General features: G+C 44.6%; 2 protein-coding genes across 4 annotated transcripts; one reads left to right on the top strand and one right to left on the bottom strand.

The window, feature by feature from the left end:
• The first annotated feature begins 16,210 nt into the window (after positions 1-16,210).
• On the top strand, positions 16,211-27,017 carry rpl34 (ribosomal protein L34). Of its 2 annotated transcripts, none has more exons than XM_033022109.1 (5): positions 16,211-16,215; positions 21,669-21,742; positions 22,396-22,495; positions 25,976-26,079; positions 26,884-27,017. In XM_033022109.1, the coding sequence occupies exons 2-5, from the start codon at positions 21,678-21,680 to the stop codon at positions 26,966-26,968; spliced, it is 354 nt and encodes a 117-aa protein (XP_032878000.1). In that variant the 5' UTR covers positions 16,211-16,215; positions 21,669-21,677; the 3' UTR covers positions 26,969-27,017. The 2 variants fall into 2 exon arrangements, with proteins under 2 accessions (XP_032878000.1, XP_032877999.1); XM_033022108.1 differs by lacking the exon at positions 16,211-16,215 and adding an exon at positions 19,379-19,489.
• A 6,349-nt stretch (positions 27,018-33,366) lies between these two features.
• Positions 33,367-44,534, bottom strand: LOC116973798 (S-phase kinase-associated protein 1). Of its 2 annotated transcripts, none has more exons than XM_033022106.1 (6): positions 44,380-44,534; positions 42,483-42,582; positions 41,047-41,117; positions 38,577-38,720; positions 35,690-35,830; positions 33,367-34,979 (listed from the first exon to the last, which is right to left on the bottom strand). In XM_033022106.1, exons 2-6 carry the CDS (start codon positions 42,577-42,579, stop codon positions 34,944-34,946), a joined length of 489 nt encoding a protein of 162 aa, XP_032877997.1. In that variant the 5' UTR covers positions 42,580-42,582; positions 44,380-44,534; the 3' UTR covers positions 33,367-34,943. The 2 variants fall into 2 exon arrangements, with proteins under 2 accessions (XP_032877997.1, XP_032877998.1); XM_033022107.1 differs by lacking the exon at positions 44,380-44,534 and adding an exon at positions 43,943-44,028.
• Positions 44,535-71,866: the final 27,332 nt, after the last annotated feature.

Raw genomic sequence — 71,866 nt, 5'->3', positions numbered from 1 at the left:
AAAGCTTTGTTTGGCATGTTACCCATTATGACAATAAACTAAACTGAGCCGAGGCACCCAAAGTTATAATCCAATTAAACTGAGCTGCAAAAGGAATGTGTTTCTACTGCCATCTACTGTTTCTTTTACTTCAAAATTAAACATAATTCATAGTGAAAAATATATGTAAAGCAAAAACTGTGTAAAAGCTCTTCAAACATTCTCTCTACATTCCATTGTGTTATTCTCAGTAGTGTTTACATCTATGTTGAACAAGGCACTTCACACTGCCTCAGGAAAGCAGGCAATGTAATCAAAGATTTGTCCCACCCCGGTCATTCCTTCTTCTCTCATCTGGCAGAGATACAGAAGTTTGAAAGTGTGCACTGCCAGACTCAGGAACAACTTCATCCCCTCCATTGTCGGGCTTCTGAATGGTCCTTCCATAAGTCAGGAAACTGACCGATTCACCTCTACCCTATTGAGCACATTGGACTTTATCTAAGGAACTGATGTACTACAATGTTAAGAACTATATTCTGAACTTTGTATCTTCCTCTTTGCTCTATTTATTGTAGTTGAGTTTGAATTGGTTATATGAATGTATGAACAGTATCAAGCAAATGAACCATTTTACCAACAACTAGAGAGCAGTCCTGAGCTATTATCTACCTCATTGGAGACCCTCAGACTATCTTAAATCGGACTTTACAGTATTTATCTTGCACTAAACATTATTCATGTTATTCCCTTTATCATGTATTTGTACATTGCGATACAGTGTATCACAGAGTACAAGTACATGATGAAGGGAATAACATGAATAATGTTATTGTAATCATGTATTGTCTTTCCGCTGGCTGGTTAGCACGCAACTAAAGCTTTCCACTGTACCTCGGTACCCATGACAATAAACGGAACGCAAACTAAACTCGATCTGTGTATGGTAGACACAAAAAGCTGGAGTAACTCAGCAGGACAGGCAGCATCTCTGGAGAGAAGAAATAGGTGACGTTTCGGATTGAGACCCTTTTTCAGACTAGTTAGGGATAAGGGAAATGAGAGATATAGACAATGATGTAGAGAAATAAAAGGTCTCGACCCAAAACGTCACACATTCTTTCTCTCCAGAGATGCTGCCTGTCCCGCTAAGTTACTCCAGCTTTTTGCGTCCATCTTTTATGTATGGTACATCTGATGTGTTAGGATAGTATGTAAGACAATGTTTTTCACTGAACCTTGGTATATGTGACAAAAATAAACCTGAACCTAAATTATTCAGTTGTGATTCCACTCATTAGCAGCTGCGGGAGATGCTTAAAACCAATAGTCAATCATCTTTAACTAGCATCGCTGAAAATGTGCAATCCATTTTTGCCCTTCCTCTGGGGAAAGTTTAATCAAGTAAAAAGCTTTGTACTTTGATAGCAGATTGTGCGATATTTGGGTGTTTTAAAGCAGCTTGCATCTTTGGTAGCAACGGCAGCTGCCAATTTATGCTCACCAACTTCCTGCCACAAGCTATACGATGTGGACAAAATGATCTGTGTGGATCTTATGGATGAGTGACCAACTAAATGTGGGTTAGGAGACTAGTGTTTCTGTAATGTTGCAAGATTTTAAAAGACAAGGTAAGACCTCCATTAAATATCTCATCTGATAGATAATTCCTCCCATTATACGCTGGCTAAATATTTAAGCACAAGTTTCTGATAAGGACGGTACAGTGGTACAGCTGGTAAAGTTGATGTCTCCCAACACTAGGGATTCGGATTCGATCCTGATCTCGAGTGCTGTCTGCGTGGAGTTTACATGTTCTCTCCATGACTGCATGGGTTTCCTCAGGGTGCCCCAGTTTCCTCACACACTCGAAAGATGTGCAGATTTGTGATTGCCCTCTGAAACAGATGAGCTACAATGCTAGATTGCTGTATCTCGATTGCTCTATTTATTATAATTGAGCTTGACTTAAATATATTTATGTATAGTATATCTGATCTGAATAGGTAACATGCAAAACAAAGCTTTTCACTGTACCGCGGTGCACATGACAACAGTAAACCTAAATCTAAACCTCTGTATATTGCCCCTAGTGTGTAGGGAGTGGATGCAAAAGTGAATAATATAGAATGATGATTAGCATGGACTCTGCGGGCCAAAATGCCTGTTTCCATGTTGTATCTTTCAATCAATCAATCAAGTCATAGTAAAAGCAGAAAATATTGGAAATGCTCAGCAGGTCAGACAGCAGCTGTCTTCAGAGTTTGAGACAGGTTTTTGGATGCAGAGGAGGAAGCAAGAATAGCAAACTACAACATTGCATTTGTGGAGAAATCATTGCCAGATAGTTCACCACGATGAATCTGAAGAAGGGTCCCGACTGAAAACGTCTCACGCAAATTCCCTCCACAGACGCTGCCTGACCTGCTGAGTTCCTCCAGAACTTGTTTTGATCAAGATTCCAGCATCTGTAGTTTCTTGTGTCACCAAAGATAAGTAGGAAAGGCAATATTTGCTGGCTTTGCCATCAATGGCCACAGCCTAAAGTTGAGGTTAAGGTCGGTAACAGGGTACAAATGCAGAAGACACAAGAGACTGCAGATGCTGGAATACTGAGGCTTTATCAGGTGTTTACGGGGGCACATTTGGAAAATTGTGAATGGTTGTTTTTAGCCCCATTTTGAGAAAGGATGTGCTGACTTTTGTGAGAATCCAAAGGAGGTTTACAAGAATGATCCTGGGGATAGTAGTGTTAACTTGAGAGGAGTGTTTGAAGTCTGTGGCTTGTCCTCGCTGGAGTTTAGAAGGGTGATGAGGGACTTAATTGAAACCTTTTGAATAATGAAAGGCCTAGATAGAGTGGACGTGGAAAGGGCGATTCCAGTAATGAGAGAGTCTCGAACCAGAGGGCACAGCCTCAGAATAAAAGGACGTACCTTTAGAATGGAAATGAGGAGGAATTTCTTTAGCCAGAGGGTGGTGAATCTGTGGAATTCATTGTCATAGACAGCTGTGGAGGCCAAGTCATTAGGTATTTTTAAAGCAGAGAATAAAAGATTCTTGATCGATAAGGGTATCAAAGATGTCAATGAGAAGGCAGAAGAATGGAGTTGAGAAGGAAAAATAGATCAGCCATTATTGAATGGTGGAGTAGACTCGATGTGCTGAATAGCCTAATTCTGCTCCTATGTCATGGTCCTATGGAATCTGGAACAACAGACCATCTGTTATCTCCAGACATTCAGTGGTTCAAGCAGCATCTGTGTGGGGAAAGGAGCAGTTCACGTTTTGGGTCAAAACCATGCATCGGGTCTGAGAGTAGAGAGGTGAGGTAGCTGGTATATAGAGGAGAGGGAGTGTGGTGAGACAGAAGTGATAGGTGATTAGTGGAAGGTTTTGGGACATATGGAGCCAGGTGGGACAGGGGAGAGATGGAGTTTGGAGGCAGAGGTAGATGGGTGGTAAGTAGAGGAACACAAAGGAAACAAATCGGGCTTGAGACGTGTGTATTCTTTTGTAAACCTGCATCTGCAGTTCCCTTTTTCTCCAGATCAAATCATTGTGAATTTCAAGTGTCTTTACTCAGCTGATGGGGAGAATATGGAACGCCACATGGTGGAGAGATTGATGCAATAGTATGGAAGCAGAATAGATATATAGTCATATAGTCATACAGCATGGAAATTTGGTTGAATATGTCTGGATACTTGCAGATAGAATTCTGCACAGTGTTGCATGAGTTATTGTCTCAAAAGTCTATTGGGACTATGGTCCGGTTAATAACATTGGCCATGTATGCAAGTTAGCATCATGGTATTAATAACCCATGTTCTTTCTACCATTAATAGTTTATCTGTTTAAGTGTTTCACACACAGATTGGGTTATTGCATGAAACCACAGTGCTTTGAAGTCTTCACATATTCACTCACGTGACGTTGAAATAAAATAGAAAGATTAAACGAGAACTTACCGTTTGAAGTTTGATCTTTATTTTATGAGAAGTTGAAGTGAGGGAATACGTGCCCTCCAAAAAGCTGGAGTAACTCAGCAGGACAGGCAGCATCTCTGGAGAGAAGAAATAGGTGACGTTTTGGATTGAGACCCTTTTTCAGACTAGTTAGGGATAAGGGAAATTAGAGATATAGACGATGATGTAGAGAAATAAAGGGTCTCAACCCGAAACGTCACACATTCCTTCTCTTCAGAGATGCTACCTGTCCCGCTAAGTTACTCCAGCTTTTTGTGTCCATCTTTTATGTATGGTACATCTGATGTGTTAGGATAGTATGTAAGACAAGGTTTTTCACTGAACCTTGGTACATGTGACAAAAATAAACCTGAACCTAAATTATTCAGTTATGATTCCACTCATTAGCAGCTGCGGGAGATGCTTAAAACCAATAGTCACTCATCTTTAACTAGCATCGCTGAAAATGTGCAATCCATTTTTGCCCTTCCTCTGGGGAAACTTTAATCAAATAAAAAGCTTTGTACTTTGATAGCAGATTGTGCGATATATGGGTGTTTTAAAGCAGCTTGCATCTTTGGTAGCAACGGCAGCTGCCAATTTATGCTCACCAACTTCCTGCCACAAGCTATACGATGTGGACAAAATGATCTGTGTGGATCTTATGGATGAGTGACCAACTAAATGTGGGTTAGGAGACTAGTGTTTCTGTAATGTTGCAAGATTTTAAAAGACAAGGTAAGACCTCCAATAAATATCTCATCTGATAGATAATTCCTCCCATTATACGCTGGCTAAATTTTTAAGCACAAGTTTCTGATAAGGACGGTACAGTGGTACAGCATGTAAAGTTGATGTCTCCCAACACCAGGGATTCGGATTCGATCCTGATCTCGAGTGCTGTCTGCGTGGAGTTTACATGTTCTCTCCATGACTGCATGGGTTTCCTCAGGGTGCCCCAGTTTCCTCACACACTCGAAAGATGTGCAGATTTGTGATTGCCCTCTGAAACAGATGAGCTACAATGCTAGATTCTGCACTCTGTATCTTCTTGATTGCTCTATTTATTATAATTGAGCTTGACTTAAATATATTTATGTATAGTATATCTGATCTGAATAGGTAACATGCAAAACAAAGCGTTTCACTGTACCGCGGTGCACATGACAACAGTAAACCTAAATCTAAACCTCTGTATATTGCCCCTAGTGTGTAGGGAGTGGATGCAAAAGTGAATAATATAGAATGATGATTAGCATGGACTCTGCGGGCCAAAATGCCTGTTTCCATGTTGTATCTTTCAATCAATCAATCAAGTCATAGTAAAAGCAGAAAATATTGGAAATGCTCAGCAGGTCAGACAGCAGCTGTCTTCAGAGTTTGAGACAGGTTTTTGGATGCAGAGGAGGAAGCAAGAATAGCAAAGTACAACATTGCATTTGTGGAGAAATCATTGCCAGATAGTTCACCACGATGAATCTGAAGAAGGGTCCCGACTGAAAACGTCTCACGCAAATTCCCTCCACAGACGCTGCCTGACCTGCTGAGTTCCTCCAGCACTTGTTTTGACCAATATTCCAGCATCTGTAGTTTCTTGTGTCACCAAAGATAAGTAGGAAAGGCAATATTTGCTGGCTTTGCCATCAGTGGCCACAGCCTAAAGTTGAGGTTAAGGTCGGTAACAGGGTACAAATGCAGAAGACACGAGAGACTGCAGATGCTGGAATACTGAGGCTTTATCAGGTGTTTACGGGGGCACATTTGGAAAATTGTGAATGGTTGTTTTGAGTCCCATTTTTGAGAAAGGATGTGCTGACTTTTGTGAGAATCCAAAGGAGGTTTACAAGAATGATCCCGGGGATAATAGTGTTAACGTGTGAGGAGTGTTTGAAGTCTGTGGGCCTATCCTCGCTGGAGTTTAGAAGGGTGATGGGGGACTTAATTGAAACCTTTCGAATAATGAAAGGCCTAGATAGAGTGGATGTGGAAAGGGTGTTTCCAGTAATGAGAGAGTCTCGAACCAGAGGGCACAGCCTCAGAATAAAAGGACGTACCTTTAGAATGGAAATGAGGAGGAATTTCTTTAGCCAGAGGGTGGTGAATCTGTGGAATTCATTGTCATAGAGGCGGCGTGCGGAGAGGCGGCGTGCGGAGAGGCGGCAGTGCGGTGAGGCGGTGCCGACTTTAACATCGGGAGCCTGGGAGCTCCAAACCGGCGCGGCCTTGTCGGCTTCGGCAGCCACAGTCTCCAACCAGGAAGCAGCCGTTCCAGGTGGCCCAGCCGCCGAGAGGACTCTCCCGACGCCGGGGCAAGACCACCCGGTGAGAACGGCCAGGAACATCGGGCCTCCATAGAGGCAATTGCGGTGGCCTCAATAGGCCTGACTTTGGGGTGAACTTGGGGTGGGGACTGGACATTGTGCCTTCCTCCACAGTGGTATCCACTGTGGGGGGATGATTTTTTTGTCTAATGTAATCCTGTAAGTCTGTGTCCAAGATGGCTGCCGTGAAGAGAGAGTGGACGCTGGCGCGCTTTGGCTGCCGCTGCTCTCTCTTCACATTGTGTTTTTGATTTTCTGTTTTTGGATTGAATTCTGTTTTTAATTTGTGTCTCTGTGATGTCTTTATTACTTATTTTATTCTGATTATATGTTTTTATTCCTATTAATCTATGTAAGGTGTCCTTGAGATGTCTGAAAGGCGCCCATTAAATAAAATTTATTATTATTATTATTAGACAGCTGTGGAGGCCAAGTCATTAGGTATTTTTAAAGCAGAGATTAAAAGATTCTTGATCGATAAAGGTATCAAAGATGTCAATGAGAAGGCAGAAGAATGGGGTTGAGAAGGAAAAATAGATCAGCCATTATTGAATGGTGGAGTAAACTTGATGTGCTGAATAGCCTAATCCTGCTCCTATGTCATGGTCCTATGGAATCTGGAACAACAGACCATCTGTTATCTCCAGACATTCAGTGGTTCGAGCAGCATATGTGTGGGGAAAGGAGCAGTTCACGTTTTGGGTCAAAACCATGCATCGGGTCTGAGAGTAGAGAGGTGAGGTAGCTGGTATAAAGAGGAGAGGGAGTGTGGTGAGACATAGGTGATAGGTGATTAGTGGAAGGTTTTGGGGCATATGGAGCCAGGTGGGACAGGGGAGAGATGGAGTTTGGAGGTAGAGGTAGATGGGTGGTAAGTAGAGGAAGACAAAGGAAACAAATTGGGCTTGAGACGTGTGTCTTCTTTTGTAAACCTGCATCTGCAGTTCCCTTTTTCTCCAGATCAAATCATTGTGAATTTCAAGAGAAACGTCTTTACTCAGCTGATGGGGAGAATATGGAATGCCACATGGTGGAGAGATTGATGCAATAGTATGGAAGCAGAATAGATATATAGTCATATAGTCATACAGCATGGAAACAAGCCCTTTAGCCCAACTTGCCCACAACGGCCAACATGTCCCATCTTCTGAATCCCACCTGCCTGCGTTTGGCCCATATCCCACTAAACCTGTCCTATCCATGTACCTGTCTGAATGTGTCTTAAAAGATAGCAATAGTACCTGCCATACACTTATGCCAATAGTACCTTGTTCCATACACCTACCATCCTTTGTGTAAAAAGGTTATCCATCAGGTTCATATTAAAGCTTTCTTTCCCTCACCTTAAACTTCTATCCTCTGGTTCTCTATTTCCCCAACTCTGAGCAAGGGACTCCGTGCATCTATCTAATATATTCCTCTCATGATTTTGTACGTATGAGATATGATTGAGAAGGGAGTAGGAGGATCTATTGATGGATTGAGGAGTCAGAACGAAGAATACTTGAGTTTCAACCAGTTTTGGTCAGAACGATTTTCTTTATACTCTTACAATATTCAATGTAATTTGCTTTCTGTACTCCCATAGACTTGTTTTCTAATTGTGCATTTTAGCACTAATATTTGGTTTTCTTTGCACATCTTTTTACTCTCGCTATCTTGTGGAATTGATGTGCAATGTTTGTATGATTTGTGCATCATTTATATTCTGTATGTTGTTTGAGTGTATGTGCCTGCGATGCTGCTGCCGGTAAGGTATTTCACGCACCACTACCTCACTGTATTTGTGCAAATGACAATAAACTCACCCTGGCCTGACTTGACTAAACTGCTGGAAGAAGCCGTGCTTCAGATATAGTGCATGTTACTATAATTTGTTGGAATATTTGGTATAAAAGAACACTGCTTGCCAGAATCTGTCACTGGAGAAATTCCATATGCAGAATATAAAAGGAACAACTTTGACTGTATTTGCATCAAAAACCAAAAAGGAAAAGGAAAATCATTAGTCCTTGACAGGAGCTGTAGTTGGAGGCATGTTGGAAACAATGGAAGCATCCACCCCTCAGGCTGACGTCCTACGTGGACAATTTGAATTTAGTTTACAACCCAACTGTATGAACTTTGAATTCTCCAACTTTTAGTAACTACCCCCCCCCCCCACCCCTCCCTCTCTTCCCTGTGTGCCCAACTGGACACACAGCTATTTCTCCCCCCTCCCACCTCTATCCACATATCATTCATCTGAAGAAGGATTTCGGCCCGAAACGTTACCTATTTCCTTCGCTCCATAGATGCTGCTGCACCCGCTGAGTTTCTCCAGCATTTTTGTGTACCTTCCACATATCATGTCAGGCTTTGTCCGGCCCCCAATTTTCTTTCCCTCCCCAGTCACAATCAGTCCAAAGACGGGTCCTAACCCTGACCCGAAACGTCACCTATCCATGTTCTCCAGAGATGCTGCATGACCTGCTGAGTTACTCCAGCACTTTGTCTTTGTTTTGTAGGCAGGCATCTGTGATTCCTTGTTTCCAAGATAAAGATATACCTGTCTTTAGCTACCCTGTGTGCTAGAACTGGCTAAGAGTTTAGGTAAACATGGATTATGTGTAGGAAGGAACTGCAGATGCTGGTTTATACCAAAGATAGGTACAAAATGCTGGAGTAACTCAGTGGGAGCAGGATTATTGGGCTGAGGGACTTCCCGCTCTTAATTCATAGGCTTGTCACACCAAAGAACCTAAAGCCTGAACAGTGTGGCGAGACAAAAACCAAGAGGTTGACATTTGCGCAAAACAGTGGGCTCTTTTCACAATAATCTCATTCAAGGTATTCTCATTGAAGACTTTCACCGCAATGCTTGCTTCCACTTCTGCTTTTCTCTTTTGCCTTTTGTTAGTAACTCAGGTTCTGTGGCTGTGCAACATTGCCCTCAAGTGGACAATCTCTGCACTCCTCTCCATTTGCCTTCCCACAGCGCTGAATATCAAACCAGAGTAATAGATTTGAGTAAGCGGGCCCACCACATAGATCTGAAATTTAGGGATATGTTTGAGGTTTGTGGTGGGATTTATGTGTAAGGAGAAAGGTCATCCCTTTCTTTCATAGAAACATAGAAAATAGATGTAGGAGGAGGCCATTCGGCCCTTTGAGCCAGCACCGCCATTCATTGTGATCATAGCTGATCGTCCCCAATCAATAACCCGTGCCTGCCTTCTCCCCATATCCCTTGATTCCACTAGCCCCTAGAGCTCTATCTAACTCTCTCTTAAATCCATCCAGTGATTTGGCTTCCACTGCCCTCTGTGGCAGGGAATTCCACAAATTCACAACTCTCTGGGTGAAAACTTTTTTTCTCACCTCAGTCTTAAATGGCCTTCCCTTTATTCTAAGACTGTGGCCCCAGGTTCTGGACTCGCCCAACATTGGGAACATTTTTCCTGCATCTAGCTTGTCCAGTCCTTTTATAATTTTATATCTATATTACTAAAAGTCTGATCTTGACCACTTCCTAATGTTCTGTATATTGATTTTAGAAAAAAACGCTGCCACTTCCGGCTGTGATTTTTGGCCATCTTACTCAGTCCCCCTCCGCTGCGCAGGACAAGAGGAATTTTCCCATTGATGAAAAATAAAAGAATTATTAGTGTTTAAAAAATGTTGAGATTCTCCTTCCTGAAGGCCACGCCCCTTCCGGAGGGACTATAAAACCCGGAAGTGCCTCAGTCAGTCTCTGCAAGATGGGGGAGTGTGAGGGTCACGTCTCCCAGTCTGAGCTGTGACTAACACTGAACACATGGCTACTAAACTGTGAGTGGTTTTACTGACCTGTTAGTGCTCTTAATGTGGTTGGAAAATATAGTTTAGAAATGCTAAAGCTGTGTTGCCTTTGGTTTGGAAATGCTAAAGCGTGTTGCCTTTGGTTTGGAAATGCTAAAGCTGTGTTGCCTTTGATTTGGAAATGCTGAAGCTGTGTTGCCATTGGTTTGGAAACGCTAAAGCCGTGTTGCCTTTGATTTGGAAATGCTAAAGCCGTGTTGCCTTTGGTTTGGAAATGCTAAAGCTGTGTTGCCATTGGTTTGGAAATGCTAAAGCTGTGTTGCCTAATTAAAGTTGCCTTGCCTAATTAAAGTTGCCTTGCCTAATTAAAGTTGTCTTGCCTTCTATATAATTAAAAGTCCAATCTTGACCACTTCCTGTTTGCGCTTTATATTGATTTTAGAAAAAACGCTACCACGTACGGCTGTGATATTTGGCCATCTTACTCAGAGTCCCCCTCCGCTCATCAGGTGCTGAGGATTTTCCCCACCAGTTAAAAATAAAGAAGTTCTCAGTGTTTAAAAAATGTTGAGATTCTCTATCCTGTCAATCACGCCATGAAGGCCATGCCCCTTCTGGTGGGAGGAGGAGGGACTATAAAACCCAGAAGTGTGGGCGTGCTCAGTCTCTGCAAGATGGAGGAGGGAGAGGTCACGTCTCGCTGTCTTTGGTGGCCTTGCACCCTGCTTGAAGTGGAATGAAACTGCACTTGAATTTGGTGGCCTTGCACCCTGCTTGAAGTGGTAAGAAACTGCACTTGAATTTGGTGGCCTTGCACCCTGCTTGAAATGGAATTTCAAGGAATAGCCGTGAGTCAACTGCCAGCCCACCAGCAGTGAGTGAGTGAGCTGCCAGCACAACAGGCTTGAGTGACTGAGCTGCCAGCCCAATAATTCAATCGGCTCGCAATGTCCATACTAGCCCTCTGAAAACCAGTCCCTTCAACCCACAACACACATACTAGCACTCCAGAAAGCCCCCCCTCCCCCTGGCCATCATTATTGGAATTGGTGTAGAGGTGGAATATTGCATTGGGGGACCAGCCCTCCCATGTGATGCTGGGACCCGACGGGTCCCACTTAGTCTAGTGTTTCTATAAGATCCACCCTCATCCTTCTAAACTCCAGTGAATACAAGCCTAGTCTTTTCAATCTTTCCTCATATGACAGTCCCTCCATCCCAGGGATCAATCACGTGAACCTACGCTGCCCTGCCTCAATCACAATTATGTCCTTCCTCAAATTAGGAGACCAAAACTGTACACAATACTCCAGATGTGATCTTACCAGAGCCCTATACAAATGCAGAAGAACCTTTCATCCTCATTCCACACAAACGTAAGCCCCAGGATATCTTTAAACATTTAGTCAGTGGCACAGTGGTGGAGTTGCTGCCTTACAGCGCCAGACACCGATTTGATCCCGGCAATGGGTGTTTGTACGTTCTCCCTGTGACTGAGTGGATTTTTTCCGGGTGCTCCGGTTTCCACCCACATTCCAATGACGTGCTGGTTTGTAGGTTAATTGTCTTCTATAAATGGTCCCTTGTGTGTAGAATATAAATAGTGTACGGGTGATTATTAAAGAAGGAACTGCAGATGCTGGAAAATCGAAGGTAGACAAAAACGCTGGAGAAACTCAGCAGGTGAGGCAGCATCTATGGAGCAAAGGAAATAGGCAACGTTTCAGGTCGAAACCCTTCTTCAGACTGATGGTTGTTGGTTGGCGTGGACTTGGTGGGGGGAAGAGGCCTGTTTCCACACTGTATCTCTAAAACTAAAACTAGTCACCTATCCATGTTCTCCAGAGATGCCTGATCCGCTGAGTTAGTCCAGCACTTTATGTCCTTATAAGTCACTCAGATCTCCACTGTCCATACCCAGACTCACACTGAGTCTTGGTCACTGACTCTGATGTACTTGGCTACCTATCCTTGCTCCAGGCTAAACTATCCCATGAGTAGAAAGTTCTAATCAGGATTTCATATCCTTCTGTAGCATTTTTCATCTCGTCATGTGCAGTATTTAATTTAGAGATACACCGTGGAAACAGGCCCTTCGACATGCCAAGTCTGTGCCATTCAGCAATCACCTATATATATTGTCCGACATATAAGGGACAATTTGCAGAAGCTAATTAACCTACAAACCTGCACATCTTTAGAATGTGGGAGGAAATGGAGCACCCGGGGCAAACCCAAATGATCACAGGGAGAACGTACAAACTCTGTACAGACAGCATGCGTAGTCAGGATCGAACCAGTGTGTCTGATGCTGTAAAGGGCCTGTCCCACTTGGGCGTCATTTGCGTATCATGCAGGTGGCGAGCAAAGATTTTGTGAATCCCAAAATCCTGGGGCACCGCACGCGACCGCGCATGCACGCGTAATCCACGCCATGCGCGCACATCGTGTGTCGTGACGCGTAAATGATGTTGAGTAAATGAAGCCCAAGTGGGACAGGCCCTTGAGGCAACAACTCTACCGCTGCACCACCGTGCCGCCCTATACAGCTCTATGACTCGATGACACCATGGATGGGGATTGAACCCAGATCACTGGTGCTGTGAGGCAGGTACTCTACTAGCTGCACATCCGTGTCGCCCGAAGTCTACTGGACTACTTGGCAGGTTGGCCTCAGGATCACACTGGGCAGAGCAGTCGCCCATCACTACGTTCCTTTCCACAAATTTGGGTTTTATTTCCGTGCTGTTTTCCTGGACAACTTCTCACATTAGAAGGGAGCGAATCGTGAGCAGACAGCTACAAAGTTGCCTTCATTTCATCAAACATACACGATCCAACACTACTTAAATAATTCAGTAGCCGCAGCCTTGCTCCTACAAGGCGTGAAATGCTCATGGGAGACAGAGAGGTCAATTAAACAACTTTCCCTTCACCTCTCGCAGTGGGGGGTCGGAATCATAGTTATTGGATTCCTTTACCAATCGAGGGACATACCCAGCAGCTGTTTCATTACTTTATCCAGTCAGGCAAAATTAGCTCTCAAGCCATTTTAGAGTCAATCTTCAAAGCAACCTATTCCTTATTCATCTGCTGTTTTCTTTTGGTTACCCCAGCTTGAATTCTCAGATAAATGTTATTGCCTAATTAATTTGAGTCCTCCAAAAGACTTCTTAAGAAGTGACTGTTCTTTGATGCCAGCATTTTATCAGTTTGCGGGCTCCCCATTTGGTACTTCCATCAACTTGGCGGCTTATTCCTCTGTCGTTCTTGTCACCGAGTCGACATAACCTGTTTCAATTCAAAGTGCAGGCTGTTCTTTGGAGTTCCTCTACTGCCAGTCCCACACTGTATCTCTAAACTCTAAACTCTAGAATAGGAGAAATTGTGTAGTACAAAATAATTTCTAAAAGCTTCAAAGCAGGTTGTTGGGTGGAAGACATTCTTGAGACAAAGTTTTCTTTTCAAGTCTATCATTCTCTGCCACAAATGACTTTTGTCTTCCAAATCTGCTTCACTCTGGGACACCCCACACCTGTTCTGATGTCGTTATTTACCTGAAAAAATAACCCTGTTTCTTTCTTCACAGATACTGCCTGACAAGCTGAATTATATCCAAATGTTCCACTTTCATGTCAAGTATCTACAGCATTTGCTTCTTCACGGAGAGAGATTGGCTAATTTGCCCAGACGATTCTGTTTAATAAAGGATGATTTAATTGTAGAGCATACATTAGAAAATCATATCTAATACACAGCAACTGTCAGAAGCCCAATTAGTTTTTTATACTGCAATGCATAAAATTTAATCCTTTGAAGATTCTTGCATTTTGTGGCTTTCACTTTTCATGAGGTCCATAAAATTGAATTCTCTGGAGAAAGCTATAGGTCAAACATTAAAGCATGTTCTATTTTTTGTTCTTGTGCATGTGTGAAGTCATGATTAATGGTTTGATATCATGGAATTCTGAATTTTCAGACTGGGTCTTTTGTTATTTGACCCAGTCTGGAATTATTCTTGTCACACTTAAAAGCATATACAATACAATACAATACAATACAATACAATTTATTGTCATATTTACGAACAGTTGACTGACCTGACGACTTGATTGCTTCTCACAGGAGAAAAGGATTATTAGATAAAACACAACGTGCTGGAGGAACTCAGCGGGTCAGGCAGCATCTGTGTAGGGAAGACAGTGGAAGTCTGAGCTGCTGCCTCATAGTTCTCAGCACAGGACAGAACTATTGCATATGTTCGATGCTGAGTCCCTCAGTGTGGTATCAATCAGTTATTGATTAAAAACATTCTTGGTGTCAATACCCATGGAGGCGTCCAACACGGAAACAGGCCCTTCGGCTCATATTTGCACACAGACCATTGCACCCACCTGCATTAAACCAATTTATCTGCATTAGGTCCTTGGCCTTATATGCCCTGAAAATTCAAGTGCTTGTTAAATGTTGTGAGTATCTGCCTCCACCAGCTCCTCAGACTCCAATCACACATTGTACACAGTTCGAAGTAGGGTCCTGACCTGAAACGTTGTTTGTCCATTTCCCTCCACAATGCTGCCTGACCTGTTGAGTTACTCCAGCACTTTGCTTTTTGCTCAAAATTCAAGCATCTGCAGTTCTTGTGTCTCCATTTTACTGTGATATTTCCTCAAAATAAGTTTGAAGGCTCCTGAGCCAAAGCATCGTCTGTCCTGACAGATGCTGCCTGACCTGCTGAGTTCCTCCAGCACTTTGTATTTAACCCACTTTGAAGAAGTTCTCCTCCTCTGTTATAGAGCATAGAACAGTACAGCACAGGAAGGACCCTTAGGCCCACATGTTTGTGCTGAACATGATGCCAAGTTAAACTGATTTCATCTGCCAGTGCATGATCCATGTCCATCTCTTCCCTGTTTCAAGTTCAGTTCAGTTTCAGGTCAGTTTCAAGTTCAGTGTAGTTTATTGTCATGTGTACTAAGGTACAGCGAAAAGCTTTTGTTGCATGCTAACCAGTCAGTGGAAAGACAATATATGATGACAATCGAGTCATCTACAGATACATGACAAGGGAATAACGTTTCTTGCAAGATAAAGCCAGTAATGTTCCATGTGGCTATCTAAATACTTCTTAAACACCACTATGATATGTGCCTCCACCACCAATGTGTTCCAGGCTCTATATGAGAAGCTTGCCCCACACATTTCTTAAACTTTCCCCCACTCATCTTCAAGCCAGGCCCACTAGTCTTGGACATTTCCACCCTGAGGAAAAAATGTTCTGACTGTCTACCCTATATAAACCTTTTATAAATGTATATACAGTACTTTAATCGTCACCCCTCAACACAATCCAAATCTGGTAGCCAAAGGTCTATCCAATCTCTCCCTGTAGCTGAAACCCTCTCTCTGACAGGAGTTCTGTGAGACTGTCTAACCCCTGCCCTTGCCCCATTCTATCATTCCTACAATCTGAAGAAGGATCCCGACCCAAAATGATGTCTGTCCATTTCCCTACACAGATGTGACCTGACCTGCTGAGTTACACAAGCACTTTCTTTTCCACCGAATATGCCCGACATGTTGGGCAGCATCCACGGAGAAAGAAACACAAGTAACATTTTGGGATAATGTGTTATAGTTCTGTTGATACAGGTCCACCACTAATTTTCCCACACCTTGGTTCCAGAGCCATGCCGTGTTATCCATTTTGTTGGACCAACAGAAATCACGGCCTTGAGGGGGGGGGGGGGGGGGGTCGAGATACCAACCTGCTATGGAAACGGGTCTGTGGGCTCCAGTTGAGCCGGAGTACCAGAGCCTCGGCTGCAGGGGGCAAATTCAACCCGCTGATCGACTGTGGTAACAGAGGGGCCTGCCGCGGCCAAGCCGGAAGCCCTGGCCGCAAATTCGACCCGCCGATCGACGCGGAAGTCCCGATGAGGTCAAGATCAGCCGCCTCGCCAGGCCTAGGCGCCACTTAGAGGGACTTCAGTGGGGATTTCAAGTACGCCTTCATAATTTTCAGTTACCGGAAAATCGGTGGTGGACCTGTACAAGTAAATGCAGATGCTTGAATCTTGTGTAAAACACAAAGTACTGGAGTAACTCAACGGGTCAGGCAGCGTCTGTGGAAGGAATGGACAGGCAATGTTTCAGCCGATCAGCAGGTCTCTTCTTCAACCTCAAGAACTTCTTCAGTCTGAAGAACCCAAAACGTCGCCTGTCCATTCCCTCCACAGACACTGCCTGACCCGCTGAGTTACTCCAGCACTTTGTGCTACAGTGATGCTGTTTTATTGATAAATATTGAAACAGATGCTTATCACTGGAGAACATGGAGAGAAATGTTGGAAGTGCATGGGATGCTTTACTGATCTCCCATATATCAGATCCCATAGATGGACACAAAAACCTGAGTGTCAGGGGAAAGGGAAACGAGAGATATAGACGGTGATATAGAGAGATATAGAACAAATGAATGAAAGATCGGCAAAAAAGTAATGATGATAAAGGAAACAAGCCATTGTTAGCTATGGGCTAGGTGAAAACGAGTTACAAACAATGAGACTCAACAAGACGACATTGAAACTAGTTACGACGGGTGGGGGAGGAATGATGAGAGAGGGGATGCAAGGATTACTTGAGGCTAGAGGAATCAATATTCATACTGCTGGGTTATAAGCGAAATATGAGGTGCTGTTCCTCCAATTTTCAGTTGGCCTCAGTCTGACAATGGAGGCCCAGGACAGAAAGATCAATGTGGGAAAGGGAAGGGGAATTAAAGTGTTTGGCAACCGGGAGATCAGGTACGCCCGGGCAGACTGAGCGAAGGTGCTCAGTGAAATGATCTCCCAGGCTACGTTTGGTCTCGCCAATGTATAAGAGTCCACACACTTAACAACGGATACAGTAGATGAGGTTGGCGGAGGTGCAAGTGAACGCAGCTATTTACAATATACATTAATGATTTAGATGAAGGAATTAAAAGTAACATTAGCAAATTTGCAGGTGACACAAAGCTGGGTGGCAGAGTGAACTGTGAGGAGGATGCTATGAGGATGCAGGGTGACTTGGACAGTTTGGGTGAGTGGGCAGATGCATGGCAGGTGCAGTTTAATGTGGATAAATATGAGGCTATCCACTTTGGTGGCAAGAACAGGAAAGCAGATTATTATCTGAATGGTGTCAAGTTAGGAAAAGGGGAAGTACAACGAGATCTGGGTGTCCTTGTTCATCAGTCACTGAAAGTAAGCATGCAGGTACAGCAGGCAGTGAAGAAAGCTAATGGCATGTTGGCCTTCACAGCAAGAGGAGTTGAGTACAGGAGTTCTTCTGCAGTTGTATAGGATCCTAGTGAGACCACACCTGGAGTATTGTGTGCAGTTTTGGTCTCCAAATTTGAGAATGGGCATTCTTGCTCTTCAGGGAGTGCAGCGTAGGTTCACGGGGTTAATTCCCAGGATGGCGGGACTGTCATATGTTGAAAGAATGGAGTGACTGGGCTTGTATACACTGGAATTTAGAAGGATGAGAGGGAATCTTATTGAAACATATAAGATTATTAAAGGATTGGACACGCTAGAGGCAGGAAACATGTTCCCATGTTGGGGGAGTCCAGAACCAGGGGACACAGTTTAAGAATAAGCGGTAGTCCATTTAGAATGGAGATGAGGAAAATCTTTTTCACCCAGAGAGTTGTGAATCTGTGGAATTCTCTGCCTCAGAAGGCAGTGGAGGTCAATTCTCTGGATGCTTTCAAGAGAGAGATAGATAGAGCTCTTAAAGATAGCGGAGTCATGGGATATGGGGAGAAGGCAGGAACAGGGTACTAATTGTGGAAGATCAGCCATGATTACAGTGAATGGTAATGCTGGCTCGAAGGGCCGAATGGCCTCCTCCTGCACCTATTGTCTATTAACCTCTGTCTGATGTGGAATGACTGTCGGGGTCCCTGGACAGAGTCGAGGGAGGAGGTATAGGGACATGTGTTGCATCTCCTGCGGTTGCAAGAGAAGGTACCTGGGGAGGGGGTGGTTTGGGTGGGAAGGGATGAGTGGTTTGAGTCATATTGACAGGTTGCATCACGGCCTGGTTCGGCAACTTGAATGCCCAGGAGCGAAGAAGACTGCAAAAAGCTGTGAACACTGCCCAATCCATCACCGGCTCTGACCTCCCCACCATCAAGGGGATATACAGGAATCGCTGTCTCAAAAAGGCAGCCAGCATAATCAGAGACCCACACCACCCTGGCCACACACTCATTTCACCCTTGCAAGAAAGTACAGGAGCCTGAAAACTGTAACGTCCAGGTTCAGGAACAGCTTCTTCCCTACAGCCATTTGGCTATTAAACACTACAATCTCAAATAAGCTCTGAACTACAATAGACTATTATTGTATTTATAGCACAATTTTTTTTGTGTGTATGTATGTGTGCCTGTATAGATATGATCTATATATATATATATATATATATATATATATAGATATAGATAGATATATATAGATAGATATATGTGTGTGTGTGTGTGTGTGTGTATTTATGAGCATGTGTATATATACACACTGAACTTTTTTTTCTTCCTCATTTTTTATATTGTTTACAGTGTACAACGTTTACATATTCTATTGTGCTGCTGCAAGTAAGAATTTCATCTGGGACGTATGACAATAAAATACTCTTGACTCTCTTGACTGTCGAGTTAACCAGGGAGTTGCGGAGGGAACGGTCTCTGCGGAAAGTGGGAAGGGGTGGAATTGGGAAGATGTGACTAGTGATGGGATCCTGTTGGAGGTGGCGGAAATGTTGGAGAATTGTGTGTTGTATGCGACAGCTGATGGGTTCTTCTTCTTCTTTCGTGTCCATCTTCCATGTTTCAAATGTTGACATCGCTGTCATCGTCGGTCCTAAAATGGACGCAGGCTTCCGGCGACAATCATTGGGAGCCATCACTTGTTGCAATAGAAGCTGATGGGTTGAAAGGTGGGGATTAGGGGGATTCTGTCCCTGTTGCGACTTAGGGAAGGGGGAGCAAGAGTGGAGCTGTGGGGGACCGAGGAGACACGTGTGAGACCCTCATATGTTGAGAGAATTCCCTCCCATTGATTTTAATACCATTGTGGGATCAGAGTTATGGGAGATCAGTACAGCATCCTACTTTGTGTCCTATTGTGTACATTCATGTTGCTTGTTTGTGGATAACAAGCTGTTTCTAGTTACCCATTACAGAATGTTGCGTCTTATTGACCGCGAATGCTGTAATTACCATCGGTGTGACACCTCAGCTCTTGTGTCCCCACAGTCCAGGCTCCCAGTGAATGGCCTTTGCCGTACAACAACATGGCGGCCCCCAGCGACACTTCCGCTGATTGGCTCCGCTTTGGTGTTGACCTCCGACCCCCATCTGCTTCCTCCTTCCTTTTCCGGTGCGGCCGACTGCAGGTATGGCGTTGATCGAGGCTGGGTGTTGCTAGATAATCGGGTGCCATCGGCGGCCGCGACCGGCCCGAGTGACCAGACCCCAGCGGGGCGGCGTTGCCCTGACTCAGGGGGTCTCCCTCAGACCGGTCTTGTCAGGGTCCTGTCGGCGATGCTCCCCCGGCGGGAGCGGGGATCCTAGGCCGCGGAGAGACGGCGCCGGCAGCCCGGCCCGGCCCGGCCGCCACTCGCGGGGCTGCAGAGCGGCTTTGTGGGGTGGGGTGGGGTGGGGTCCCTGGCCGAGGGAGAGGAAACGGAGACCTCGGGGAGATAGATGGTTCACGTCCTCATTACATCTTTCATGTTGTCACTGGATGCCGTAGAGACATTTAGATGCGTCTGTGTTTGGCACAGGAAGATCCGACAGGCAAGGACCAGTCTGCTTGGTGGAGGGGCCCGAGTAATGTTGGTGGAGAGGCCGGGTAGACGTGGGTAAAGGTAGAAACAACAAACTGCAGATACTGGTTAATATACAAAATGCTGGAGTAGCTCAGTGGGTCAGGCAGCACCTCTGGAGAACATGGGTAGATGATGTTTTGGGTCAGGACTCTTGTTCAGACTGGGTCTCGATCCGAAACGTCACCTATCCATGGTACACAAAAATGCTGGAGAAACTCAGCGGGTGCAGCAGCATCTATGGAACGAAGGAAATAGGTAACGTTTCGGGTCGAAACTCTTCTTCAGACTGGTAGGAAATAGGCAACGTTTCGGGCCGAAACCCTTCTTCAGACTGGAAGGAAATAGGCAACGTTTCGGGCCGAAACCCTTCTTCAGACTGGGGAGGAAATAGGCAACGTTTCAGGCTGAAACCCTTCTTCAGACTGGTGACGAAACCCTTTGTCACCTATCCATGTTCACCAGAGATGCTGCCTTGCCCGCTGAGTTACTCCAGCACTTTGTAGGTAGAGGGGCTGGGTTGACGTGGATAGAGGGACAGGATACCCGGGGTAACTGCAAACCAAAGGAGCTGCAGAAGCTGGAAATCTGAAATCAAAATAAAAAATGCTGGAAACATTCAACAGGGATATTGGTAGCATCCATGGGGAGAGACACTGAATGGGTTGAAATAGTGTCCTGACTCAAAACATTGTTCATTCCCTCCATGTATGCTACCTGATCTGCTGAGAACTTTTTGTGTGTTCTTGGGTTTCCATGTTTTCAGCAACCGAGACTATGGTGTGGGCGTATAAGAAGATACCCTTCTTTGGTCCTTTAGGGGTGTCGTGAGACTACAGAGAGGTCCCTTAAAATTTGTTGCCCTGAAATATCTCTATGAATTCATGTCAAAATGTGCTTGTGAAACCTGCTGAAAAGCATCTTGATTAGTTTTGGAACATTCAGTTGTTGAATGAATGGATGTTTCCTTAAAAGTAATTAATAGATTCCCTGACAAGTTTCCTAACTATTAATAGATCCACACAGAGGTGGTGGTTATATGCAACGAGCTGCCAGAGAAGGTAGTTGAGGCAGGTACTATAACAACAGTAAAAATACATTTAGACAGGCACATGGATCGGAAGGGTTTAGGATGGGCCAAACATTGCCAGGTGGGATGTGTATTTGGGGCAAGTTGGGCCAAAGGGCCGATTTCCGTGCTGTATGAGACTAGTGTGAGGGGAAACGTTTAATAGGAACCTGGTCAACTTTTTCCACACATAGGGTGATGGGTACATGGAATGAGCTGGTGGAGAGGTAGTTGAGGCAGGTGCTATAATGATATTTAAAAGACATTTGGGCAGGGACATGGATAGGAAAGGCTTTGAGTGATGTGGGCCAAAGGCAGGCAGGTGGGATTAGTGTAGATGGGCACATTGAGCCAAAGGACCGGTTTACATGCTCTAAGAAATTATTACTGAGCAATTTGAACTGTCATTTCTTTTCGTCAGCAAAAAAATTCACCATGGATCCTGAAGGTAGCCCACTTGTCAAATGAAGGGTACCAGGGACAGAATGGGACAGAATTTGATGTCTACCAACATCTAATCCTAGAATTTGAAAACAGTTATTTTGAACTCAAGACATTGCATTATGTCTTCTTCACAGATTAAAATAGATTCTATTCACAAAGTTCCTGAATCTTAAATCCTGTATATTAAAGCTTGGCTAATTATATATTTAGTTAACTATTTTCCTTTTATTTTAGCTTTTAAAGATGGTTCAGCGCCTGACATACCGTCGCAGGTTATCCTACAACACGACGTCCAACAAGACAAGACTGTAAGTACGGCAGGAGGAAAGCTACACTGTTCAGCTCCTCAACTATTCTTTTTCAGCTAAATGATGACTGATCTGTACTTTCTCCCAGTTATTCATCATGATTCTGTATCTAATCTATATTGGTATCCTTTCTGGGGCTTTCATTTAACTTTTGTAAAACACAAAGTACTGGAGTAACTCAGCAGGTCAGGCAGCATCTCTGGAGGACATGGATAGGCAACGTTTTGGGTCAGGATCCTTCTTCAGACGTCCCGACCTGAACTGTTGTCTATCCATGTCCTCCAGAAATGTTGGCTGACCCACTGAGTTACTCCAACACTTCGTGTTTCACTCGAGATTGTACATCTGCAGTTGCTTGTGTCTCTAGCTTTTGTGGGAGTGTGTTCCAAATATTGTCTGATAATTGTGTGATGGAATGGTTCTTAAATCACTCCTGATGGCTTGATTCTTAACCGAAAAGATTTACTGCCATATTCTGGACTCTCCTGAGAAAATAGTCTCCCTCATTAACAACTTTATAACTTACTTCAACCCCTTAATTAGATTAACCTGTAATCTATATTTGAAAGATCATAACCTATCTCTCCCCCCACACCCCTGAAAAGATAATCTTGCCATTTACTTTTCTGAAAAAGTGTTTTTTATTTGTAAAGCTCCCGGACACCTGGAAACCGCATTGTGTTCCTGTACACCAAGAAAGTTGGCAAAGCACCAAAGTCCGCATGTGGGATCTGCCCTGGAAGACTCCGTGGTGTAAGTCATTTTTTAATTTGTACTCTACTTTGGGGGGTATTACAGCACAGAATTCTGACCAACTGATCCTTTGCTGGATGTTAAGATGCAGCTGGATGTTCCTCCCTATCCCTATGATGTGTAGCCTGAGCTGATTTGCGATCTTCCTTAAAATTCTAAAAGGTAACCAAACCTAGATTTGTTTCCATGATTTCCTGATCTTGTGGACATTCTGGCTTTAGTTATAATTACAAGGGACTTGATACATCAGTGACCAACACTGGTTTAAGCAGATACATAGTGGCATTCAAAAGACCGTTGGATGGCATATGGATGTGCAGGGAATGGAGAAATATGGGTTATGTGCAGGTAGATTAGTGATGGTCCTGGCATCGTTCAGCACAGACATGGGCCGAAGGTTCTGTTCTTGTGATGTACTGTTTTATGTCCAGTCATGAAGTTTTCAAGTAGATAAGGAAAGAGTAGTTTCTCATGCTTGGTGAGTCAGTGAAGATGATCATCAATTCAACATTATCCTATTGAGGAAAAATGTTAAACATTTTGTGAAGCTGGCGTGCTCTGCCTTGAGGTTGAGGCAGTCTAGTCCATCAGGAAACTACCTAAAGCAAAGGAAGGTATAGAGCTGGTGGAGGTAGTTTTAAAATCCTTCAGGAAGAATTGCTGAAGGCATAATGGGCTGAATAATCAGCATTGTAAACTATTTTGTAATTGTACTGAAAAAGGAAAGCATTCCATTCAAATTGTGTAATAAATATTAGAAGTTGTAGATCTTCAATCATATCTGAAAACTTTCTTGCAACGTGTTTTATTAATGACCATGCTGTACTCTGAATTACTGAGTATCAATTTATTGTAGAGGTGACTTTTAAGTCCAAAATGCAGTATGTAGCAATTGCGTATTCTTTTGATTCAAAAGGATCCACTCCAAGTTTAGTTTAGTGTGGAAACAGGCTCTTCAACCCACCGAATCCATGCCAACCAGCGGTCACCTGTACACTAGTTCTATATTATCCCAGTTTCACATTATACACCCAAGGGGCAGTACACCTGTGAAACCAATTAACCTACCAACCAGCACATCCTTGGAATGTGTGAGAAAACGGGAGCACCTGGAGAAAACCCACGTCACAGAGAACGTGCAAACTCCACACAGACAGCACTTGAGGTTAAGGTCGAACCCGCGTCGCTGACGCTGTGAGGAAGCAGCTCTACCACTGAGCTGCCTGGATAGAACTTTAAGCGTATAATTGAAGGAAATCTCTCAATATCAGAATTTACAGTTGAAACCATGTCTGGTTTATTATTTGTGTGAATTGGTTTGGTCTTGTCTTAACTATCAGTTTCTTCTAAGTTGGGAGATTTTGTGAAAACTTGTTTTTGTTGATAGTTTGTGGCTGAAGCTTGTAAATTTCTTTAGTGAAAACAATCCATTAGTTTCTGACTTGGTTTTCATTTCTTTATATGTTGAGAATCAGTGCAGAATGCATGAAATTTCTCATTTAGGATTGCCCTTTTAGCTGTAGTATCTGTGGAGCTGAATAAAAGCCGGATTAGGACTTACCGTGTTCGTTTCACGTAACATTTTATAAACCGAGCTAATCTGTTAGCATTTTTGGAGTGAGAACCTGTGTAAAAAGGAACTGCAGATGTTGGTATGTACTGAAGATAGACACAACGTGCTGGAGTAACTCGGCGGGTCAGGCAGCATCTCAGGAGAAAAGGGATGGCAATCTGAAGGAGGATCCTGGGCCAAAACATCACCCATCCTTTTTCTGCATAGATGCTGCCTGGCCCCGCTGAGTTACTCCAGCATTATGTGTCTAACAGAGTTAATATTGTGGGCCAATGGCCTTTCAGCAGTACCAACAGAAAGATTGAGCAAAACAAGATGCAGAGGCGAAAGGCAAGTGAGAAAGACATAGGACAAAAAAAAAAATTTGCTGGAGGAAATTTGGGTCAAGGAAGGGACAATGGTACAGAGTGAAACAGGGTGGTGGGATTAGTGAAATAAACAAAAGATTGGTTTGGCTGAGGTGTGAAAAGAAACAGAATAATCAAGAAAGTTAATGAGACTAGTGCTGTAGACTTGATCTATATGGATAAGGTTCAATATGATAGATTTCTCTGGAAGGTTAAATCACATCATATGCAGGGACAGCTAGCCAACTGGATAGAAAATTGCCTTCATGATAGGAGGCAAAGGATGGTGATGGAAGGTTGTTTTTTGGACCAATGACCTGTGACCAGTTTGCAGATGACACCAAAATGGGTGGTATCGTGGACAGTGAATATGTTTATCAAGAATTCTAACAGGATGCTAATTAAGTGGGCTGGGGAATGGCTGATGGAGTTTAATTCAGACAAGTGTGAGGCGTTTCATTTTGGGAAGTCAAACTAGTGCAGTGAATGGTAAGGTCCAGGGAGGTGTTGTAGAGCAGTGGGATCTAGAGTAAAAGAACATTGTTTCTTGAAAATGGTGTTGCAGGTAGATAGGGTGGTAAAGAAGGTTGTTGGCATCAGTCGGAGAAATTAGTAGAAGTTCGGATGTTATGTTACAGTAGTACAGAATGCTAGTGAAGTGCACTTGGAGCATTGTGGTCGCCCTGCTGTGAGAGAGATACCATTAGGCTGGAAAGAATGCAGAGAAGATTTACAGTGATGTCGCCAGGCTCAAGGGCCTGGAGTATAGGGGGAGGTTGGGAAGACAAGGACTTTATTCCTTGGAGCTCAAGAAACTGATGGGTGATAATATAGAGGTGAACAAAATCATGAGAGGAATATTGGGGTGAATGCTCAGAATTTCTATCTTGAAGTAGGGGAATCAAGAATTAGCAGGCATTGTTTTTAGAGAGGGGAAAGGCTGATAGAAACCTGTGTCGACGTTATCATACAGAGGGTGGTGGGTATATGGAGTGAGCTGACTGAGGAACTAGTTGAAGCAGGTAATATAACAACATTTAACAGACATTTGAACAGATACATGATTAAAAAAGGTTTAAAGGGATACGAGCCAAACACAGGCAAATGGGGTATCTGGGTCAGCATGGGCCAAATGATCTGTTTCTGTGCTATATGAGTAATTTACTTAAATTATCAGATGATAAAGGTTTGAATGTTGAAATGTAAAGTGTGAAAGTCAGAGCAGGAGATAATCTGCGATTTGAGCCTGGAAGCCTGTTATGTAGAAGGAAGATGTTTATCAAGCTTGCATTGGACTTCACTGGAATAGCTGGAAATGTGTGAGGTGTGGGACCCTTGCAACCTCAGATCATCTTTACACTGTCCTGACTTTGAACTGACTTGTCCACTGGGTCATTGGTTCCTACTTTTGTTTGAATTATTTTTATTCCATGGATTTGCTTACAAGTGGTTTATTGTGTCTTGCCTTAGGATGGATTGATTTTAAACCTTTTTGGTGATCACTCTCTGTTCGAGCTGTTGTCAGAAAGCACACTTTAAATGCTTCTTAAACTTTTACAGATTCGGGCTGTTCGACCCAAGGTCCTCATGAGATTGTCGAAGACCAAGAAGCATGTTAGTAGAGCCTACGGCGGTTCAATGTGTGCCAAGTGTGTACGCGACAGGTAACCTCCAAAGTGACTTGTTTCTTGTTTGTTCTTGTGTAATATGTGAAACCGTTATAGCAGTTATGGAATTTGAATGTAATAAAGTGGGATTTTCCCATCAGTAACAAGTTGAGGCTTAGGAATAGAGTGCTCTGATTTGGGAAATGCATGATTATCCAGCAATCTGAAAATTATACGGTTTACCATTTAAGCTTACAGTTGGCATAGCAGACCAAATGTAATTGGTGCACTGGTGGCCAAAACCCAAGTGGTTATCAGGCAGTGATGATACAGATTCACAGCAAGCTCACTTGCTACCAGCAAATGTGCAGGTTGGTAGTGGTGTGCCTTGGGTTTATCTACCCCAGATTCACATACATTCTGGAGTTACCTTTCAGGTGCTAGTTTTAGAAATACGGCACAGAAAATGGCTCACCAACACCCATACATTAGAACTATCCTTCACACCAGGGACAAATTAGTTTTTACTTAAGTCAATTACCTACAAATCTGTCTATCTTTGGAGGGGAGGGGGGGCCCATGCCCTCACGTGGAGAACATACAAACTCCGTGCAGGCAGCGCCCATAGTCAGGATCAAACCCAGGTCTCGGGTGCTGTAAGATAGCAACTCTACCACTGCCGTCCCATGTTTTCTGTAGATTGACTTCACTGCCAAGGCCAGGAGAAGGAGCAGCTGATATGCAGCTCCAAAGCATTGTACACCAATTGATGATTTGAATGTTAGCCTGGTGCTCCTGAGATGCCATTCATGTAAATGTGTGGGAATGTGTAACTGGTATCTGATCTGCCTTTTATTTTAGGATTAAGCGTGCATTCCTTATTGAGGAACAGAAGATAGTGGTGAAGGTACTGAAGGCACAGGCACAGAGCCAGAAGGCAAAGTGATTCGTCTAATTTTGTATGCACATGGAAGTAAAAAACTAATTGAAACTTTTGCTTGAGAATATTTATTTACCCTCAAATGTAGATGTTTGTGATCACAAGCAGAATGGGCTCTTACTCTAAAAACTATCACTGTGGTTAAAGAATCCTTATAACCGACAATATTGAAGTGGGAAGTGTCATAACAAAAGCTATGTCTTATTTGTTAGAATATTGATAATGGATGTAGAAAGGATGTTTCCACTGAGTCTAGAACCAGAGGGCACAGCCTTAGAATAGAGATGAGGAACGGCATAGAATGGTTTGGTATTTGGAAAAGTTAAAAGATTGGGACGGGCTAAAGACACATGTGCACAATGTATTTTGACCCATTGAGCTATATAAAGGATCTTGAGTATACAATATGGGATGAAAACAATGATTGATTGCAGGTGAATAAGTAATCAGATACCTTTGGGAAATTGTTTTAATTTGATTCGAATGTATGCTGATATCTGCAGGATGCAGACCTGAGAATCGTATCTGTAGTGGCACATGGCCGTACTCAGCCAAATATGCACACCTGATTAGAATTATGTTCAAGTGTAAAAATGGCTATTTTGTTCATTCCTGGGCACATAATCTCACTGTTTTAAATTACATTCTAGTATTATTGCTAGAAAAGGTCTGAAAAAGGGTCTCAACCCAAAACATTATCTAACCATGTTCTCCAGAAATGTGGCAAAACCACTCCAGCACTTGGTTTAAAATTAGTTTAAGGTTTATCCCGAGATGGAAGCAGGCCATTTGATCCACCAAGTCCACATTGACCGACAATCAACTGTACACTAGGGACAATTTAGAGTCAATTAACTTGCAAGTCTTTGGAATGTGGGAAGAAACCAGAGCACCCATAGTTGGGATTGAACTCTGGTCTCTGGCACTGCAAGGCAGCTACCCCAATGGGCCAAATTACCTGCATTGTAAGAAAATTTAGGAGAGGGCTCTATCCTATTTTGAAGACTTGAGGTTGCCATGACAGCCTCTTCCCACTGAAATTAAGGTCTTCATGTGAATGTTTAAATGGAAAAACATCTCAGCCACTATTTTCACTCTAAAATATGTTAGAATGAAGGAGGCTGGGTGTCAATGGCAATATTATTCTAATGTACTTTACAAGGAATCTAATGGGGAGAGTAATACAAGAACCAAGTTAAAGTAAATAGAAATGCTGCAATTTAAACCCTACTAGAATTGAAGCGTAGAATTTTAGAACCCTCTGTGATAACTGGTGACAGTGAAGCTACCACAATTGGTAGGAAGGCTGCTCTCCATAGACTGGCTTGTGACTATCTGGCCTCAAAGTAGCAGAGATTTAGTTCAAGGCATCAAAGATGAGTAAAACTAGAGCAGCTTTTTTTATTTTTTATTAATGTAGACGAGTCACACTGAACTAGGAAACAAAGACTTATTTCAAGCATATTTTTAAGTAAGAGTATATCTCACTGTTTTAAAATACATTACAAAAACCGTCCTTGGGGTAGTGTTTGCTAGTGCTGTCGGGGAGGATTTAAAAAGTGGCAGGCAGACAAATCCAGGGCAAAAATCAAAAAGGGCCACTTTTCAACATAATTGTATATGGGGTAAGAGTGTTGTAAAAACAAGCCTGAAGGCTTTGTGTCTTAATGCAAGGTGGATGAGTTGAACGTGCAGATAGTTGTTAATGAATATGATATAGTTGGGATCACGGAGACATGGCTCCAGGGTGACCAAGGCTGGGAGCTGAACATCCAGGGATATTCAATATTCAGGAGGGATAGACAGAAAGGAAAAGGAGGTGGGGTAGCGTTGTTGGTTAGAGAGGAGATTAGCTTGGAGGATGCGGAATCGATATGGGTAGAGCTGCGAAACACTAAGGGGCAGAAAACGCTAGTGGGAGTTGTGTACAGGCCCCAAACAGTAGTGATGGAGTTGGGGATGGCATCAAACAGGAAATTAGAAATGCGTGCAACAAAGGTAAAACAGTTATAATGGGTGACTTCAATCTACATATAGATTGGGTGAATCAAATTGGCAGGGGTGCTGAGGAAGAGGATTTCTTGGAATGTATGCGGGATAGTTTTCTAAACCAACATGTACAGGAACCAACGAGAGAGCAGGCTATTCTAGACTGGGTATTGAGTAATGAGGAAGGGTTAGTTAGCAGTCTTGTGCGTGGCCCTTGGGCAAGTTCTTTATTAGGATGGAGAGTGACATAGTTAATTCAGAAACATGGGTTCTGAACTTAAAGAAAGGTAACTTTGAGGGTACGAGACGTAAATTGGCCAAGATGGACTGGCAATTGATTCTTAAAGGGTTGATGGTGGATATGCAATGGAAGGCATTTAAAGACTGCATGGATGAACTACAACAATTGTTCATACCAATTTGGCAAAATAATAAATATGGGAAGGTAGTGCATCCGTGGATAACAAGGGATAGTATCAAAACAAAAGATGAAGCATACACATTAGCCAGAAAAAGCAGCCTACCAGAGGACTGGGAGAAATTCAGAGTCCAGCAGAGGAGGACAAAGGGCTTAATTAGGAACGGGAAAATAGATTATGAAAGAAAACTGGCAGTGAGCATAAAAACTGACTGCAAATGTTTTTATAGATATGTGAAGAGAAAAAGATTAGTTAAAACAAATGTAGGCCCCTTGCAGTCAGAAACAGGTGAATTGATCATGGGGAACAAGGACATGGCAGACCAATTCAATAACTACTTTGGTTCTGTCTTCACTAAGGAAGACATAAATAATCTGCCGGAAATAGCAGGGGACCGGGGGTCAAATGAGATGGAGGAACTGAGTGAAATCCAGGTTAGTCGGGAAGTGGTGTTAGGTAAATTGAATGGATTAAGGGCCGATAAATCCCCAGGGCCAGATAGGCTGCATCCCAGACTACTTAAGGAAGTAGCCACAGAAATAGCGGTCGCTCCAATCCTAGCAACAGGGAAGAAATGGACTCCAGCAGCAGCAGCAGTACTGGATGCAAAATCCGCCCTCCAACACCGGGACATAGTGGGCCATGTCCAACAAGGCCGAGGGGGCTTTGGCCTGGGAGCAATGAAACCTACCTGGCAAAAGGCTACTCCAGCTGAACGTCGGCACCTGGTGGTGGAGGAGGTGCGCCACCAGGAGGCAGCAGCCAGGTGTGCCAAAGCCATATCCCAAGCCAAACAAGGCTGCTGGATGACGTTGAGAAGAGGAAGATCACATGGAGAGAGCTGTGGACCATGGAGTCAAATAAGTTGAGCGTCATTATCAGCCACATATGACGTCCTTCCCTCTCCCACAAATCTTTGGCTGGGAGAGGATCCAGCCTGCCCTGTGTGCAGTTCCAGCAAACCTCAAACAAATCCTGGTCGGTTGTAAGACCAGCATGACACGGCAGATACACCTGGCGACACAACCAGGTGCTGAGGTGTTTGGCCGCTGACCTCGAGTGCAAGAGAGTTACCACCAACGCCATGCCTATCAATGCCCAGATAACATTCCTGTAAATACCATCCTTCATCCGGGAAGGAGAGAAACGGAGGACTAACCCCTCGCCTCTAAACTCATGCCCACTGAACGCAGCCAGGGACTGGGGAATGCGTGTTGACCTAGGCCAGAGGCTTTCGTTCCCAGTTGAAATCGCAGTTACTAACCTGCGACCAGACCTCGTTCTCTGGTCCTTGTCGGCGTGTTTTCATCATTGAGCTGACGGTCCCATGGGAGGAGGCGGTGGATGAGGCTTATGAAAGGAAAAAGCTTTGATATTCAAACCTTGCAGCAGAGGCAGAGGAGAGAGGTTGGAGTGTAAGGGTGTGTCCAGTGGAGGTGGGGTGCAGGGGCTTTGTAGCCAGTTCCACCGCATGGCTCCTGAGGGAAGTAGGAGTCAAAGGGCAGGCACAAAGGAGGGCAATAAAAGAACTTGCCAATGCCGCCGAACGGAGCAGTCACTGGCTGTGGCTGAAGAGGAAAGATGCTGTCTGGGCTGCCACATGACCATCTAGAGGCTAACAATAAGACACACCCAGGTCTGATCAACCTGCGGTGAGCCTGCATCGACTGAGGGTGTCTTGTGATAAAAGGCCGAAACACCCAGTACGTTGAGGTACACAACTGAATTGTCGGATTGTTAGGAAATTCACCTAGTGGTCATAGCCAAGAATATCAATTGTAGTGAAATGTTAGGGATTGCAACACCCAGTCCTACTAATCAATCAGGAAGTAGCCCCAGAAATAGCAGATGCATTAGTGATAATTTTTCAAAACTCTTTAGGTTCTGGAGTAGTTCCTGAGGATTGGAGGGTAGCTAATGTAACCCCACTTTTTAAAAAGAGGGAGAGAGAAAACAGGGAATTACAGACCAGTTAGTCTAACATCGGTAGTGGGGAAAATGCTAGTCATTTATTAAAGATGGGATAGCAGCACATTTGGAAAGTGGTAAAATCATTGGACAGTCAGCATGGATTTATGAAAGGTAAATCATGTCAGACGAATCTTATAGAATTTTTTGAGGATATAACTAGTAGAGTGGATAAGGGAGAACCAGTGGATGTGTTATATCTGGACTTTCAGAAGGCCTTTGACAAGGTCCCACATAAGAGATTAGTATGCAAACTTAAAGCACACGGAATTGGGGGTTCATTATTGATGTGGATAGAGAACTGGCTGGCAGACAGGAAGCAAAGAGTAGGAGTAAACGGGTCATTTTCAGAATGGCAGGCAGTGACTAGTGGGGTACCGCAAGGCTCAGTGCTGGGACCCCAGCTATTTACAATATATATTAATGATTTGGACGAGGGAATTGAATGCAACATCTCCAAGTTTGCGGATGACACGAAGCTAGGAGGCAGTGTTAGCTGTGAGGAGGATGCTAGGAGGCTGCAAGGTGACTTGGATAGGTTGGGTGAATGGGCAAGCATGGCAGATGCAGTATAATGTGGATAAATGTGAGGTTATCCACTTTGGTGGCAAGAACAGGAAAGTAGACTATTATCTGAATGGTGGCCAATTAGGAAAAGGGGAGATACGAGACCTGGGTGTCATGGTACACCAGTCATTGAAAGTAGGCATGCAGGTGCAGCAGGCAGTGAAGAAAGCGAATGGTATGTTAGCATTCATAGCAAAAGGATGAGTATAGGAGCAGGGAGGTTCTACTGCAGTTGTACAGGGCCTTGGTGAGACCACACCTGGAGTATTGTGTACAGTTTTGGTCTCCTAATCTAAGGAAAGACATTCTTGCCATAGAGGGAGTACAGAGAAGGTTCACCAGACTGATTCCTGGGATGGCATATGAAGAACTTTCATATGAAGAAAGACTGGATAGACTTGGCTTGTACTTGCTAGAATTTAGAAGATTAAGGGGGGATCTTATAGAAACTTACAAAATTCTTAAGTGGTTGGACAGGCGAGATGCAGGAAGATTGTTCCCGATGTTGGGGAAGTCCAGAACACGGGGTCACAGCTTAAGGATAAGAGGGAAGTCTTTTAGGACCGAGATGAGAAAAACATTTTTCACACAGGTAATGGTGAATCTGTGGAATTCTCTGCCACAGAACGTAGTCGAGACCAGTTAATTGGCTATATTTAAGAGGGAATTAGATGTGGCCCTTGTGACTAAAGGGATCAGGGGGTATGGAGAGAAGGCAGGTACAGGATATCGAGTTGGATGATCAGCCATGATCGTATTGAATGGCGGTGCAGGCTCGAAGGGCCTACTCCTGCACTTATTTTCTATGTACGGAGCATTAAACGCCTATTGATAGCTAGCAATGAATTCTATTGATAGACTTTTATTATATTAATAAAACTGGACTAGCATTAAACATGTGGCAAGTGCTAATGTTGTTTTACCTTCAAGGTACAAGACGTGAACCACATTCCCACTCTTTATGCATGTTTATAACCTCAGCTGTCTACAACAGTCAGCTTTGGAAATGCCAGCTGTTTGAACCCAAAAATCCCAAGGAAGATAATTTGAGAGACTTGCTTATAGAGACAGCAAATCTTAAATACTATTCCACTTGGTCACTCAATTCTGCTTGTGCTTCAGCCTGATAAATTTGAGCCAATCCTGTTTAGTACTTCTGAACCTAACCCTATACATCAACTTAATTTATTCCTATTGCCTTTGTTCAAAATTAACAATTGATCAAACATCACATTTGCTGAAAATTACCACTTTACACACATGATTTCTTACATAAACAGCTATTTCCCCTTATGCTGCAGAAACAAGCAAAGTTTCAAAAGGATTCATTTCTTGATAATACTTCAATAAAATCAACCGTTTAACTATATTCCAGGGAAAACAATCCTCCCTATTGAAAGGTTAATGCATACATGGAATGATACAAACTTCACAGGGGAAGATAGACAATCAATCATAAAGTCAGATTGTAGAATTAACTTTAATAGGTGCAAGAATAAAGCATTCTAGCATTAATATGGTCTTGAACCATATTGTATGGATCAATATAATATTTACATAATGGTGGCCAATAGTATTGCTTCAAGACAGCTAGAAAAAAATCTTAAAAGAGTTTAATTAGCCACAAGTTTTGTAGATTCAAGCAATTTACATGCTCCCAACTCAGATTTAAGATGTAATTATCTGTAAAGACTCGCTTGCTTTTAGGAATACAAATGATAAATGAAGTTAAAGTAAACTTGCTCTGATGATCAAAGGGAATACTTTGAAGAGGGTCACAATCTAGCATTGTTTGCAATGCAAAATCCATACATCAGTACTAAAAGCCACCCCCACCTTGACTGCAGCATTATCTCAATTTTATTCTTCAATGATTACCTATTGACTTTGCATTGCATCAAATACTTCTTTCCACTCAAATAATTTTAAAGGCTGGTTTGAGATTCTTCCTCAGATGTAAATAATATGAACCATAGTTCAAGCTATTTCCCATGTCCAGATGAGTCAATTTACTACATCAACAAATCTGGTTTAATCCATTCCCTTCGTCTTTACTGTGAAACTTTGACCAGGAAAGAGTATTCCAGACTTCTGTAGCTATTATCACTAGTGCTGTTAATCCCCGAATCACATAGCTTTTAGTCTAATGGAAATCATTTATGAAGAACAAATCCTAGAGTAACTTGTGTAACAAGCCATTAAGCACTCATCTACTTTCAGAAAAAATGCCACAAGTAATTTAATGAGGTTTCATTTTGAAAACAATAAACCACAAAATAAGCAATTGTATTCCATCGCATAACAAAAACTAGCAAATTTGACACTCCAACAGGACATTCAAAATAGTACAGCAGTACAGAGTTTCTCAGATTTACGGATTTTGACTGACAATGACTTAACACAAAGCATTTAAACATTCACATGGAACACAAGTCCCATTACTTCCTTCAATACTGGTCTTTAAACTAGTTCTACCTCAAGTCTTTTGTCTGCTTTTACATTTATGCCAACTGTGGACTATTTAGAAATTCTGGAAGAGAATGGTACCTAAAATTATCTAAAAAATTGGAATATATTTTGAAACATCTCTGGTATGATACCAAGTCTGAAGGTGTGTTGCATTTCATTCCATATGATAATATTGGCACAAAAAAAAATCCATACACCAGTAAGCACAAGTTGAACCACAAAAATGATTTGGGGATGATTTTAAAACAAAGTAGCCATTGAAAAAGTCACAGAAAAAAGGTAAACGTTAAATATAAATTAAAGTACTAAATCATTGCTGTCATACTGCCAAAGTTTTATACACCTTGCATTCCACTGATCAATAAAGTCAAAGTGGAGTAATAAATAGTCACTGCTCCACTTGCTAAGAGAAGGTTTCATGGAGCACACTGCAAGCTCAAATTATTACTAGTTACAAATGTTATGCATGGTTATCTTGTCACTATATTTAAAGGAATCACAGGCTGCTAGTGATATAATACATGGTGCAAGCAGAGATTTTTCACTGCGTTGCAGGATTCCTACTGGGGTCACTTCTCTTCGCACCATTGGTTCTCCTTCCGTACCTGAAAAAGAAGTACATTTATATCATCCTCCTGCACCCTTCTTCAGGTAAATGTTCCATCATCTTTCCACCATCCCTATAGCCCCATCCTTCATCTGACCACACGTTTGAATGTCACTGAGCATGCACAAGTGTATATACACAGGATGTGCAAGGAATAGTCAACCCAGTGAAAGGGGGCAGAAACAAAATTCATAAAAGGTTCTTCAAATTGTCAATTAAATAACACCAATTTAAATAAAAGTAACAAAAATGCATTGTACGCAAATTAGTCTGTCGTTACTCCACATGACGGCAAGATCATAAAAATTGCATAGTGACAAATTATTTGTAGCATGGGAGTGTTGACTTTGAGCTCTGTATGCTGTTGTAATACATTCTAATACAGAGGAAACTTCCCCATCAGACAATAACGGATTGAAATAAGTTCAATATTTCAAGTAACGTAATCAGCTTTGCTCCAGATGCCCATCTAACAAGAAATGGGCTAATTAAGGAGCTTTTGGCTCTTATGCTAGGCAAACCATGGCCAGGAATTGTTTAGAATAATCACATTATCCCCAGTATATATTTCAAGCAATGCGTCTAGGGAAGATGAGAAATGGATGATCCTTTCCTTTAAGAGAAGTCACCTTAAATGTGCCAAAACAAAAATTCAAAGAAAACTGCTTTGGGAATTTCAATGAATGCTCAAAGCTGATCTGACAGTACCTGTGCTTCCTCTTCCTCAGTAAAATCATTCTTGATATTGAAAGTTTTGCGAATTTCTTCCGGTGTTTTTCCTTTAATCATGTTGGCCACTGTTTTGCAAGTTACATCTAGTAGCCCTTTTATATCAAGGTAGTTTGCCGCCTATTAAAATACAAGATATTTAATACGTTAAAGAGGAATACAAAATTCAAGTCATGCACTGTAGAGTATTGGTTGTGTCATGGACTCAATCCAGAAAAGACCATGAATTGATGAATGCACATGTCCTACTCCATTCCCAGCTTTTTAGAGAACGAAGCAGATCGTGTCTGCATGCGAGAAAATACCGACATTTCAGAATAGACTGATGATGTATCATTTATCACTAATCGTGTATTGTCTTTCTGCTGACTGGTAATGAGCACGCAACAAGCGATTTTCACTGTACCTCAGTACACGTGACCATAAAGTAAACTAAAACTGATGGTCCAATTTCTCAAGCTTGATGTTTAATGCCATTAACAAGGCCCTGTCCCTGACCATCTATATCCAAGTGATTACCATTGCCCAGAAACTCAACTGTGATTAAAGAGGACAGAAGCACTATCAAGAGACAAGTGCCTCACCTCCTGACACCCCAAGGACTTCCCGTCATCTACACAGAATAAGCAAGAACTTACAGAATATAGACCATTTGTCTGGATTGGGTGCAGCTCCAACAATACTCAAGCAGATTGAGAACAAATAGTCCACCTGATTGATGCCCAGGCAACACCCAAACCATTGCAGCCACTGCTGAAGGAACGAGTGTGTAATGCACAAAATGCACAGCTCAAACAGCACTTCCTAATCTCCAACTTCTGCCAGAGGGCAAGAACTTCAAGCATGGTCATATCAACGTGTGGTATTTCCCCCAAGTCATGAATCTTCCCAACATGGAGATTCATTGCCATTCCTTCAACTCCCTCCCTAACATTTTACCCTCACCTGAAGTACTACAGCAGTTCAGGGCACAAGCTCACAGCATTCACTCAGGATTAATTAGGGCCAGAAAATGTGTGTCTTGGTCCTAAGCGAATGGAAAGTAAACCAAGAAACCACTGACCTTTCAAAATATCATTCATTAGTGACCTTTGAAAATGTGCCATCTATCAGGTCGATGTGCAACTCTTAATTGTCCTAAGACGATAAGACGTCAGAGTAGAATTATGCCATTCAGTTCAGAGGTCTACTCAGCCACTTAATGGTTGATCTTTTTTCCCCCACTTAACCCCATTCTCCCAGTAAACTTTGATCTTCCTAATTAAGAACCTATCAATCTCTGCTTTAAAGATACCCAATACCTTGGCCTCCACTGCCATTTGTGGCAATGAATTCCATTTACCACCCTCTGGCTAAAAAAAAAAATCCTCATCTCCATTCTAACGGTCTGAGACCGCTTTGGTTCAAGACTCTCCTTTCCACGTCCACTCAATCTAGTCTCTAACATGCCAGCAGGTAGGATCAATTAAACAGGAAAATCAGCATGAATAATACACCAAATTAGAGATCATAACTAGAAAGCAGGAGCAAGGAGCTGATGCACTTAGAAACATAGAAAATAGGTGCAGGAGTCGGCCATTTGGCCTTAAGCCAGCACCATCATTCAATATGATAATGGCTGATCATCCAAAACCCATTCCTGCTTTCTCTCCATATCCCTTGATTCTGTTAGTCCTGGGAGCTAAATCTAACTCTCTTGAAAACATCCAGTGAATTGGCCTCCACTGCCTTCTGTGTCAGAGAATTCCACCAATTTACAACCCTCTGGGTGAAAAGCTTTTCCTCATCTCAATCCTAAACGGCCTACCCCTTATTCTTAATCTGTGACCCCCGAGTCTGGACTCCCCCCCCCTCCCCCCAACATCAGGAACATCGGGAATATTTTTCCTGTATCTAGCCTGTCCACTCCCTTAAGATTTGTATACGTTTCGATAAGATTCCCACTCATCCTTCAAAATTCCAGTGAATAGAAGCCCAGTCGATCCATTCTTTCAATGGAAATTCCCCAAAGATGAAAGGAGGCATTTCCAATCGGAGTAATGTCATTACCCATCATAAAAATATGGCCATGCAGGATTCAGCTCCCCCAACATACAAATGGCTTATGGCTTATATGGAGGAGACTGTTGAAGGTCACCTAAAATTAAAGAATTCAATGTTCATACAATTGGGTTGTAAGCTATCATCAAACAGAATATGCAGTGCGATTCCTCTGGTTTACGATCACAATGGAGCCGGCCCACAACAGAAAGGCCAGTATGGGACTGGAAGGGGGAGTTAAAATGGTTGGCAACCAGGAGATGTAGTGGACTTCTGCGCACCGAGCACTTGTTCTACTCTTGATACCAGATGCAGTAGATAAGGTTATAGGGGGTGCACAAACACGCATTTTGACCCATTTGGTTTATGGCCAAAACATCGCTAGATGAGCCGCATAAACACATACTGGCCACAAAAACTGCACTCTACAAAAATGAACAATTACCCAACGCCCAAACCTTCCCTAGCTTGAGATGGGTACAAGTCATGGTGAAGAAATAATGTTCGCCTATCTTGAGGGCAACTAAAATGATTTATTCCATCCGGATTAGAGAGCAGCACCACACCCACCATTCATAACATTCACTTCCTTCACCTCCATTACCATGTGGTTATGATGTCTACCAACTGCAAGAGACTACACAGTAACTCGCCACTGATAACATCCTGCAGAGAATTATGGCCACTTACACACTGAAACACCACCACGCCCAAATTATTTAGTCAGAGCCTACTTACATAAAGCACTATATCATGGATCACAGTCAAAGAACAAGCTTCCAACAATTGCTTAAAGAAACTTCCAAAAATTGCAAGATATACTAACCAGAATTAATTCAAATAGAGTGCCCTGGTCAACTTTCAGAAACTCTTGATCCCACACAGGAATGTCATCAGTCCTTTTCTCTTTGTTTTCATCATCTTCTGGTGGTGGAGGATCATCCCGGTGATGTGTGCACCACTGGATAACCTGCGTACATAAACAATAGAGTCTGAAGAAGGGTTTCGGCCCGAAACGTCGCCTATTTCCTTCGCTCCATAGATGCTGCTGCACCCGCTGAGTTTCCCCAGCAATTTTGTGTACCTTACATAAACAATGGGTCAGTTGAATGTCTGTCAGCGTCTGTACACTTCAGTCAAAACGGCACACACTTAGCTAACAGAACTTGTGTAAGAAGGAAGTGCGGGAGCTGGTTTAAACCAAAGATAGACACAAAAGCTAGAGTAACTCAGCAGGACAGGCAGCATCTCTGGAGGGAAGGAATGGGTGACGTTTTAGGTTGAGAAGAATGGTCTCTAACCAAAATGTCACCCATTCCTTCTCTCCAGATGCTGCCTATCCTACTGAGTTACTCCAGTTTTTTGTATCTATCTTTAGTTATCAGAACTGCTTAGCCAACTGGGTCAACTGTATGTCCAAGAAAATGTATTTCTTCAGCAGCTTTTATCACTTTAGAAAGTCATTGCAGCTACCGTATTTCCCGGCAAAGAAGACGCACCCCCATTTTGAGTTGCTACATTTTGAAAAAAGGCTGGCGGGACACAGAATTTCTCACGCTCAAAAAAAAAAAAAAATAAAGCAACAATTCAATTTGCATAAGGCTTCCAGATCTCCTCCATTCTGAATGACTGAATGGGTGGGGGTGGTGACAGCAGGTGGATAGTAGGAAAAACAGGGCACACCAGGACAAGTTGAATCAGTTGTGATCTTATTGAATGACAATACTAGTTCAAGCGACCAATTGAGGTTACTCGCGCTGACACAGGAGTAAGCTCCACCGCCCGCTGTCCTGTTATCCATCGCCCGCTGACCCACTCCGCTCTTGATCTTTGCTCTTGAGCTGGTTCACTAACCGTCCGGTCTCCGAGCCAGGTCAAAAATAGGAGTATGAGAATTTCAAAACTAATACCAACTGCTTTTGTGTGCATCTGTTGACAAGGCAGCAACATTCTTATTCTCTCTGTTCTTCTCAATTGACCGACAACCGCCACACACCTCCCAAGCATGTCCCCATACAGATTTACATTGAAAGACACGGACCGGGCAGCGAATGCCATGCAGTGTCACCCAGCGCTGCAAGTGAGGCCATGTCATGCTCCCGGTGGCAGTCGGAAATGAAGAATTTGCAGGAAGCGGCTGACAAGAGCGAGACTGTCGAGCGACAAGAGAGAGGTGTTCACACGAGAGCACTGCCAGAGGCGAGCGGGCCGGCAGATGGCGCTGAGGTGGCAGCTAGTTTCACTGTCTGGTCCTATCGGCCGCTCGCAGCCACCCGATTTACTTCCTTCCCTGGCCACAATGCGGTGGCTCCGCCGCCCGGAGCGCCGCGGCAGTGGTGAGTGAGTTGCTCTTGCCCTCCCCGCAACTTTACCCCTGGCGGCCCAGCCAATTTGTGCAGCCCAGGCCGTGCTAACCCTGGCCAGACTCCTCACACGCTGTGAAAGGAACTCTCCCCCCCCCCCCAGCGCCGCTGTCCCTTTGCAGCCGCTTCCCATCAGCTGCCAGCAATGAAGGATAGACTTGGCTATACCTTAGTACAGCAACATCGTTCTTGATGTTGCTGTACTGAGGGATAGCCAAGTCTATCTTTCTTGGCTAACAACTTAACCTTCGGCCTCCAAGACGCAGGTAAATTTTCGTGCCTTATTTTTGGGTAAAAGAATAGCGTCTTCATTGGTAATTCATACGGTAATTATTTTTGGGGCAGCAGTGGTACAGCTGCCGTCTCACAGCACCAAAGACCTGGGTTTGATCTTGGCCTAGGATGCTGTCTGTGTGGAGTTTGTAAATGCACGTGTTTCCTCCCACTTCCAAAAGACGTGTGGGTTTGTAGATTAATTTGCCTCTAAAATTATCCCCAGTGTGTAGGGAGTCGGATAACAAAGCATTAGTGTGACTCAGTGGTCTGAAGACCCCGTTTCCAAGCTGTATCTTTCAACCAATCAATGTAGTTACTATTACGATGAAGGAACACATTGTACACAACATGGCAGCATAGAATTAACACAACAGCTTTCACCGCGTTATCTATGAAACTGTCAGGATACCCGAAATAACTCTTTGGGGGTGGCAAAGGTGCCCTGGATTTTTTACATCAGCCTCAAGCACCATGCTGGATTGAAAGATATTATCGCCAACAGTACACACTTAACAGATAGCCTGAATTGGGTGTTCAAATCTCTGCAGCGAGGTTTGAACTCAACCTCCCAAGGATGACACTCATCAACCTAATTGAATGGTTGTACAGGAACTGTACATCACCAGAAATTTTAGAGAAAACATGTTGCCATCTTACCTTTTTCAGTATAGCAGCATTCACATTTGGTAGTGGAACTGGATCATCATCACCATCATCCATTCCTAGATCTGGGATATGGAACAAAGCAGATGGCAATTCAATCATTCATAGTGATGCAAAAATCAGAAATGTGTAGTTCTAGTCCAGCAGAATTTTACAATAAAAACAGAAAATGTTCAGCATCACAGGAATGGAATAGAATCTGAAATTCTCAGTGGCTCTGAGACACTTGATCAGGTACATGGATAAGAAAGTTTTAGATGGATACAAGCCAAATGCAGATAGGTGGGACTAGTGTAGATGGGACATGTTGGTCAGCGAGTTGGGCATTTTGGTGAGCATGGATGATATTGGGCTGAAGTGCCCCTTTCTGTGCTGTATGGTTCTACGATATTACCAGGCACACTGCATATTACTGGCATCCACTCTCAAGGTTTCAAGGTCAGTTTATTGTCACATTATCAATTTAGGTACACTCTTAAGCTTTTGTGGATTTTTTCCACTGCAACTGACTAGACAATTGCCAATGTTAAAATAGTATTGTTTTCAGGTTAGGTTTTGTTGTATGTGTCCTGTATGTGTCGCCAATTCTCTCCCTACACTTTCAGAACCACTTACTACTATTAACGACCAGTTCCTACTATCTGATTTTTCAAAAAAAATTAAAGATTCCTATTTCAGAAAGGTTGTTGCCAGTTTATTTACTGCGCAGTCACGTTATCACTGGATAGCTGCCACATCTATCAATAGTCTCCCGCTTTGGCATTGCGGTCTGTTAATCCCCTGCTGCGTTCAGCATTGTTTCAGCGGCAGTAAGCACATTCTGTCAACTCATGGCACAGTGTGCAGAAAGATTAGCATTTGGTATGGGGAAAAAAATCATAAACAGAACAAAATACAGTCAAGCAGGGGCTGGTTGATGTATAGACATTTTTCATTATAGTTAAATATTGGTAAAACGATAACTGCCTGTAGACCCACCTAAGAAAACAAAGTAAATCCTTTCTGGTACTATGTCTACGAAGAAGGAAACAATTTATCTTTGACTTGGTAATGATAACTGTGCATCTGTGTTACTGAGAAAATGGGGGGGGATTAACCTCAGGCATACAAAACTAGACTGCAAGAGATCTGCTTATTTATTATGCATATTAAGAATCACTGGGAAGATTCTAGAATCTGTTATTCAAAAAATTCAAACTTAGTCCTGATAATAAAACACAAACAATTCAAATTCCAGCTAAGAAGAACCAATTCTTCATTAGAAAACAATTATGCAATTACCTTGCAATACATACTGAATGGCAAAACAGTCACTGTAAATCTGAACACTTAAGCCTTCACCCAAATTTTGCACAACAGTAGCAGGTAAACATTTAATGCATGAAATCCAGCCAGTTAGATAATTAAAAATATTATTTCAGAGCTTATACCTTCCAACATAGTCTTGATAGTGATGGATTGTTTTGCTATTTCTACGTCGACCTCAAAGATCTCTCCATCTGAACTCTGCAGTTTAATGGCTGGCATTTTCTAAAAAGAAAGACAAATATTAATACTGAAGTATCTGTAGATTGCTGATATTAAACCAAGTTCAAAGCTCCACATTCATAGCACCCTTGCAGCTCATATTATATATTTCATAACCTGAAGGGTCCCATCCTGAAATATCACATATCCATTCCCTCCACAGATGCTGCTTGATCTGCTGAGTTACTCCAGCACTCTGTTTTGCTCAAAATACCAGCATTTGTAGTTGCATGCGTCTCCATTATCCTTCATCCTTACTATCCAGGGATTGGCCTTACCTTGCCATCCCCAGCAATATCTAACTTCCATCCCCCAATTTAATCCTTCAAATCATTATGTCAAGGCTAGAGTCCAACTTCACCTCTGCTTCTACTAGTGCCTCAACTCTCAGTGGCTTACTTTTCATTCTACACCCCTCCCTAGTTCCTCTTTCCTTTAAGTAACCGTATATCTTCAACCAGGAACACAAGACTTTATAAATAGCAATAAATATTTAAAGCATGCTAAAAGCATCCAGATAAATATTTTTTTAAATGGTAAACTTTTGCTCTCAACACAAATAGAAAATGTAAGCCAAAATTACATTTTAATTTTCAAAGCAAATGTTTTACAACAATTGTCATTAGTAAATGCAGCTCGGCCAGGAGATTATACCAAAATAAGACAGCTACCCAGAGTGAATGACAGTTAAAGTACATGTGGAGGCAGGGCGAGGGTTGATGCTGCTGCAAACATTGGGCTTTGCCCCTGGAGCTACAACACTGAGAACAAAATGTTGTACTCCATACCTTTCCCCCTCACTTCCTATTGTACTTGAGTTCGGGTTGATTGTATTTTTGTAGAGTATTATCTAATAGTATGTAAAACAAGACTTTTTACTATAGCTCTGTACACGTGACAATAATAAACCTAAACCTGTCGCATGTAAGTATTGCCAACCTCCACCGCCACAATACGCTGCAGAAACTACGGGTGGGGGGGCGGATGTATTAAACCCTTTCCTCGAAAAAATACACAAAATGCTGGAGTAACTCAGCCCGTCTAGAGAACATGTAGAGGCGACGGTCCAGATCTTGAGACAAGCAGTTTCTTGTGTCTACATTACACTCGTCCCTCTGCTCCATTGCATTAGCGATGCAGCACGCCGGCCCCGCGCGGGCCAAGAGCATGGAACGCGGCGCGGGCGGTTTCCACGGTTACCGGCAATCAGCTCGCGTCCGCTGGTCAACCGACCAGGCCCACGTTGCTGCTGTTGCTGCTGCAAGTGTACACTCGTTGTATTGACACCGCTACTACACTGACTCCGCTGCAGCACAACCCACTACACTGACCCCGCTGCTGCACACCCACTGACTGCACTGACCGCGCCGCTACTGTTGTACACTCCAGCCGCACTGTTGTTGTTGTTATTGATGTTGTTGTTGAACTCTTGTTGTTGTTATCCCCGTCGTTCTGCCGCCGCTGCCCCGCGCTATTTATAACCCGCTCCCCCCCGCCGCCGCCGTGACGTCACAGGCCTTGCTGCGCAACGCCAGGACCCCAGAGAGGCCGCCGCCGCGATGCCTACTTGTCAATAAATGTTCCATTAAAACCAAAGGCGCCCCTTATCGCCTTGTTTCAGGCGACGGTAAATCGCACACATTTCTTCGTTAAAAACGCCGAATATTTTTTCTGAGAACAGAGCAGAGTGGAGGGCGTTGGCATCGGTAAACCTGTTCGCCAAACACAGCGGGGACGACGCGGGCATGGATCTCATTTATAAAACTCGGGCGGCAGTGTCGAGTGGCAGAGCATATTTACCTCAGCTGTGAAGCGCCGGTCGCAATGTCTCCCTCGGAAAGGGTCGGGGACGCGGAGAGATGTCCAACACGTCCGTGGGCGGCGCAGCTCGCCGAAGAACGAGGGGGACAGGAAGATGGGGTCACGTGACCGCTCAGCGCCTTCTGGGAGTTGTAGTTCAGTGGAGATGGGAGAGGAAGTGGAGCCGACGAAAGAATCACGTGACCGCCCGGCGCCGCGTTACCCTCTGGGAGTTGTAGTTCAACTTGAACAAGCGCGCCGACGGCCCCCATGATGGCGACACAAGGAACTGCAGATGCTGGAGTCCTGAGCGAAAGATAAAGTACTGGAGGAACTCAGCGGGTCAGGCAGCATCTGTGGAGGGAATGGATAGGAGATGTTTAGGTTCAGGATCCTTCTTCGAACTGATTGTAGTAGAGAGGATAAAGCTGGAAAGGAAAAGGATTTGAGTATAGGAGCAGGGAGGTTCTACTGCAGTTGTACAGGGTCTTGGTGAGACCACACCTGGAGTATTGTGTACAGTTTTGGTCTCCTAATCTGAGGAAAGACATTCTTGCCATAGAGGGAGTACAGAGAAGGTTCACCAGACTGATTCCTGGGAAGTCAGGACTTTCATATGAAGAAAGACTGGATAGACTCGGTTTGTACCCGCTAGAATTTAGAAGATTGAGGGGGTATCTTATAGAAACTTACAAAATTCTTAAGGGGTTGGACAGGCTAGATGCAGGAAGATTGTTCCCAATGTTGGGGAAGTCCAGAACAAGGGGTCACAGTTTAAGGATAAAGGGGGGTTCTTTTAGGACCGAGATGAGGAAAACATTTTTCACACAGAGAGTGGTGAATCTCTGGAATTTTCTGCCACAGAATGTAGTTGAGGCTAGTTAATTGGCTATATTTAAGAGGGAGTTAGATGTGGCCCTTGAGGCTAAAGGGATCAGGGGGTATGGAGAGAAGGCAGGTACAGGATACTGAGTTGGATGATCAGCCATGATCATATTGAATGACGGTGCAGGCTCGAAGGGCCGAATGGCCTACTCCTGCATCTATTTTCTATGTTTCTATGGAAGAGGGGTGTGGGCAGGACAAAGTCTGACAAGGGATAGGAACTGCAGGTGAGGGGGAGGGTGGATTGGCAGATGGCGGTCAAAGGGGTTGTCTCCTTGCAGTCTAGACATCTGAAGGGTATAAAATCACGAGGGGAGTAGATAGGGTGAATTTGCAGTCATTTACCCAGAGAAAACTGGAAGGGAGTGAGGGCAGGACAAGTGATAATGTAGAAATAAGGAACAGCAGAAGCTAGTTAATACATAAAAGGATACAAAGAGCTGGAGTAACCTGCTGAGTTACTCCAGCACTTTGTGTCTTTTCTGGCAAGTGATAGGTGGGTATAGGTTAGAGGGAGGTTGATTGTGTGATGGGTGGATAAAGGCGAGAGGTGGAGAAATAGGAATCTGAGTGGAGAAATTGGAGTGTAGGAATCTGAAGGGTCAGAGGTGTATAAACACCTGAGGGGAATAGATTGGGTGAAGGCAGTCTTTTATCCAGGGTAGGGTAAACCCTCAAGTCAAGAGAGTTGACATATATACCAAAAATAGAAAAGTGAAAATCTTACTAGCAGTGCATAACAAGACTGTATATATCAATACTCATAGATACATAATAAAGAAAAAAATCAACAAATTAAAAAGTCCTTGGTTGCAACGAAGAGTAAATGTACAGTGGAATAAGTGTTTGTCGTGTTCAAGAACCTGATGATTGTTGGGAAGTAGCTGTTCCTGAACCTGGATATCATGGTTTTCAGACTCTTATACCTTCTTCCCGAGGGCGGGAATTAAATGATAGTGTAGCCTGAGTCGTGCAGGTCCTCGATGATGCTGGCTGCCTTTTGATGGTCGGAGGTCAGTACTCAGGCAGCGTCCACCACACCTTGTAATCTTCTTTATTTCTGGGCGTTCAAATTGCTGAACCAGACTGGAAGCAACAAATCAATATGCCCTCTACCGTACATCTGTAGTAATTCAAGAGTGTATTCGTCAACATACCGAAACTCCTGATCTTTTAAGGAAGCAGAGGCATTGATGGGCTTTATTTATGATTGCATCAATGGGCTTGACCCAGAACAGTTCTTCAGAGATATGCACACCGAGGATCTTGAAGTTGTGGACTCTACCACCAACCCATTGATGATGAAAGGTTAGTGGATCCTTGTCCTCCCTTTTCTAAAGGCAACAATCAGCTCCTTGGTCTTTCTGACTTTGAGAGCAAGGTTGTTATTTTGTAACCATTCAATCAGACGATCAATTACCTGTAACCCCTTCTTTTCCCCCCTCCTCTTCCCCTCTGCCCCTCTCTCTCTCTCCCTGCCCCTCTCTCTCTCTCTCTCTCTCTCTCTCTCTGCCCCCCTCTCTCTCTCTCTGCCCCCCTCTCTCTCTCTGCCCCTCTCTCTCCCCCTCTCTCTCTGCCCCTCTCTCTCTGCCCCTCTCTCTCTCTGCCCCCTATCTCTCTCTCTCTCTCTCTCTCTCTGCCTCTCTCTCTCTGCCCCTCTCTCCCTCTCTGTGTCTCTACCCATCTCTGTGTCTCTGCCCACTCTCTCTCTACTGCCCCCCTCCCTCTCCCTCTCTAGACGCGCCTGTGAGTTGGGGGCTATGCATGAGTGGATAGGGCGGGGATGGGGTAAAAGGAACGAATGAATAATATTAATATAATATCAAAGGGGGTGGTTAGTGTGTGTGAGGAGCAGTTAGTGTGTGTGTGACGCCACAGGCTGCACCCCAACCCTGCAACCGTGCGTTGAGGGGACGGGACCCAACGGGTCCCACTTGATCTAGAGGGCAGAGAGAGAGGGGAGGGGCAGAGAGGGAGAGGGGGGGCAGAGAGAGATAGAAAGAGAGAGGGGGGGGGGGAGGCAGAGAGAGAGAGAGGGGCAGAGAGAGTGAGGGACAAAGAGAGGGGCAGAGAGAGAGGGGGCAGAGAGAGGGGTAGAGAGAGAGAAGGGGCAGAAAGAGAGAGAGGGGGGAAGGCAGAGGGGGAAAGGAAGAGGGTGGGGGGAGGGGGAAGAAGGGAGGGGGGGGAAGAGAATGAGGGGAAAGGGGGGGGAGGAAGAGGGGAAAAGGGGGCAGAGAAGCTCTCGGGAGTTGTTGGGAAACCCAAGCCGAGGTGCGAGCGTTCGTCGACCAAAGCTCTTGGGAATTCGACAGGGCGACTTTCGAACAACGGGGGGAGGAGGGAGGGGTGGGAGGTGTCTCGGTCGCAGCGCGAGCAGACGGCAGATCCATTGTCACATCATTAGCAGGGGGAAAACAGGCGTTTTGAATAGAAAGTTGGATCGGATTTGTGAACATTTTTATTAATTACTGAAGAAATAAAGCAGGAAATTTTCAGCACACACATGCACACGCATCTCTCTCTCTCTCTCTCTCTCTCTCTCTCTGTCTCTGTCTCTCTGTCTGTCACTCTCAATTCAATTTTCAATTTCAATTTAAAAACTTTATTGGCATGATAAAAAAACATTGTTATATTGCCAAAGTATAAAACATGACATACATATTTGAAATGCATAAGTATAAATACAAGTATACAGTGCATGGATAGATATGTCCCTGTACATAAACTTGCAATAGGCCGATAGCCCTTTATTGATTTCTACACGTTCTTGTAGCTGTAAGCAGTACAACACAATAGCAAGCTTAGCAATTCAGTATTAATTTCTTAGTGTTAGTTAATGTCGATTAGTGTGTGCGTATATATGTGCATGTTGGTCATTCACCGTCTCTCTGTCTCCTTTTCTGTCTGTCTTTCTCTGTCTGTCTCCATGGCTGTCCGAAGGGGGGGTGCGTTGGGTGCGACCGCACCCCCCTTTTTTTCCCCCTTCCTCGCCTCCCCCCGCCGCCGGGGCCCAAGCCATCTTCCCCCCACACCACCCCTGCTGGGCCCACGCCACCCCCGCTAGGCTCATGCCACCCCCGCTGGGCTCATTCCACCCCCGCTGGGCTCACGCCACCCCCGCTGGGCTCACGCCACCCCCGCTGGGCCCACGCCACCCCCGCTGGGCCCACGCCACCCCCGCTGGGCCCACGCCACCCCTGCTGACCCCTGCTGGGTCCACGCCACCCTCGCTGACCTCTGCTGGGCCCACGCCACCCCCTCTGGGTCCACGCCACTCCTGCTGACCCCTGCTGGGTCTACGCTACCCCCGCTGTGCCCACGCCACCCCTGCTGGGCCCACGTCACCCCAGCTGACCCCTGCTGGGTCCACGCCACCCTCGCTGACCCACGCTGGGCACACGCCACCCCCGCTGGGACCACGCCACCCCCACTGAGGGGATTATATTGAGTGAGATTGCAAAATTAAGGTAGGTTTTACAGCTATTATATTTTCTCCTCCATATGAATAATATTAAACAATATCAAATAATATCAAACAATTGGAACTGCTTTCTTTTCCTTGATAACAATACTGAAAAAATGAATTCCATAGTTTGTGACATAAATACACATTTTAATGGGATCATTATATACAGATGTAACATTTCCATTTTGAGATCGGGGGGAGGGGGGGGGGGGGGGGGCTGGGGCAAATGTGCGTCAAGCCGATAGCCTAATCGTTAAAGAGTTAAAAGTTTGCCTAATCGATAAAGAGCTGAGAAGAGGAATCAGAGCTGTCAAGGAAAGGTACTCTGAGAAGTTGAGGAGCAAGTTCTCAGCTAGTGACACTTCTTCAGTTTGGAAGGGCATGCAAGAAATCACCAGCTATAAGAACAAACCCCCCCCCCCCCCCCACTCTTTGGACAATCGTCAGCTGACGAACGACCTGAATGAGTTTTACTGCAGGCTTGAAAATCAGAAACGTTACCCTGGTACCCCTTCCCCAACAAACACAGCCAGACCCCAGTCTGCAAAGAATGGACCCTGCACCCTCTCCTTCCCATTCACCACTTCACACCTACTTAAGGCAAGACTCCAGCATGAAAAGAGTGGACCCTTTCCCACCCCAACCAACACTTCACACCCACTCACAGCCTGACCTCAGTCTGCAAAGAATGGGCCCTTCTACACCCACCCCACTCCAATCACCACTTCACACCCAATGACTGCCCCTCCACAGACACCTCTGTCAAGCTTCTCAAGTTTGCGGATGACACCACCCTGATTGGACTGATCCAGGATGGGGATCTCTGTACTCTTTTCAGTTTCACATTTTCCTATAACATGGCGCCCAGAACTGAACACAATATTCTAAATGCGGTCTCACCAACGTCTTATACAACTGCAACATGACTTCCCAACTTCTTATACAACTGCAACATGACTTCCCTCTGACTGATGAGGGCCAAAGTGCCAAAATACTTTTTGACCACCTGATATACCTGCGACACGACCTTCAAAGAACCATGCAACCATCAACTATTCCTCTGCCCACCTGGCTAATTGATCCAGATTTTGCTGCAATCTTTCACAACCATCTTCACTATCTGCAAAACCACTCACTTCTGTATCATCAGCAAACTTGCTAATCTTGCCCTGTTCTGTGACGTTTCACAGAGTGCTGGAGTAACTCACCGGGTCAGGCTGAGTATAGAAGTTGGGAGGTCATGTTGCAGTTGCATAAGAAGTTGGTGAGACCGCATTCAGAGTATTGTGTTCAGTTCTGGGCACCATGTTATAGGAAAGATGTCATCAAACTGGAAAGGGTACAGTGAAGATTTACGAGGATGTTGCCAGCACTAGAGGGCCAGAGCTATAGGGAGAGGTTGAGTAGGCTGGGACTCTATTTCATGGAGCATAGGAGGATGAGGGATGATCTAATAGAGGTGTATAAAATCATGATTTGAATAGATATGGTTGAGTCTTTTGCCCAGAGTAAGTGAATCGAGGAGCAGAGGACATAAGTTTAAGGTGAAGGGCAAAAGATTTAATAGGAATCTGTGGGGTATGTTTTTCACACAAAGGGTGGTAGGTGTATGGAACAAGCTGCCAGAGGAGGTAGTTGAGGCAGGGACTATCGCAACATTTAAGAAACAGTTAGACAGGTACATGGATAGGACAGGTTCAGAGGGATCTGGATCAAACGTGGGCAGGTGGGACTAGTGCAGATGGGACATGCTGGGCCGAAGGGCCTGTTTCCACACTGTATCACTCTATGACTCTATCTTCCCCTCTCAAACCCATTCTCCTGCCTTCTCCCATTAACTCTGACACCCGTATCAATCAAGAATCTATCAATCTCCTCCTGAAAAATGTCCATTGACTTGACCTCCACAGCTGTCTGTGGCAATGAATTCCACAGTTCACCACCCTCTAACTTAAGAAATTCCTGCTCATCTCCTTCCTAAAGGAATGTCTTTTAATTCTGAGGCTGTGGCCACTGGTCCTAGACTCTCCCACTAGTGGAAACATCCTCTCCAAATCCATTCCATCCAAGTTTTTACCAGGCTGGGACAGACGGCAACAGCTTCACACCGGGTCCCAAAGCTTGTGTCCTGTCCTGCATCACCCAAGACAGCAGAGATGTTATAGGAGAGGGCAAGCACCGTAACAAAGCAGCTCACGATGGTTTGGGTAACATTCAGGAATGTCTATGCATGGCACATCATGAATATTACTGAAGAACGGTCTTGACCCGAACTATAATCTATACATTTTCTCCAGAGATGCTGCCTGACCCACTGAGTTACTCTAGCACTCTGTGACATATCACCTATCCATGTTCTCCACAGATGCTGCCTGACTCAGAGTTACTCCAGCACTCTGTGATATGTTACCTATCCATGTTCTCCACAGATGCTGCCTGACTCGCTGAGTTACTCCAGCATTCTGTGAAACGTCGCCTATTTATATTCTCTGCAGATGCTGCCTGACCCACTGAGTTACTCCAGCACTTTGTGACTATTTTCCCTTCACCAATCTTCCCCCTCCTTTCCTATCTTCCTTTCCACCCATAAACCTCTCTCTGTCTGTCTCTCTCTCTGTCTGTCTCTCTCTGTGTCTGTCTCTCTCTGTGTCTGTTTCTCTCTCTGTCTGTCTCTCTCTCTGTCTGTTTCTCTCTCTCTCTCTCTCTCCCTGTCTCTCTCCCTGTCTCTCTCTCTCTCTGTCTGTCTCTCTCTCTCTCTCTCTCTCTCTCTGTATGACTGTCTCTCTCTCTCTTTGTCTGTCTGTCTGTCTCTCTCTTTGTCTGTCTGTCTGTCTCTCTCTCTGTCTGTCTCTCTCTGCCTGTCTCTCTCTCTGCCTGTCTCTCTCTCTGCCTGTCTCTCTCTCTGCCTGTCTCTCTCTCTCTGTCTGTGTCTCTCTCATTGTCTGTATCTCTCTGTGTCTCTTTCCGTCTCTCTCTCCCTGTCTCTTTCTATATCTCTCTCTCCCTGTCTCTTTCTATATCTCTCTCTGGAAGGCCGCCGCCCCCAGACCTCGCTGCGGGTTCCGCGCCGCGGTCATTTCAAATGCCGCACTCCGGGAAGACTTTCAGTTATGCATGCGGCATTTAAAAATAACAGAAAGTCAGTCAGTGAGTTTTTGAGGCTCCCGTCATGAGCCGTGGGAGGGGGAGGGAGGAGCCCTGTCTGTGTCCGTGTCTGTGTCCAGCGTGCATTTATCGGGGACAGCGAGTTTTAAAAAATGTAAATGAGATCCCGCTGGTTGCCTCTTCCCCCTCCCCCGGCTCCGTAAATGAAAGGGCATTTATGAAACCTCTCCCATTCCACCCCCTCCCACCCCCACAATGAAAACCACTTTTTCTTTTGGTGGGGGGGCGGTGACAGCGCTCACCTCCCATCCCACCACCACCAACCACCCCACCCCCACCATGAAAATCTCAAATTTTATAATTGAACGGGCAGTTTATGTAAATTAGATCCCATTGTGACATCATATGCTGCTAAGGGCAAGTTGGGGCGCTGTTTAAATTGTTTTTAAGTTTTAAATGTCAATCTGAACATCAATACAAACCACCACATGACAATTGTGAGTAAGGTGGTGCAAAAATTGTAGCTCTAGCGTGTACCATTTTGGCGTAATTTGATGACATCACCAAATCAGAGATCGCAGACACGCAATCACACATGCACACATCGAAACAAACAAGATGAGAGTTAGTCCCCCTGCCCATGTTAGGCCCATATCCCTGTATACCTTTCCTGGCCACGAACCTGTCCAAATGACTTTTTAAAGGTGTTATGTTTTATTTCATAAGTAGTGGTGATAATATTGGTCATTTTGGGTACCTGACAAAATTGAGGATTTCTGCTTTTGTAAAGCCTGCTTGCCATCTTTTGCAAAAGCTGCAAAGTCCATGAGGATCATGGCTCCAGAGTGTCTGTGGCCTGGGACGAGGTTGAATAAAGGTTGATGTCCTTTTATTGTTAATATGTATGAGAAGGAGCTAGGTCCTGCTGCAAATGCATGCTTAGGATTGGTTGGGAAATGATGGGTTATAAAAATGTTGCTAACTATGTTGCATGGTCTTTGCGCTGTTACTCGTGATTGGTCAAGGAGAGGGGCCTTGTCCAAATTGTTTACTTTACCTGGTAGAATGTTTCTTTGCTTAATGGAACGTTTCTCACTAATGGCCGGTTCTCACGGTGCGACCTGACGCAAGATGTCACCAGAGTGAAGTGGTCGTGGTCCAGCACGAGTTCCGCATGATATAACGGGGGGAAGAGTTCCCACGGTACTCGGCAATTCTGTCATTTGTGCGAGTGACTTGTCCGTCTCCCGATCTTTCCCGTTAATCGTGAATGAACATCGTGGACTGTAGTGTAGTTAATCACGTGGCACAAATTATGTCACTTTTTTTCACACACTATATAAATATCCTCCGTTCGTAGAATTGGCTCATTTGCAGACATGCCTATACAAAGTTGGTTCGAGTACAGGCTGGTTGTTATTTTCATTGACGCGCTGTATGCATTAGCGCAACATGTGCATCGAAAACGCTTGCGTGAAGGCAGAAGGGTGAGATTAATTAAAAAGAGAATTAAGAGGAAGTCTCACTGGGTTAAGCCCATGTTTCAACGGAGACCTCAATTTGGACAATATGAGCAACTGCTTAATGTGCTGTGCGAAGAGGATAAAAGTGCATTCAAAAACTTTGTCAGAATTTCACCCGAGCTCTTTAATGAGTTAAAGAATAATTTGGGACCTCTGCTGAAGAAGACTGACACTGTAATGAGAAAGGCACTGGAACCAGGGTTGCGCATAGCAATCACCCTCCGCTACTTGGCCTCAGGCGATTCTTATAAAAGTCTATCTTACAATTTTCTTGTCGCCACCAACAGCATCTGTGATATTGTCCGAGAAACCTGTGAGGCGATCATCCAATTTTATTCAGCTGAAGTGATGGAATGCCCCAGTACACCAGATGCGTGGAAGAGAGTTGCACTGGGGTTTGAAAACAGGTAGAACTTTGCTCACACATGTGGGGCTTTGGATGGCAAGCATGTGGCAATTCGTAAACCACCCGGAGGTGGCTCAAATTATTTCAATTACAAGAAATTCCACTCAATGGTACTCATGGCGGTGGTTGATTATAACTACAACTTCCTGTATGTGGATGTGGGCACACCTGGAAGTGTTGGTGATGGCCGGATTTGGAAAGAAACCTGGCTTGGAAAGAAAATGGAACAGCAGGCATGCCTGATCCAGAACCTCTGTCAGGAGAAGACAGCCCGGACATCCCATATGCAATGGTTGCTGATGAAGCTTTTGCACTACAGCCCTGGATTATGAAGCCATATCCACAGAGGAATCTAACTAGGGAACAGGATCTTCAATTACAGGCTGTCAAGGGCCAGGAGGGTAGTAGAAAATTCTTTTGGCATCTTGGCAAACAGATTTAGATGCTTGCTCAAGACAATGGAGCAGAGGCCCAAGAATGTGGAGAGTATAGTATATGCAGCATGTGTTCTGCACAACCTGATCTGAATGAGAGGTGCAGCTGCTGGATCAGCAACATCCATCCAGGACGGTGATATAGTGGACAGTGACACAGGGGAAGTAACACTAGGTGCTTGGAGAAGTGGTGCGAACAAGTTGAAAATGGTCTCACTGCAGCGTTTGAAAGGTGACTCGGGCACATCCAGTGTGAAAGAGCAAAGAGACCATCTCTGCGCTTACTACAATTCACAATTGGGGAGTGTGCCGTGGCAGGACAGCTATATTGATGGGTAGCCGACCACAGGAACACTACTGCATGTTATAAGCTGACTTCCTAGTGTTGTCCTCTGAAAAGTGCTTCCTATAAGATGTTCGTCCGCAAAACCTGCCGTTTAGAACATTGCATTGTCCCTTTAAATGCCTGAGTTCACGCTTGTAGCGGAGGTTGATGGATATAATGTGTTTTAAATAATCACGCGTGCCTCATTTGTTGTATTTCGTGTTTGCGAGGCCCTTTTACAGACAAATGTTTTGTGATGCATCTCCTCTCTATATGTGACAGAATTCGTCTTCTTATATTGTCAAATAGGAATAAAGACTTTGTATCACATTTACCGTGCTGATTGTCTTATTTCATTTTCTACCAAGAGGTGAAGAACACGTTTAAATAGCTGAACATTTCAGGGTCCTGCACACTCAAAAATGTAAATGAGTGAAAATGTGATTATATCACCTCCGTTAAGGTATTTTGTGTTTCAGCATGAGAGGGATTATAACATTAGAGACATTCATCTTGTAGTGATGTATTAATGACGATTTGCAGACATCAAGCTGATAGTAAAAAATAAATGTATTTAGCAGTGAGGTAAACAAGCAATGACAATCAAAATGCTGAGGTAAAAGCTTTATCACACTTCAGGATATAATAAAATGTGGAGCCACCAACAGAAAAAAAAAATGCACAAGAGTAAAGGATCACCCTCTCCCTGCTCCAAGGAGCCCACAGGCAGTGGTATCTCTGGCATCTCCTCTTGCCTCTCCACCTGTCTCTCTTGCTGAGTCTCCTCATTTACCTGCATGGCTAAAAACTTTCTGACTTTCTTTGACCCCTTTCTTTGCGCTTTTCTGAGAGGCATCTCTGCAAGTCTTACTGTGAAAAAGATTCTCAAACAATGACAATTAGGTGGGACGTCCTCGATGGACACATGGTCCATTGGCGATATTGAGACCACCTTTTTTACTCACCTTATGTCCCCTCTGTCAAGTTTACCGTTCGCAGGAGTTTCCACGGTACCCGCAAGAGTCATTACGGATATCGCACGGATATCGCACTGGCATCTGCGTTCATACAATGTTGCAACGCTCACCAAAAAGTGCTCAAGTCACTCTTGGAGAAATTTTTAAAAATTTGAGTTTTCTCCCGACCTTACAAAGTTACACGACTACCTGCCGTTAGCGCCACGGAGGTCCTCGGTGGTCCACGAATGCCGTACTGTTATCGCAGGAGGTTCCCATGATATTAAACTCTTGTTAAGTCTTGCGTCAGGTCGCACCGTGAGAAAGCCCTTTAAGTGCTTTCTATCGAAACTATATTATGTGATGTTTTGTGATTGGGTTAGGGAACTGTCAATTAATGTATTTTGCAATCCTTATTGATAATTGGCTTGTAGGGTTTACCCCGCCTCCCCCCCCCCCCCCCATGTATTTTGCGCAAAGGGTCCATGACGGTATAAAAGAGGGGAGAGCACATTGGGGTGTGCCGATCTTCTGGCATAGCACATGGGAGTGTGCTGATCTTCTGGAGTTGACCTGTTTGCATGAGGCTGAAGGGCTTGAATGAGTAGCGACAAGGATCGGACTAGGTATTGTATTGGTGTTGGATAATAAATTACCAGTTGATTAGCAGTGCTTCGTATTCGGTGTTTGACTGAACCAGACTAAGGGGGAGTAAGATTTGGAGCAGAATTATATTGGGGGCTTGTCCGGGAACTCAACGGATTGCCAAACATAAATTTGCGGTCAGGGAATTCAGTCGCGTCGGATTGCGAGAGGAGAAATCGGCGCCATGGTGTGATTTTCGCATCGGTTTTGCCCGCCCGGCTGATCTGAGATGAATCAATCAATCGCGTGCTTGTGTTTGGATTCCCTACGAGATCGATAAGAATAGTAGTCTGGCGAGCACTGAGGGCGAGGGTTTGAGGCCCTAGAGGGTTTGAGTCCCCGACTTGGGGGGGGGGGGGGGTCGAGTCCTGTGGATGGTGGGAGTTGGACTCACAAGGCTCTTCTCTGGTGGGTTTGAGGCCCCACACCTCTGTTAGACAACAGCTGTTGCATTCGGGATCCATTGATTTGGCCCGATATGTGAAAGTTGGTAAACCCTGGGGTTTGAGGCCCCATTCAGACTGGGATACAAATTCAAGGTATCCTCATAGACAGGACTGAGCAGGAATAGTACTAAGAGGGGGGAGTACTGTATCGGTGCTGACAGTGCGATTGGAAAGAGACACTTTAAAAATCAGCATCGAAGACCAGCGCGAAGCTGATACATGCTGAAGACCAGAATTTAGCAGGTGGGAAGGCGAGACCTAGGGGGTTTAGGGCCTGCCTGTGTGTGGTTTAAGGCTGGGAACTCAGTTGGAGTATAGATTGGCTGAGAAATACTTTAAATCAACACTGAGAGGGTGGAGTCGCGTCTATTATCTGGAACAGTGATCTAAATTTTCCGATTCAAATTTCACCAAACTCAGGGCTTCATATTGAAGGACACTAGTTATTGTATAGAGATCCGTTTTGATCTATTCTGGGCATTCATATTGAGGGCACTGGTTATTGTATATATTGATTTTGTAAAATAGATTTGTAATTAGATATAACTTAGTACAATATATCAATATAGTTATATTGCCATTGTACTAGAATGTTTGTGTGTTAGATACTGCTGTTGTAATCGGAGTTTGATTCATGACTGTATATTAATATAGCGTGATTAAGACTGCTGTTGTAATTGGGGCGAATCGTGATTGTGTGATCAAGGGGGCATATCCTGTGGTTCCGGGAACTAGTAGCCTGTTAGTGGAAAAGTTACTTGGGAGAGGAAGAAGTACCTGTTAGTGGAAAAAGTATCTTAAAAAGTGGAAAAGTATCTTGACGAGAATGGTACCGCCAAGTGAAAAAGTACTTTGAAGGGAAAGTCTCCTGAACCCATAGGAGGGGTTCCTTTGATAGACACAGCGCGATTTGTGTAATTTAGAATATTGTGATTTACTTTAGAACTGTACAGTTAGTGAATCTTATTAGTCGAATGCTTGTAATTTACATTGCAGTGTGTTTTTGTATGATAGTTATTAGTAGTATTATTTCTTGTTTAAGTACAATTGTGCTTGTGTGTTACGAGCTTATCTGCCATTGTTTGGATTGAAGTGTTTTGAGCAAAGATCTGCTATAGGATCTTTGGTTTTGAGTGTAGGAGTTTTGCTGCTGAAGTGTGTTTGATTGTTCCGCTGAGAAGGTGGTCCTCACCTTGAACTGAGAGTGTTTGCCGATTTAAAAGCTTGTGTGATTTCTGTGTGTGAGATTGGTGTGAAAGAATTTTGGGTACCCCGGGTTGAAAGGAGAGATTGATTGTGTGAGAGACTTACTGGTGCGTTGAAGAACTTTTGGCCATTGTTTGTGAACGAACTTGTTAATTTTTAGGAATTTGTGAATCAAGTGTGAATCGCTTGAGATATTGTGTCCATTGTAAGTAACAATGGGAAACCAGATAGAGAGAGATACTGTGGAAGACCCCGAAAGTCCATTACAATTAGTTTGCAGTAAGTTCCCTAAGAAGCGGAAAGTGAACATTTTCTGGAGCGTTGAATAAAAAATTAGGAGATGAGTTATGGCCTGAAGGAGGGGTTGGAACACTGGAGAGGGCGTGAGATACATTGAGAGGATTATTTGGCAATGTAGCCAAGTGATGTAGCAAAGGAACTTATTGGGCTATGGAGACAATATTACAAAGGATTAAGAGAATGCAGAGAGGCTGCAATAATGGCGAATTGGCAGGAGGCAGCTTTGAAGCTTGGAATAGAGTTAAAGGATGATGAAGGAAACAAACCTCTAGATACCTTAAAGAAGGAATGTGGATGTGTTTATAAAGAATATAGGGAACGGGAGACAAAGAGGACACCTGACGGGAAACTGGCATTTATAGAATTAGATTCAAGGGACCCACTGGTTGGCTTTGGTTTGGAAGGTGGAGATGAAGAATATTTAGATGATTGGGAGAGCGTTCAAATTAGGAGGGGGTTGCATCCTCCACCTTATTTTGCTTGCACTCCCTATACTCCACCATCACATCCAGCACCTTATATGCATCACAGACCTTCTCCTGTGTCTGCAGCACCACCCACACCCCCTGATGATCCTCACCAGACAGCAGCACCAGCACAGAGTTCTTTGACCCCAACAGCTTCAGCACTAGCAGATATTTCAGTAGCGCTCAGTACAAGGAGCGAAACAAAGAAAATAGCTCCCGTGTTTAAAGATAAAGTGCGATCACCAGAACCATTTCATGAGCCTAAACCTAGAAGAATAAAACGACCACCTAGAGAGACAAGATATGCCTTTAAGAAATATCTCCTTCCCCCTAGTGATGAGGATGATACATCGGAGGGTGAAACAGTATCAGGGGACACTGACAGTGAGTCAGACATAGGAAAAATTATGAAAGAAGAGAGAAAAAAAAAAATGGTGCGGCCCTGTCCAGTCGCCGTTGTGGCAGCTCCGCGAAAATTGTGTGTGTTTTTAACTTTTATGTTCCTTTTTAACTTATTTCTAAGTTCTAACTCCCTAGTACTAACAAAGTATGACAGGGAAACCCTCTTAAATCTAAACTCCAGGGCAAACGGAGACTTTTTAAACTCTGTACTTACTGATCCAGCATGGCCAGCAGAGATCAGCAGAAGCTGCTGCAACAACAATGGGAGCTCGGCTGCAAGGAAAACCCGGAGAAAACATCGAGGGAAGCGGGGGGGGGATTCGGAATAGGCTGAGAGCCCAAGCCTTTTGTCCACCTCTGCCCAGCATTCTTCTGGCGAATGTCCAGTCCCTGGAAAACAAGCTGGATGACCTCAGGTCGAGGGTCAGATTCCAGCGGGACATAAGGGACTGCAACATCCTCTGCCTGACTGAAACATGGCTGACCTCACTGATTCCGGATCAGGTAATCTGCCCAACCGAGTCCTTCACTGTCCACCGTGCTGACAGAACAGAAGCATCTGGGAAATCCAAGGGTGGAGGAGTCTGCTTCATGACCAATAAAAACTGGTGCAACCCTGGAAATATCAAGATGCTTTCCCGTTCCTGCTCGCCGGACCTGGAGCACCTGACGATCTCATGCCGCCCATTCTAGCTTCCCCGGGAGTTCGGCTCAGTGATCGTCACAGCCGTCTACATTCCACCGCATGCGGACACCGACATGGCACTATCGGCCCTACACGATGTGCTATGTCGACATCAAAACAAGTACCCGGATGCAGCTATGGTGGTGGCTGGAGATTTTAATAAATCAAATCTCAAGAAGGTCATGCCGAACTTCTACCAACACATCACGTGTACCACCAGGGGGAGAGAACATTGGACCACTGCTACACGCCGTTCAGAAAAGGCTACAAGGCCGTTTCACTCCCTCCCCTAGGAAAATCTGACCACGCTGCCATTTTCCTGTTGCCGGAGTATAAACAGAGGATAGTTCGGGAAGCGGTAGAGATGAGGGACGTAAAGCGATGGTCCGACCAGTCAGAGGTCATGCTGCAAGATGCACTGAGTGATGTCGACTGGAATATGTTCGAAGCAAGTTCCAGTGACGTCAGTTAGTTCGCGGAAGCAGTCACGGACTTCATCGCAACAATAACTGACAACATCGTCCCCACGGTAAGGGTAAGCACCTTTCCGAACCAAAAACCCTGGGTAGACAGGTCTGTTCGTGTGGCCCTGAATGCTCGCACCGCTGCCTACAACTTGGGCCTGGCATCAGGAAACATGGACGTCTACAAGGCGAAGGGCGAAGGACGCCTACCGACTGCGAAGGGCGGTGAAGGACGCAAAGAGGAGGTACAGAGACAAGATGGAGCCACAGATGGAGCAGCAGGACACCAGAAGCCTGTGGCAGGGGTTACGGATTGTAACTAACTACCGGAGCACCCCTCCCTCATCCGCAAGTGTCGGCACCTCCCTAGCTAATGACCTGAACTCCTTTTATGCTCGTTTCGAGAGGGGCAACACCACCTCAGGTCTGCCTACTATCGACAATACCGCCAGTGGGCTGGCTACCGAAGCTGAAGGGAGGAATGTGCACACATTCTCGCTGTCCGAGCACGACGTGAGGAGGGCTCTGACACGGGTGAACACGAGAAAAGCTGCAGGCCCCGATGGCATCTCGGGGCGAGTACTCAAGTCCTGTGCTACGCAGCTAGCTCCAGTGCTCACTACATTATTCAACCTCTCCCTGGACAAGTCCGTGGTCCCTGCCTGCTTCAAAAAATCCTCCCCTGCCTGTCTGAATGACTACCATCCGGTGGCCCTTACCTCGGTAGTCATGAAATGCTTTGAGAGGCTGGTGAAGAAACACATCTGCGCCTTCCTCCCTCGGAACATGGACCCGTTGCAGTTCGCATACCGTCCGAACAGATCCACGGACGATGCGGTCTCCCAGGTCTTGCACACCCCTCTCTCCCATCTGGACAGCCAGAAGGGGGGCTATGTGAGGATGCTGTTCATAGACTACAGTTCAGCCTTCAACACGATAGTCCCCACCAGACTGGCCGGGAAGCTAATGGAATTGGGACTCAACACCTCCCTGTGTGCCTGGGTCCTGGACTTTCTCACCGCCAGACCCCAGGTAGTCAAGATGGGAGGGAATACATCGAAGTCCCTCACCCTGAGCACAGGATCGCCCCAGGGTTGCGTCCTCAGCCCCCTATTGTACTCCCTGTACACACATGACTGTGTGGCTAGGTTCAGCTCCAACTCAATAATTAAGTTTGCTGATGACACTGTGGTGGTGGGCCTGATCTCAGACAATGACGAGAAGGCCTACCGGGAGGAGGTGGCTGATCTAGCACTCTGGTGCCAGGATAACAGCCTCCTCTTGAACATCAAAAAAACGAAGGAGCTGATCATGGACTTTAGGAGGGCACATCATCCGAGGACGTACACTCCATTGAGGATAAATGGGGATCCTGTGGATAGGGTGAACTGTTTTAAATATCTGGGAGTCCACATCTCCGAGGATATGACATGGGCATCACACGCCTCAGCACTCGTGAGTAAGGCAAGGCAGCGCCTTTACCACCTCAGACAATTGAGGAAATTCAGAGTGTCTCCGAGGATCCTCCAGTGCTTCTACGCAGCGGCGGTGGAAAGCATCTTGTCCGGGAACATTACCATCTGGTGTGGGAATTGCTCTGCCAAGGACAAGAAGGCTCTGCAGAGAGTAGTGCGTTCGGCCGAACGCACTATGGGAACTTCACTTGCCCCCCTGCAGGAACTATACATCAGGAGGTGCAACTCCAGAGCCAACAATATCATGAGAGACCCCTTCCACCCCTGCAACGGACTGTTCCAGCTGCTACGGTCAGGCAAACGCCTCCGTTGCCATGCGGTGAGAACAAGAGGTTGAGAAGGAGTTTCTTCCCAGAGGCCATTCGGACTGTAAACGCCTATCTCACCAGGGACTAACTCTACTGAACGTTTTTCCTTCCATTATTTATTATGTAAAGGTATATGTGTGTTATGATTGTGTTTATAGTTTGTTTGGTTGTTTGTCTTTTGCACAAAAGTCCGCGAGCATTGCCACTTTCATTTCACTGCACATCTCGTATGTGTATGTGACAAATAAACATGACTTGACTTGACTTGACTTGAATATCCCGTCGTCAATTCCCAGTTAGGGAGATGCCTAACCCAGCCTTTGATCCGGCTAATGCAGTTGGTGCAAACAATCCTCGAACCATTGATGTATATTCCCATGGAAACCCAATGAGATTATGGCAGTACTGAGTAAAATACCTGACAGAAAGAAATCACCTGCTACCTTTGTGGACTATCTCCGGACCACTATGTGTGTGTGTATCATGCGGATTCGAGAGATTTGTGGGCTGTAATACAACAGATCATAACTCCTACAGAGCATACCATGCTCCTAGCCACTTTAGGACACCCAACTCATGAAACACTGGCTAATGTAATAAATGATAATAATGCAAGAGAAGATGCAGTTTTAACTGCCACTACCCTCCAAAAGCCAATAGACATTGCTAGGATTCTGGATGTAAGAACAAAGAAAGGAGAGGGAGCAGATGAGTTTTTAGAAAGATTTTCGGAACTATATGTGGACCAGGCAGGAGATCTAAATTTTTGGAATGGGGCAAATTCTCCTCAGTACTGCACAATATTATTAAACTGTCTGCCAACTAATGTAGCCAAAACAATTAAGACAAACATCATGGACTGGTCAGAAAACAGTTCTAGTCAAATCGCTTGAGCAGTGAGGTATCACTGGAAGGATATTAGAAAACAAGAGAAGGAGGCGCCAAGGTCTAATTTAGATTTATGGAGTAGTCCTCAGACAAGGGCAAGGCATGATTTGCCAGATTGGACAAGGGCGCCAGAACCAGATTATCTAGGTTACCCTGATGAACCACCTCCCCTAGAACCAATTTCCCCAAGACAACACTGGAGAGGGAATACAATATTGGGACCAGACCAATGTTATGTTTGCAGTGGACTAGGTCACTGGAGCAGGGAGTGCCCAACACGAGGACAAAATGAAGGAGAGGGCCAACGGAGAGAGCAGAGAGAGCAGAGAGAACAATGAGGGAACTGGCAAATAAATCATGGGCAGAGAAGACAAACACCCTTCTCTCAAATTAATCCATTCTCACAATCCTGATTAGTAAATCTGTCCAGATTTAAGGGACAAGTTTGCCAGAACCCTATCATTGGGCCAATAGAATTTGTGTACCAAGACAAAGCAGTAAAACATACAGTCGTAATAACCACTGAAAATTTTGCAAGAAAAGAGTCACTGAAAAAGATCCCAGAACAATGGAAGAATAACAGCCAACCCCATGTTTCCCTGAAAGCATATTTTAAAGTCAGTAAAGTGGTAAAATCGGAGGCTTGCTTTAACTGTGGTCAGCGAGGCCATTTGGAGCAAAGAATGCCCTTCACGGAGACAAAAGAGAAGGGACGATAGCAAGAACAAAGGGAAGGCTATAGAGAAACTAAAAGGGGGAGACAAAATAACTGCTCCTAAGATGACGCGATAAAAATTGGAATGTGAATATTTTGGCACTGGTAACAGGACAAGAAGGAACTGCAGAGTACGTAAAAATACCCCATGACATATGGAAACGAGCTTCAGAGATTGCTTCACACATCACGAAGAAGATGAATTTTCCAGCAAATGCGAAAGACTTAGTAGCAATGGTAAAGAAAGCAATTGATCTGGCAGATCCGAATGTTTATGAAGAACAAAACTTGTCTAATCAATGTACGGTTAAGTTTTATCAGACCCCGAAGACAGTTGTTGCCCAGCTACACCAGCATCTGGGGAGTGAAGTATGTGTGTATGTGGACCTGCAAGTGTGGGCAGAAGACGCAACTCAGGTAGGATGTGTTCATATTGATCCCATCCAGGTAGCTCTCCAGAAAGGAGTGACACTGCCTTCGATACAGCAGTACCCATTAAAACACCAGGCAATTCCTAGCATAGACAAGCTGATTCGGGGATTGGTGGAACAAGACATCTTAGTGAAGTGCCAGTCTATTTGCAACACACCAATCCTTGCAGTGCCCAAGGCAGGGAAAGAGGGCCTGTACAGGCTGGTCCAGGACTTAAGATGTGTCAATGCAGTGGTAGAACCAGTCCGTGCCTTGGTGCCAAACCCGGCTCAAATTCTAGCTTTAATTCCAGCGGAAGCGAAGATTTTTTAAATTGTAGACCTGCAACATGCCTTCTTCTCATTACCTCTGCACAAGAACAGCCAGTATTTATTTGCCTTTACTTACAGGGGACAACAATATACGTGGACAAGACTACCTCAGGGATTTATTAATTCGCCCAACTTGTTTTCTCGATGTCTTCAAGAACAGTTAAGCACTTCAAGTTTTAAAAGGAAATCCACTTTAGTACAGTATGTGGATGACTTGTTAGTGGCTAGTTTAGATGAGCAGAGCAATCGTTGAGGACATTGCTCAATTATTGAACCACCTGGCAACCTTAGGATATGTGGTCTCTCAGTCCAAAGTATTAATGGCTCATCAAAAAGTAAAGTTTCTGGGAGTAATAATTTTGGCTACAGAGAGAAGTCTAGAAAACAGTAGACTTGAACCAATTTGCAAATTTCCTGTCCCAAAAGAGGCGAAGCAAATGAGACAGTGGCTCGGTATGGTGAATTATTGCCAACCATGGATCCCTAATATCACACTAGACACTAAGGAATTTACTCCTTATACTAGCCTAGAGGGCGAATTTCAGTTGTCCGAAGAAGCTCAGAAAGCTTTCGAGAATTTAAAGAGATCTTTAATGCAGGTCCCAGCACTAGGAAGGCCACTCTACGAAAGACCCTTCCAACTTTACTGTAGCATTCTTTCTGAATGTTCAACTGCAGTCCTCATCCAAAAACATGGGTATAACCACAGACCAGTGGCTTATTCATCAAAGCTCGACCCAGTAGCAGGCGGACACCCACTATGCACCCAGATCCTAGCAGCAATCTATAATAGTCTACAGTTTGGTGCAAACCTGACCTTACAACAGGAAATAGTAGTGTAGTTCAAGTTCAAGTGAGTTTATTGTCATGTGTCCCTGTATAGGACAATGAAATTCTTGCTTTGCTTAAGCACACAGAAAATAGTAGGCATTTACTACAAAACAGATAAATGTGTCCATATACCATGATATAAATATATACACACATGAATAAATAAACTGGTAGTGCAAATAACAGAAAGTGGTTGCTAATAATCAGAGTTTTGTCCGAGCCAGGTTTAATAGCCTGATGGCTGAGGGGAAGTAGCTATTCCTGAACCTGGTTGTTGCAGTCTTCAGGCTCCTGTACCTTCTACCTGAAGGTAGCAGGGAGATGAGTGTGTGGCCAGGATGGTGTGGGTCTTTGATGATACTGCCAGCCTTTTTGAGGCAGCGACTGCGATAAATCCCCTCGATGGAAGGAAGGTCAGAGCCGATGATGGACTGGGCAGTGTTTACTACTTTTTGTAGTCTTTTCCTCTCCAGGGCGCTCAAATTTCCGAACCAAGCCACGATGCAACCGGTCAGCATGCTCTCGACTGTGCACCTGTAGAAGTTAGAGAGAGTCTTCCTTGACAATCCGACTCCGTAATCTTCTCAGGAAGTAGAGGCGCTGATGAGCTTTTTTGATAATTGCGTTAGTGTTCTCGGACCAGGAAAGATCTTCAGAGATGTGCACCCCCAGGAATTTGAAGTTCTTGACCCTTTCAACCATCGACCCATTGATATAAATGGGGCTGTGGGTCCCCCTCCTACTCCTTCCAAAGTCCACAATCAGTTCCTTGGTTTTGCTGGTGTTCAGGGCCAGGTTATTGCGCTGGCACCATATGGACAGTTGCTCGATCTCTCTTCTGTACTCTGACTCATCCCCATCAGTGATACGCCCCACAATAGTGGTGTCGTCAGCGAACTTGATGATGGAGTTCGCACTGTGGTTCGCTACGTAGTCATGGGTATAGAGTGAGTACAGCAGGGGGCTGAGCACGCAGCCTTGAGGTGCTCCCGTGCTGATTGTTATTGAGGCTGACACATTTCCACCAATACGAACAGACTGTGGTCTGTGGACGAGGAAGTCGAGGATCCAGTTGCAGAGGGATGCGCAGAGACCCAGTTCTGCGAGTTTGGTAACCAGTTTGGAGGGGATGATTGTGTTAAATGCCGAGCTGTAATCAATGAATAACAGCCTGACATATGAGTTTTTGTTGTCCAAGTGGTCCAGTGCGGAGTGGAGGGCCAGCGAGATCGCATCCACCGTTGATCTGTTGTGGCGGTACGCGAACTGCAGTGGGTCCAGGTTTTTGTCGATGTAGGAGTTGATTTGCTCCATGATCAACCTCTCAAAGCACTTCATCACCACCGACGTTAGTGCCACTGGTCGATAGTCATTGAGGCACGTCACCTTACTCTTCTTGGGCACCGGTATAATTGATGCCCTTTTAAAGCAGGTGGGGACCTCAGACCTCAGAAGTGAGAGGTTGAAAATGTCCGTAAAAACTCCCGCCAGTTGGTCCGCACAGGTTTTTAGAACACGGCCGGGTATACCATCAGGTCCAGGTGCTTTTCGGGGGATCACCCCTCTGAAGGATTTCCTGACATCGGCCTCTGTGACTGAGACTGAAATGCCATCACAGCGAATGGGGGATCGGGAAGGCACATCAGTATTCTCCCTGTCAAAGCGTGCGTAAAACGCATTGAGCTCGTCAGGGAGTGATGTTACACCGGCATTCGAGCTGCCTCCTGGTTTTGCCTTGTAGGAGGTGATTGCATTCAGACCCTGCCACAGCTGCCGAACATCTGTCTCGTCCTCCAGTTTGGAGCAGAAGTCCCTTTTGGCCTTTTTTGATGGCCTTACCAAGGTCGTATCTGGTCTTCATGTAGGCCACTGTATCGTTGGATGTGAATGCCCTGTGTCTGGACTTCAGGAGAGTGCGGATCTCAAAGTTCATCCAAGGTTTCTGATTGGGAAACACTCGGAAGGTTTTTGTAGGGATGCAGTCCTCCACACATTTCTTTATGAAGTCTGTAACGACTGTGGCATATTCGTTCAAGTCCGTTGCCGAGTCCTTGAACATTGCCCAGTCTACAGACTCCAAACAGTCGTGGAGTTGTTCTTCTGCCCCCCCCCCGACCAGCTCTGTGCTGTCCTCACTTCTGGGGGTGCGCTCTTTAATTGCTGCTTGTAGGCAGGAAGAAGCAGCACCGCGGTATGGTCGGACTTACCGAAGTGAGGGCGAGGGATAGAACGATAGACATTCTTGATGGTGGTGTAGCAGTGGTCGAGGGTGTTAGGTCCTCTGGTGCAGCAGGAGACATGTTGGTGGAAGTTGGGGAGTGATTTCTTGAGGTTCGCCTTATTGAAGTCCCCAGCAATGGTGGTAAATGCCTCGGGGTAAGACGTCTGGTGTTTGTTGACCACGGCGTGCAGCTCCTCCAGTGCCAGACGGACGTCTGCCTGGGGTGGGATGTAGACCGCGGTCAGGATAACGGAGGTGAATTCTCTCGGGAGGTAGAAGGGACGGCACTTCACCGCCAGATGTTCAAGGTGTGGAGAGCAGGAGTTGGACAGGACTGCCACGTCGGAACACCACGCAGAGTTGACCATGAGGCAGACGCCCCCCCCTCTCCCTTTCCCAGATGCCAGGGTACGGTCCATGCGGTGGATGGAGAACCCTTCAGGCTGGACCGCTGAGTCTGGGGAGCTGGGGGTGAGCCATGTCTCTGTGAAACAGAACACAGAGCATTCCCTCAGCTCCCTTTGATAAAGCAGTCTTGCCCTTAAGTCCTCCACTTTGTTTTCAAGGGACTGTACATTAGCCAGTAGGATAGTTGGGAGAGGGGGCCGAAGTCCCCAGCGCTTCATTCTGACCTGAAGTCCTGCCCGACGGCCACGTTTCCGGACACAATGGAGGTTTCCCCTTTGTTTCCAGGTACTGTACTTGCTGTACCTGCTGTTTCTGCGGACCTGCGCTGGAACGGGGATTCCCTCACAGACGGCAGCTCCAACTCCGTAACGAACAGGGGTTCCCTCAAAGTCGGCAGCTGCAGCTCCGTTGTTCCTGGAAGATCCAGCCCGTCGGCTCTGGGGGTCATCCCGGCGTTTCAAGGTACAGTACCTGTGATCCACAGTCGGGTCGGGAGTTCCACAGCCAGCGTGGGAAAGTTTAAAGTCCGGGGTTCCCGCAGCTGCGGGAGATCGCGAAATTGCGAGAGCCTTGAGGTGCTCCAGCAGCTTGTCCGAAACGGCACCGATTTCTGCCGTTTTTCTGATCCAGGTAAGTTGTTGGAAGTTGTAGTTGAGCCTTTTATTTTCCGGAGCTCCGCAAAAGTCGCCGCAGGCAGGCGCCATCTTGGACCGGGATCGAACCTTGGACAGTTCCCATTCGGTGGCAGCCTTGTTGGGACAACTGCAAACTCAGCATCTGACAATGGCTCATCAAAACAAATATGAAATTTATGTATTGAATAATCCAAAACTCCAATTCAGAAACTGTACTACAATTAATCCGGCATCTTTCCTCATTTTATCTCCAGAGGAAAAGTCAGAACCAGGATATGACTGTTTGTTCATAATACAAGAAGAAACATTTGTAAGGGAGGATCTAAAAGACGCTCGTATAGAAGACCCTGACATGACACTATACGTGGACGGGTGTCATCCATTAGCCCCCAGGGAGAGAAACGTTCTGGGTACGCTATTGTAGACCAGGATGGGAACAGTGTAGAGGCAGCTGCTTTTGAATCACGTTATTCAGCGCAACAGTTTGCTTTGATTAGAGCATGTATTGTTGGGAAAGATTTAAAGGTGAATATATATACAGATTCTAGATATGCATTCGGAGTAGTACATGACTTTGGACAACTATGGAAGAATAGAGGATTCCTAACCTCGGCAGGAACTCAAATATCTCATAAGCAATTGGTGACTGATTTATTAATGGCTCTGATGCTACCTAGGCAAATTTCGGTAATGAAGTGTAGCGCTCACACAAAGGGACAGACCCTGATAGACATAGGTAATCGTTGTGCAGATCAAGCAGCAAAAGAAGTATCCCAGGAATGCAAGGTGGTTGTACCAAGAATGATGAGGCAGATAAAAAGTTTAGGTAACAAGTCTCCCTCGGAAAAGCCAATGCTAACCATCCAGGGAATTATTCAGTTGCAGGAAGAAGCTTATGAAGGGGATGTAAGATTATGAAAACAGCTTGGATGTACAATAGATTGCATGTCGGGATTGTGGGTTACTCCGGCAGGGCAGAATTGTATGACAGATCCTCTTGCAGTTTGGGTTGTGGAGTGTATGCATTTTGCGTCTCCCTGTGGTGCAAGAGCAATTGGTGATGCTCTTTTAGCTACTTGGTGGCATCCAAGATTACAAACTTTGGCCCAGAAAGTGAGTAGCTGTTGTATTATTTGTCAGAAATATAATCCTGGGAAAGGAGTAGGTTGTGGAGATGGAAGAACACCTTTGCCCATGGGTCCTTTTGAAACTCTTCAGATGGATTGTATCGAGCTAGAAAAATGCCAAGGATATAGATATGTACTTGTGATTGTCGATGTACTGAGCAGATGGATCGAGGCCTATCTAACACTTGATAACAAAGCGGCTACTGTTGTCGAGGTGCTTATGGGAGAAATTATCCCTAGATTCGATATCCCAATTCGGCTTAGTTCTGACAATGGTCCTCATTTTATTGGGCATATTAATAAAGAATTCTGTGAACAGCTGGGCATTCAACAGCAACTACACTGTGCTTATCGACCACAGGCTGCTGGACTTGTAGAAAGGGAAAACCAGACCCTGAAAACGAAATTAGTTAAATTGAAGGCAGAGACAGGAATTGGTTGGATCTAATTACTGCCTATAGCTTTGTTTCAGATGCGTGTCATGCCTGCAGGGAAATCGGGACTGAGCCCATCTGATATTGTTTATGGACGTCCTTTAAGAACCCCGTGGAAACAAAATGGCACAAAAATCGTAAGCTTCCATCACATGACTACGGAGATGACCGATTACGTTCTGGCCTTGACTCGAGCACTGAGGGATTTGCATTCTAGGGTGCGAGCAGCATATAGTGAATATATAGTGAACTAATTTGGTTTCTTCCATTAAAGTCAAGCCTGGTGATTATGTACTAGTGAAGAATTGGGTAAGAAAAGGTTTGGAGGTTCGGTGGGAGGGACCTTACCAGGTTCTTCTGACGACCCCAACTGCGAATAAAGTAGAAGAAAAGTATGCGTGGGTTCATCGTCACCATTGTAAGGGTATTGGTGGGAGTGTAAGCTGCTAACTTGTTTTCTTCAAGGAATTTCTTAGGTATAGGAGCATCGTACTCATCAAGAGTCAAGAGTACATTAAGCTAACGAGATGGACAAAGAGGATTCGTGCCCATGCAAACTCGGGAGATGGAGACTCGTCAGTCAGAAGTCATTAAACTATGCCCATGCAAACTCGGGAAGTTACTTAGAGTTCTGATTAATTACATCACCATCATTATTAAGTTGTATAACAAGAACCGTGTCATCTTATGTTTTTGTTTGTTATCATGTATAATAAAAGAGGGGAATTATAATATTGGGCATTTTGGGTACCTGACAAAATGGACGATTTCTGCTTGACATCTTTTAAAAAGCTGCAAAGACCATGAGGATCATGGCTCCAGAGTGTCTGTGGCCTGGGACGAGGTTGAATAAAGGTTGATGTCATTTTATTGTTAATATGTATGAGGTTTTGCAGAAGGAACTAGGTCCTGCTGCAAATGCATGCTGAGGATTGGTTGGGAAATGCTGGGTTCTAATAATGTTGCTAACTATGTTGCATGGTCTTCGCCCCGTTACTCGTGATTGGTCAAGGAGAGGGGTCTTGTCCAATTTGTTTACTTTACCTGGTAGAATGTTTCTTTACTTAATGGAACTGTTTCTCACTAAGTGCTTTCTATCGAAACTATATTATGTGATGTTTGTGATTGGGTTAGGGAACTGTCAATTAATGTATTTTGCAATCCTTATTGATAATTGACTTGTAGGGGTTGCCCCCCCCCCCCCATGTATTTTGGGCCCATAAAGGTATAAAAGAGGGGAGAGCACATAGGGGTGTGCCGAACTTCTGGCATAGCACATGGGAGTGTGCTGATCTTCTGGAGTTGACCTGTTTGCTGAAGGGTTAGAACGAGTAGAGAAGAGGATCGGACCGTGGTATTGGACTAGGTTTTATATTGGATAATAAAGAGAGTTGATTACCAGTATTTTGTATTCGGTGTTTGACTGAACCAGACTAGGGGGGTAGGATTAGGACCAGAATTACAGTGGTGAATGGAATTGAACTTAATAAATCCACGTTCTGATGTTATGAAGGAATGGTTATTGATTAGTTAGCTGAAGATGGTTAGTTCCTGGAGTGATGTACAGAGGTTGGAGTAATTGACCCCTGACAATCACAACCATCTTTCTGACTGAAACCAGAAGGAGTTTAGAAGGATGAGGGGGTATCCTCATTAAAACTTACCGAATAGTGAGAGGCCTGGATATAGATGTGGAGAGGATGTTTCCACTATCAATCAATCAATCAATCAGTATTATTCGTCACATTACACATAAAGTGCAAGTGAAATGAATTTGTCAGCAGCGGTACAATGATAAAGAACACACAAACATAATAAACATTTAACACAAACATCCACCACAGCATTCTTCACTGTGGTGGAAGGCACAGAAATTGGCTCCATTTTCCCCCGTGGTCAGGACCTCAACCCTCCGCAGCCGTCGCTGCGGGCGTCCAGATGGTAAAAGGACAAGGTAAAAGTCCAGGTAAGTCCAGGATCGTCTCTC

This window comes from Amblyraja radiata, chromosome 1, assembly GCF_010909765.2.
Source record: "Amblyraja radiata isolate CabotCenter1 chromosome 1, sAmbRad1.1.pri, whole genome shotgun sequence".
Lineage (NCBI taxonomy): Eukaryota > Metazoa > Chordata > Chondrichthyes > Rajiformes > Rajidae > Amblyraja > Amblyraja radiata.
This window is presented reverse-complemented; position numbering and strand designations above follow the sequence as displayed.

Excerpts from the sequence above, each read along its gene's own strand:
- LOC116973798 (XM_033022106.1), bottom strand. The coding sequence starts at position 42,579 with ATGCCAGCCATTAAACTGCAGAGTTCAGATGGAGAGATCTTTGAGGTC. Across the intron at positions 35,831-38,576 it reads CTCTATTTGAATTAATTCTG|GCGGCAAACTACCTTGATAT; the intron begins GTTAGTATATCT and ends GTATTTTAATAG. Across the intron at positions 34,980-35,689 it reads CTGAGGAAGAGGAAGCACAG|GTACGGAAGGAGAACCAATG; the intron begins GTACTGTCAGAT and ends CTTCTTTTTCAG.
- rpl34 (XM_033022108.1), top strand. The coding sequence starts at position 19,388 with ATGGCGGCCCCCAGCGACACTTCCGCTGATTGGCTCCGCTTTGGTGTT. Across the intron at positions 22,496-25,975 it reads GCCCTGGAAGACTCCGTGGT|ATTCGGGCTGTTCGACCCAA; the intron begins GTAAGTCATTTT and ends AAACTTTTACAG. Across the intron at positions 26,080-26,883 it reads GCCAAGTGTGTACGCGACAG|GATTAAGCGTGCATTCCTTA; the intron begins GTAACCTCCAAA and ends CTTTTATTTTAG.